Genomic DNA, 72,089 nt, shown 5'->3' with positions numbered 1-72,089 from the left:
AAATGTTCTGAAAAGCTGTTGCATTGTCACTTTTTTTCTTCTCTTTCTGGTACCGAACGCGTGTTTTACCCGCGCTGAAACGTTGGCTGTCAACAGAACTCCCATCAAAGGCACCAGTACCATCCAGTGCCTAGAGCGTCTGGCTCTGTCCTCTCTTTTCAGCCAGACTGGTCTCTGGCAGCTGCACGCATGCACACTGGCTGAGGTCAAAGCTGTCACTTCAGAGGGCACTGTCAAATCTCAGCCAGCGCTGGATGATGTGGGAGTGCTCCCTACAATCACCCAGATGTTTCCAATCAGCTGGGCTTCTCCGCATCCTTCCTCAAACACCCTGTGCACGGTCTGAGTCGGCGAGCGCCACAGACAACCGCTGGAAGACAATGTTGTGAGAGGGAAGGAGAGAATCTGATCTAATAGAAATCTGAGCTGACGTTTCCCAGTGATAACTGTAACTCATCACCTAATCTCTTTCTGCTCCTATTGAAAAACAACAACAAAAACTATTAGATAAATAAATTAGAATTTGAGTATTGTGCATATGATGAGCAGTTGTTTGTGACAGCAGCAGATTTTGAATTACATTAAAAAACCATGTCTGTTAAGGATCATAAAATATAAAAAATGTTTTATACAAAAACAATTCAAAAATGTAAGTCACATTCTATTCACCTAAATCTGTTAGATTGTGTGTGTGTGTGTGTGTGTGTGTGTGTGTGTGTGTGTGTGTGTGTGTGTGTGTGTTAGGTGGGCACTGTAAATGACAACTATTTGTTTTTGTGCCTCTTAACCTGATTAAATTAAACCCATGTCCATTTGGATCAGCAAGCTTGATTCATCCCATCTGTGTATGTATATGTTGATCTATATCTTTATTGATATTTTTAGATTCATAACTAACTCTATCTCTGAACAGACACTGCATTTTAAGCATGATCATAAATAATAATAATGATAAGAGTTAATCATTAGGTCGTACAGACACGGTTTTTTAAACCTGATCTGAAACCTGATAATACAGTAAATCTGCAGCTGTAATTTGACCATGTGATGATTCCACCAGGACAAGGTGCCTGAGATGAGACATTGTACCCAGTGACCTTGTCTCTAAATCAAACAGATGTAGCAGCAGAACAGCGCTAATCATTTATAGTAGCAGGATAAAGGGGCTTGGAGGAGGTGTGATGTATACCACTTAACATCAGCCTTCACAGGACACATTGATGCACCTCAAAGAATAAGCAAATGGTGCATGTCATTTTGTTAGCGTGTACGCTGCTTACTGAAAGTTGTTTGGCAACAATAAAAAGGAAGAAACCAATAAGAAACCTTAACATAAGACTGCATGAATGACATAAGTGTGACCTCTAAGTTCCTTTAAGTAGAAAAATATCAAGTGTGCAACTCTGGGGTCCCAGAACAACAGGGACAGGAACAAACACAGACTCATTTAGAGTAAATTGGCTTTGATGATTTGAGCCAATGATTTATTTAAGTAAATCATTATTAACCCTGATAGGCCTTAAATTATTATTTCAACTTGTTGCACTTTCTTAGCCATGGGTTTAAAATCTAGGTTTGCTGGTTTGTAAGAAGGATTACATGGAAACTAATGAACAACTTTCCACAAATCTTGGTGATAGGAAGCAGCATGGTTGAGGGAAGAACCCATTAAAATCTTGGTAGGAATCCAAATTCACTTTCTTAAACATTGTGAGATAAATGCATAATTTCTTTTTTGACATTTCAACAGATTTTCCAGGGTATAAGTCATGGATCTTGATTAAAACAAGAACAGGCACATTTAGGGAACTGATACTTACGAGTGAGTGCAAATCTAGATTGCATTGTTTTCATAAAAGGTGTTTATTCCAGAATACAGTTACATCTTGATAAAATTCTACAACCCAATTGACAGTAAGACAATTTGGAAGACCTGTAAGTATTATCCTGATAGGGGCTGTTGATATTTTCTGCGTACCTTGGTATATAATGAAGTTGACATGTACAGTGCATGTGCTGTGTGCACTAATTGTCTGTGTAACCAAAAAGGTGCAAACGGAATGTATATAGGGAGGTAGCGGTGGAATGAGGGTCACAGGGGCACGACAGTAGCAGTTTGGCCCCTAACAGGTTAATAGAGCGTCAATATTTCACCAATAAATTACAGCTATCCTTGTTACGTTTGATGAAACTCAAACAAAATCTTTACAATGTCCCATTTTTTTTAACAACTCCATGAACTACTTCCCCAAAGAGCATAAATGTGACGGACGACATTATTCAATTCCGAATACTTGTACCTCAAGGAGCAAAAATGAATCATCCTTGACTTTGCGACGGCACAACAGTGAGACGAGGCGTGCCTCGGCCATCGAATGCAAATTACCACAATTTAGAGCGTTGTATTCAGCAGGAGACCATCGCTAAATGGTCAGACAAGCTAGTCACAGATATTAAAATAAATTATGTCTAATTTGAATTTTAGTCACGCTACATTAACTAATAGAAAGTTATTAACATTTCAAAAGACAGGGAAAAAAAAGCTTTTGCCTGCAAAATTAACAGTGGCTGGTCTGACCTGTAAGCCATGCAGTCTGATCACTGTAATGACAGCCTAATGGCATATTTACATTAAAATCATGGGCAGCTAATATGGGATTCAGAATGGGAGGCTCAGTCAAGGATTATTTAGTCTGGCCTGTTGGCCTCTCGCTGAATGTTTCCTTCTTAACTTCAATACAAAGTAGAAAGTTCTTAATTCATGACTATTTAAGTGGCTGGTCTCTGTGGCTCGAGCTCCCTCTCACCCCCCTAATGTTCTCTTTAGTTCCAACCTTTTATCTTTCATCTCTCCTCTCCCTTTTCCCTCCTCAGTCTTTAAAGACAATTATCATCTCACTTCAGAAATATCCCCAAATAACCCGTTCTTGAGGAGCCTTGTTGGGATGAATGGAATTTCTTCACCGACAGAGATGAGCGGCCCTCTCCCACCAACCCTCGAACCTTCTGATACGGCGCTCTTTGAAACAAGATACGATTTTTTTTCTTTTACATTTTGAATATTCCTAATTCATTTCCCGCTACTTTGATATTCTTCAAGAAACCGCTGTGCTATTTCAAGATGTAGGAAGTGAGCGCAGAAGCGATAGGATCACACTGGTGGAGAGGTTTTAGGTTCAGGGTTTAATTGGTGTGACAGCGGAGGAGGGACGGAATTCCTGTAATGTTGGAAGTGTTTTTCCTTTGAATTAGCTCAGATGTGTTCCAGTGTGTGTGTGTAAAATGTGACTAATTTGAGCTTGTCACTCAAACCTATAAAAAACAATGATGAATGATCCTAAACTTAAATGACGGATATATGCCATTTACAATCATCTAAAAAAAAACAACACAGGGAATTCTCACTTCTTGAGAAGGTTAATTTCAAACCATACACAAATGTCAAAATTGTTGAACTAATTGAGTTATTCAGTAATTAACTACCACTGAAAAAACATGTTATGCTTTATACTCAAGTGAAAAAGTCAAAGAAAATACTACTAATTGGCAAGAATGTGACAATAATGTTATTAAAAACTCAGATTCATGCATTTGTTTTCCACTTAATTCGAACCCACCCTGCTAAGCTTCATAAGTAGCATATCACAAGTTAATAATTGTTATATAATCAGTGGCGGAGCTAGACATTTTCTAAACCAGGGGCTGTAAAGGGGCCATAGTTTACACAGAGTCACTTCACCAGCCAATCAGATTTCCACTGTGGTCCATGCCCCTCTGGTCCTGCCCCTGGCTCCGCCCCTGTAGAATAAATTACAATGCTCTACAATGTCAGCTTTAGATATAGGAATAGTGTGTGTTAATATAGTTTGCCGTTAAGTCTTTGAGGTAACTGGCCTCATCTTACCTTAAGTTTTATTTGACCACATATCCTTTTAGCAACTACTCTATTATTGTCCCATTCACTCCACATGACTGCTGGCCATATTGAATACTTGGACCCCGACATGCTGCAGGTGAATGGAGGTGATATGTATTTAAAAATGCGAAATGACATCTAATGTTGAGCGGCGCTGATGGTTTCCCAGACCTCGTCCTGGACCTGACCATCTGCTCCCCTGGTCAGATGGAGCTCCGCTTTTGGCAGCGCTCAGAGCCGTTCCATTGGCCTCCATCTCAAAGGACACCCAGCATTATCAGATTTCTCTTCTCTTGGAAAAAAAAAGAACTGAGACAGTGGCACTGTAAGAATAACAATATGCTTAGAGAAGGAAAGGGGGTGGAGCGGAGGAGGGCGGGGGTGGGAGGATAAAATGATTGGAACGGAGGGAGTGGGGACAACAATAACAACAAGTTGTCTCGCTAGCAGCCAGAGACTGTCACATTACGGATGGAATCACTTCAGAAACGTGGAGAATTAATATCCTAATGAAGCTTGGAGTGGCCATTAGGTGTGTGTAATGTGGCTCCAGGGGGCTGGGATAGATGTCCAGCAGCTTTAGGCCCTTATTTGTGCGCAGTCACCTCAGCGGTTGCTTTTATTAGGGTAACATTAGAGGAAAAAGGGACGATGCGACAGAAAGAGAGCGTTTTATTACTCCGGTTCCCAGGGAGCCGTGCTCTACCTGTCACAGGCAGAAAAAAAAGCATGCTGTTTTAGTTCATTTTACAGCTAAATATCTCTGTTACAAATGTCTCTGTCCATAGAGCAACATTTGGGCTATTATCACCAAAGTGTTCCACCGATGTCTGGAGATGAGTTATGTGGTGCGGTGTTTCAAACTGTGCGAACGGATTCTCCCTGCAGACAGCCGTGAATATAAATTTCATTCACATTTTTCATTCACATTAATACACTCCATTTCTCTCTTCTTTTTTTTTTAACACCCCCCTCCCCCCCCATCCTCCTCCTCACCCCTCTCTCCCCCTTTTTTCTCTTTTGACAGCACCGTTGCATGCCTCTGCTTTTTATCTCCTTACATTTTCAGGGAATGAATTGCTCTCCACTGTCACTGGGCTCTGGCCAAGAATTCATTTTTTTGTAGGTCAAATGTTCCAGAATGTCATCTCTGACAGCGACCAACCAGCACGATGAATACAAGGAAAGACACGGCCTGCTGATTCTTTTTATTTTATTTTTTTGTTTGTTCGATCACCTCGAACATTTAAAGCACGGTAAACGCGCGGTGCACCGAGCAAAGGCACACGGTGTCTATGTAGAAATCAATATTGAATTAAAACACTCCCCACTCATGAATAAAAAATAATAAAAAAAAATGAAAAATGGTAAGGGGGCCGTTGGAGCTGCAGGACTCTACAGTCAGCTAATGAAGGTTATGTTGCATGGCAGAATTCAGTAATTGCGACGCACAAGTGAGGTATTAGACAGGATGCAGCTAATGGAAAACAATCACATTTAACATGGCTCCTTGGTTCTAGCTGTTCAATAAGTGAGCAGCAGGCTGGCACACAGCAAACAGGAGGCAGGGGGGCGCCGCGCGGCACAGTGTTTTAATGTGATCGGACTGTAACAGACAATCTATTTACAGTGTGCTCTGGGGAGCTAATAAACAAATGTTGAGTAATTTCAGCCAGCAGTAATTACCCTTGCAGCTGACAAGGAGAGTGTGATGCTCTCTCCTTCACCTCCGGCTCAGTCCAGGAGGTGTGGTGGTCCTCCTCGGCTCATATGGACGTGGCTGCTGGCCCGCAGTCAAACGCACAGGATCATTTACAGTACCCCGCTTCTCTGAGTGCACCCGGGGTATCAGATTCTCCACCGCTGTTCCATCTCTGCTTTGATAACAGCCACGGACGCAAATGAAATTAATAACGAACTGGGGCAAGTGTTGAGATTTCCAACTTGGACTTTTCATCGGATATGTTCAAATAGTTTTCTATAGAATCAAATTAAACAGAATCTCAAGCAGCAGGTGACCAGCTTGACTGTTAATTAGAATCTGAAGATGATTTCACTCCTCACTTCCTGCCTCCACGTGCTGTCGGACTCCATAACCCGCTCGTATAAATCGGTGGAGGAAGAGAACAAATATGAAGTTCAGGAAGCAAATTAATTACTTTGCAGGTGAGAGGGAAGAGAGAGAGGGCCAAAGGAATCTTTATCCAGGGAGCTCAGTCTTGATCCTTCCGTTAGCGAGAAATAGATTTTTATGCAAATATGTCTCCATCGATCGCGGCCCCCTTTCCTCTCTTTGATGGAACAGGATGGAGACGACTGCATGTAATTAGATAGAGGTAATCATTAACGAATGTAAATAACAAACATGTTTATTCAGCGCAGAAAAGACAATCATGTTGCGTACAACTGCTTCACAATTTCTACTATTCATGACTTTAATTTGTAGCTAGATTGCTTCTAGTTTTAGTATGCATGTCACACAAATGGAATAAACGATACATTTCCTGTTACAATGCAAACGCAGGGTTTGTTGTTGTAAGCAGGGATGTTTCTGTTGCCGATCATGCCTTCCCTGCATTTGCCTCGGTCCCCTCCTGTCTTTCTGACCAGTATGGCACAGACAATGCCACATATCAGATCCCGGCGTCCTCCGCAGAATAACAAGGAGGGAGCGGAGCGGCGACGTGCGGGGTCCAGTCTGAGGGCCTGACAGACGGATGGTGAGCCCAGCCTGTCCCTTATCCTCAGACAGGCAGATGTCCCCTCTCCCTGCGTGGCCGGCTGCTGACCAGGGGAGAGCCAGGCGGCTGCTGAAATGAAGAAACTTGAGAGCTCCTCGGGGGGCGAGCTGGTCATTTGATGTCCAGCACAAGGGCAGGGTGTGATGCTGAATGAGCTGAGGGAGAGAGGCAGACTCTGCAGTCTGTTACAAAGGACCAGGCTGACGGGCAGGCAAGGAGGGGGGGGGGGGGGAATACTGAGCACACACACACCATTACTGTATTTCATCTGTCTTGTCACAGAGAAAATGGCCATGAAGCACATGAAGGAACTTGGTGTGGGACAAACATTGTCATATCTAATCCTGCAACGTAACACAATTATCTTTATTACATCAGCCCTTTTATATTATTTCACTTTAGCTGTCATCACCTTCGTCACGACCAAGAAGTGTCGTTGATAACTCACTGAACAATGTGGGGGTGATACTGACCAGTGACTGAAGTCCCATTGAAATATATGGAGTACAGGCACAATGGAGCCATGGCATCTTTCTTACCTGGCCTGGGTTCAGTCTTGCAGGCAGAGGAGAGCCCTTTGAAGGCTACAGAGAGGCTGAGATGAGAAGCAGCCCTGCCTGCTGAGGGATCAGCCGTAACCGAAGTGCCAGCACCACAGTGCTGTAATTAATCGCCAGTGATGGCCGCCTCCGTCCTGCAGCCCAGCTCAATTTCTCCCTCACAACAAAAAAAAAAACTGCGAGTCAGAAGATGTTGGGCAACATTAACTGCCCGCACTGTTTCCATTTTCTGAAAGGCAGCAGTGGTGTGTGAGTGTGTGTGTGTGTGTCTGTGTGTGTGTGTTTGTGTGTGTCAGTGGGGTGGGAGTGTCCCGGGATGGGTCGGGAGATGCTTCCTGGGCTCAGGAGGGGAGCGACGGCGAATAAGCCATGGCTACGTACCTTTCATCTTGCAGGAGATTTGGAGAGGTTTCAGACCACAGAGACTTCTTAATTCTCACTAATTCATTTGCGTTCCAGATTCACTGGGCCCGGGATAACCTGAGCATGATAATGAACTCGCAGGGGGAGTGCATGGTCCCTTGCCTTTGAATGTGCTCAGAATAGATTCAGATAATCTTTCCTTGTGAATCTTTCTGGAGGAGAAGAATCCTATTAAGAGTGATTGCTTGTCACGAGACGTCCTCCAAGTTGGGGAGTTTGAAGATTTGGGCACACACTCCCTGCTGTGTGGGAATGGTGGTTCTTTTGAAACACAAAAATGCACTACCGGTGTAAACGCGCCAAAAAGAGATCCATGGAAGTGGTTTTCATTCCAAAATCCTATTTTATTATGATGAATATTTATTTGCAAGTTGCACAAATCCTCAATCAATAATTTCTACCCACCATTTTATATAGTAAATGTTTTTTTTTTCTCCTTGTAAATCATGCTACAGCCAAACAATTTCTTATCATAACAAATGAGGGAGCTGGTCATTTACATTTATGGATTGAGATGCCACATTTTCAATACAATACACAAGAAGGAAGGCCTATGTGTTTACATCCTAGAGGCAAGCAGTGTTTTCTGTTAAACAAATGCACAACTCTGTCTTTGGTTTTTAGCAGCATGCAGGATGGAGGTATCTTTAGAATTACACTTAATAGTCTGAAAAAGTTCAAGAATTAAGACACATTCTTGCAAATGCACTCTCGGCGTTCACAAGCAAACTGTGTTTGTCCTTTGCTGCGAATCGTGACTGAAATTTAGACGGAAAGAATTTTCTGTATGGTTCTTTATCGCAGCCTGACAATGAATAGAGAGATTTTCCAGAGATTTATAGGTCTGTGGAGTTCTAAGGGATAGATTGCAAACTCTTGTGATAAAAGGGAGGGAAAGCTGTCTTACTTCAGGGCTGGTCTCATCTTTGGTCAAACAGAAGTGAGCTTAATTTGTGGGTCTGCCTGGGGAATTTCAAAGGAGGAAAGCTTTGAGTGACGCCGAGCTTGAGCTCCCTGATGTTAGTGAGATGAATGAAAGCAGGGGTCTTTAGGCTACAGGCCTTCTCACACTCCCACATTAACAGAGGTCTTTCAAGTTCTCATCAGGATAATTGTATGGGATGCAGTAAAATGCAAAGGCAGCGTCCGGCAGCACTTGTCATCAGTCTGATTACAATACAATAAGGTCTAAATATTTGCACGTTTTACAGTAATTATAAAGTGTAAACTCACAGTATATGATTTGTAATGAATAAGTAGTTATAGCCAGATGGAAAATCATTTTAAAGTTACTATTATGACAGCAAACAATATCATGTATATGGTATACATGTTTGTTCATATATACTATTCACATTATTGTATGAGTAGAATAATTTGCTTAACATATTTTATGTAAGCATATTATAACCCTAGCATCCACTGAAAAATTCATTACAGAGTATTAATAACCATTTATTAAATGTTTATATACAGACTATGAATGCTAAATAAGGAGGTCTACAAGTAAAGTGTTGCCCCGGACGCCATATTCATAATAGTTTTAAGTAGGTTATGCTTGTTGACTTTTTGTAGGGAAACTATTTGGGTTAAAATATGGCAAATAAAATTGGTATTTACTCACAATGCGGAGCTATAATATCTAATGGACAAAATAAAAGAAACTCAGTCCTAGCAGGTTCCTGTTGCACGAAAATACCAGAATTCGTTCTCTGCCTCTTGGTGTTTTTCAACAGAAGCCTCACTGTGCCATTGTATGGAACTGGCTGGCCTTGATAGAATGACCTAACATTTTGACAGGACAAAATATAAAGCTGCTCTTTATTCTGTGGACAATTCGGCAGATGCAGGCATGGGAAAGGCTTTAATCAATAGAAATGTGGGTGTACTGTGTGATTTATTCTGGGCTTTGCTTTATGTACAAAGAAATCTCTGACATTGCTCGGAGCACAGGCATAATGGGCCCCACTCAATTTTTCCCTGAAAGCTTGTGTTGTGATGGTTACAAGTGCTATCTGATCAGCCTCCCAGGCTTCCCAACGAGACAGATGATTAGGTGCGGCAAACAAGCCTCATCACCGGCTAAAATTGATGACTCAATGCCGAATGACAGACAACTCTATTTGTATCAAGATAAGCCGCCGACAGTTGTGTATCAATCAGAATTGAGTTATTATTGAGCATGAAGAAAGGCATTTGTGATATCATTAAATCCAGATATGCCGCACATCTGGCAGGCAGCCATGCGTGTGTGTGGGGGGGGGGTGTTAAGCGACAAAAAGAGAGAGGCAATGCATGAAGAAGAAAAAAAAAACACTCGGGGCAATCATTCCTGGCAGTGCGCTGGCAGCTGCAGTGTTTTTTTTTTTTGTAATTTCAATATGTTTCTCTGCACCTCAAGCTCGGCTGCAATAACAGCTTACAGATTGCTTATGTCATCAAATTTTGACAAACTTCTCAATTGGTTTTGACCTTCATCTTTAGCCATCTGCTTTCTACTCTTTCTCTTTCTCCTCCTCCTCCTCCTCCTCCTCATCCTCTCCCACTCAGTCTATATATTTTCACCTGACAGCACTTGTGTACCTTAAATAGCTGGTGGAGCCCTAGCTTAAAAGCCTCATTTGTTTGAACAATGTCTTAATGCTGACGTTATAACTTTTGAAGTTAAGTGGCCGACCTGTTTGCACACAGTTGCCCTGTTTTTCACATCCTACAGATGTAGACTCTACAGAGTAGAAGCCAACTCAGAATCCACCGGCTATTGAGTGTCGATGAATTAGCCTCTGGGGGTAATGGACAATATTTTGGGGCTTCAGGTGTAGATAGTGGATATCCGGGCCAAGACTTCCCCTAAGTTCACTCTACATTTACAGTACGAATAGTTTACCTTATCACACGAGTTACACAAATCCAACACAGTGATACTTTTTGTGGGTGTTTTATGTAGAGACAACTTTTTGGATTTTCTCTATTATCAGCTATTTGCATATGAATGCAGAAGAATGAAAAAGTCCTGATGATGCATTTCCTTCACTGTGCTCTGCCCCCTTTCATTCTCTACATGGACTTTTTACCTCCGGGGGACCAAAGCCTGCTCAAACGCGATTGGTCTAATTAGAAACAGAAACCAGATCTTGTCCCTTGCCTTCAAGTCATGCGTATTCACACACAGAATCTGTTTAAAGAGGTTTGTTCAATCGTTACTGCTCCTTTTAGCTCAATTTTAGTCTCCACCAACTCCAGAGTAAGATGTCTGTCTACTAAATGCTCTACTTTATTCACCACCTAGCTGCTAACGTTGCTGTTGGTGCATGGTCATACATAGCACACAGTTAGTTAATAGAAATATTTAGCTCGCAGCCATAGTATAATTTTTGACACTTTGAAAGCATTGATTGCACACTAACAACCACAGAATGCAATGTGTGATGCTACATGCTGTGCAGAGCTGATGGGGACCGCGGTCAGGTGATGAACCACTCTCACATTCAAGTAGCCGTGATTCTTTGTTAAGATAAAAGTATTTATCACGGCAGCTTTAACATCCATGTGAGATTCGCTTTAGAGGTGTCATTCAAATTAATCACCTCTCAACGACGGCCTTTTGTTGGCTCTGTTACATTATGCTAATCATGCATATTCCTGTTAGTCTGCTGCTATTCTGACATTCAAAAAACTACACTAGACTCATAAGGATCAAAAGTGTAATAGAAACCTCTTAAACAGACAACTGACGGCGTGGCATTAAGAAGTATCTTGTTCCATGAGCTGGTGATCAGAGTAAACAACACACTGCGCATAATAAAGTCCCTCCACAGTTTGACATTTCCCTCAGATTTTCATATCTCTGCCTGAAATGACAGTCTATGTAACATGGGGAGGCCTTAAAAATGCCACGGCTGATATGAAATCAATTTGCATTTCCCCGGTGTCTGGATAACATGGCCCTGTCAGAGGACCCTGCAGATCTGCTGGAGATAATGACGTTATAGAGGGCGGCTTCGACAGTGGAAGGGATGAAATTGAAAGAGTGACGTTCTGTGTTTCCCATGATTGCCTTGACTGGAGAATATGTGGCTATTGGACATATATTCCTCTGCCTTTGCTCCCCATTAGCTCCACTTGTTCCCTGCCAGGGGTTAAGACAGACTAAAGAGATCCACCAACTTTTAAGTAAAGAAATGGTAAAAATGTGCAAAACCCAATTAGTTTTAGCCCAGTGGTGACCCCCCCATTGAGTCTATTTAATTTGTGGTGACCGGCCGTACATTAAAGCTCCAAATATGGCAATTAGTTCGAGATTACATAATTAAGATGTTAGGAAATAAATCTTTTAGGTCAGTTTTGATGTTATGTCTCAATTTATTGACATTAATTAACACAATCAATTGACTATTCGACGCCTTAAAAGAAAGAAAATGGCACCAATTTTATATGTGATAAAATATCATTATTTAGTGGATAAAAGAAGATAGAAAAAAAACTCCCTGGGGACTATCATCCCATTGACTTGATACTGTATCCCTGCTCCTGCTGTTACTGAAATACACAGAGATCCCATCCTTTTCAAAAGAAGACCACACAGTAATGGTAACTACACACCACTTCGCCCACTTTGAGAAAATGTGAAATGGAATTATCTGAATCGTGGAGATCACACATGGGGACCGTCCGGTGTTTCCGAAGCGATATTACAGTGCACAGCCCAGAATTTGCCATAAACATTGGAAGTGGATGGTTGAAGGCACTGACCTGGCGACATTTTAGCCGTGATCGCAATGGCGCAGGGGGGGGGGGGGGGGGGGAGCTGGTTGACGAGCTCAGTGTATATGCTGAGAGAGGGGGGGACATCTCTGCTGCTGCTGCTGCTGCAACACCGTTAAACACTGCTGTAAACTACAGGTGATTCCTGCAGATGTTTGGAGCTGGAATCAGAAAATATGGAGCTCTGACCTGAGTCAGGCGGCCTCCTCTCTCTCTCTCTCTCTCTCTCTCTCTCTCTCTCTCTCTCTCTCTCTGTGATAACTAAAGAGGAGAGAGGTGAAGGTTTTTAGCTGCTGTCCAGTAATCTGTCGTAATCAGTGATGAATTAACTGAAGAGCAAAGTCATCGGCTGCTCGAGCTTTCATGTCAAATATACCTGTTCAAACAGCATTTCAAATATGTGTGAAAGCAGGTGTGACAACAATATAAATGGGACAACAATTTAAATATATGAACATGAATAATCATAAAACTGAAATTCAGCCTGACATGAAATATGAAGTTACATTTTGATGTACTTGATGTACTGTGATGTATTACAGGTGTAGTTAAATGTCATAATATTTTCTCACCAGTCAGTCTGTAACTCATTAACATAATGAGCGTACGAATGTCTTTGACATGATTTATCTAGTGTAGTCTGAAGTTTAAACCAATCTCAATGTTTGCTACTAGAGCCAGAATAGTAGTAATTACCATTAATAATCTCATCACCATTATAGCTCCTCAATATACTAAAAAGATCCATGTATTATTATGGAGGTTGAATACGTTTATCTGTACTACAACCATTAAAACTACGATTTAAGTGTACTATCATGTAAACTGTATATGTTAATTGAGTATTATTACAAATGCAGTGCGCATTTAGCTCTTTACAATGTTTTGCAGGCTTCGATGCTGCAGAGGAATCGGTGAAGTACAAAATGTGCTTGTTTTCCGTGTTATTAGTCCACTCTGTTTACACAAGTGGTCCACTGGGTCTAATGTCCACCTTTGGCAAGCTGTTGTGCGTATCTGAGCACACAGCAGAACACAGGGATGTCCCGTGTAATGAGGAGAATACTTACAACATATATGACGGAGGCGGATGATGAGACGTCCCGGCTCTAATCACCTTCATGAAAGGCTGAAGAGGAGCAGGAAAGTGTCTGCAGCACCAATAACAAATTTCAATTAAGAAAAAACATCATTTTGTCCAGTTCACCGAGAACGGGGGGAAAACTTGAGGGCCTTCTCTCACATAGCGTGAACAAACATTTATGCTTTATGCAACTGTGTGAATGTGTAAGTGAGACACACACACACACACACACAGACACACACAAACACATGAGACAAGGAATTAGACTTGTCTGTATGGTTTGTTAGCACTCAAGAGATAAAACTTTACATGTTGCTCCCAATTAGCACAGCAGTGACCGTGCACCGTCTCCTGTGCTCAGCTTCCCTTCTGAAGAGGGGCTATTTATGTAGAGACTCGTGAGAATGTGAGAATTGAGGCGAGAGAGAGGAGATATGGACTGCCTGAGATAGTGTGTGTGTGTGTGTGTGTGTGTGTGTGTTACGAGGCAAAGAGGCGAAGAGAGAGAGAGAGAGTGAAAGAAAGAGATAGAGAGGGAAAAAGGAGAATTGAAATGGCTTAAGCATCCATTTTGAGTGGAGAGACAGGTCCTATTAACATTTAACAGCATTTGTGCAACTTGGTGCCGAGGTTATGATGCAAATGAGGAGGAATTAAAACTGGCCAGAGGTTTGTCATTGATGGATTGCAGTCTGGCAGTGCTCACACTTCCTAGTGTCCATCAGAAGCGATTACTGTGTAATTAAACCTTATTTCTGCACTCTCCAGTGCATAATTACTTTGTGAATGTAACCATCATCTAAAAGCTACAGAAATGCTTTACCATTTAGCCGAGCAGTCAGTTCCAGGCCTGTGTCAGATATAGCCATCAGACAGAGCAAAAGAACTGTCACTTTTAATAAGAGGCAAAAAAATTAAATGAAACAGTATGCTTATTACAGAAAAATTAGGCTTTCAAGAGTCCTTTCTGCTATTTGCATAATTTATCCCCCGCCTCACACCCCACACCCGCACATGCACACACCGCAAGCTTTAGGCAATTTCCCTCGCATTTAAATAGATTGCACATTTAAGGCTACTTAAGGAAAATTATCACTTTGCATATTTTAATTGTTATGAAGGAAGTGATTTGAGAGAGGTCCGTGGCTCATCCTCTTGAGCCATGCGGTTGCCGAGCTGTCTGATTCGACCGCTCGGCGCTGCAGCTCCGCAGATAACCCCCGAGTTCACACACATCCACTCCAGTTTCATCAGAATGCAAATGAAGCACAGAACACTGGGACAAGTGGATCTTTGATATTTACAAAATAGCCACTAATAACTTGAGTGTAATTTGTTTGACTCAACTTTATTCTGCTCTTATCAGCCCTGATTGTTTTTTTGTTTGTTTTTCACCTTCTTCTTCTCCAGCCTGGTCAAAATTCAGTGGAAGGAAACAAAGCATTTGCTTCTAGAATTTCAGAGCCAGAAGGACGGAGAAAGGACAGTATATATTTATATAGATATATGTGTATATATATATACACATATAGAGGGAGAAAGATATAGACAGTACAACTGCCTGCGGCTGTTTCTTATGACAGACATGCTGCTTTGGCACAAACCCAAGATAGACACCATGTTAAAGTGTTAAACAGGAAAACAGAGCATGCACATGCAGTCAGGTGTTTTGATCTATGTATCAAACCACCAGCAGCAGTCCCACTCAACACTGTGAAAGCGACAGCCTGCTAAAGAAACAAGATCAGGTGGGAGGAGAGTCTCGGTGCAACGTCTCACTGACAGTCCCCTGCTTCGTTGTTAAAATCTGCATTGGAGAAATAAGATGTGAAATGTCTTCTAGTTTTTTTTCCAAAGTTTTTTCTTACATTCAGTGAGGAAATCTTTAGAATTAACTCGACTGAATTATACTCCTCTTCTCCAGCACACGTCATTTGTGAGGTAATGAGAACAGACATTCTGAATCAGACGGATTTCCTCCATCCCCAAGGGCGTTTGTCCATGGGAGATTGGAGTGTTTTAACAGTTAGTGTGTTTGCCTTGACTTATCAGTGCGTACGAGAGAGACAGAGATAGAGAAAGAGAGAGAGAGAGAGAGAGAGAGAGAGAGAGAGAGAGAGAGAGAGAGAGAGAGTGTCTAGAGACATGCCCATGAACTGATACTAGGAAATTACCTTTTTCAGCCCTTAAGTTTTTGTGAATTTGTTAATTTTCACTCCACATCATACAACTCAAGTCTTTATTTAGAAAGAGAAAGTTTCATGCAAAGAGTGGACACTTCATCCCAATTCTGCTCATAAATAACACAACAGTTGGTGCACAATGTGTTTAACTTTTTGTGAGAAAGCAGTATTATTCACCCCCAACATATAGAGTCATGAATTAATAGAAGCAGTTTATCTAATGACAAAGTGCACCCACTTGCATCCGATGTTGTCATAATCGTGGGATAAAAACCAGCACAAGCACAATAAGCAGTGTCTGTTCTCATTAATGTTAATGGCACATAAACTTCCCACGCGCACGCTTCCTAATGATAGCAGGAAAGTGGATTTTTAAATGCATCGCTGTTCATTTTTCTAACAAAAACACAGCATTGGATTTATAAATTATTGTGGCTCATAAGAGGTATGATTGTGGGAGGAGTGCAATGGAAAGTAAGCCTTTAACTTAGCCTCTGTAAACCGCTGCAAGCTCAATTATAGTCCCTTTTTTCATATTTTATTTTTTGCTAAACACCATTTAAATCAAGAAATGATGTATTCCAAACTAAGATGAGTTTTGAACAAGCTTGGAATGGAAATAGCACAGGCTTATATCAATCACACCAAAATTTAATTAAGTTAAGGTACAAAATGCAATCCAGTTTTCAGGACAAAAAAAAACAAAACATCTTTATTCAGATTTTCCGATAACCTTTATGTACCTTGAAATTAAAATACATTTAAATTGACTGTACTGTAAGTATGGCAATACATACACACATATAAACATGTATGTGGTGCATTTTCGTATGTATGCTGTATATCATTAGCAAATGTACAATACATACAGCTATGTGCAAGTTTATTCTCTGTACATGTATATGAAAAGTGAAAATTCAAATTGTTCAAATCGTAATGTTGTCCACCTCATACTTGCATGTAAAATTGCAAGTGCACATACATACACATTAACATGCGCACTACAACAGCTGACAAAGGATTAAAGCAATTTGTTATGTCTCAGTAAATGAATTTACATTGGAGACCTTGTAGAAAACCTACACAGCCCACAACACAATGAAAACATGGCATTGTAAATAAACTGCACGTCAGTACTGTATGTGCAGGTTAACTTCATCTTTGCCCTCAAGGTGCCTTCTTTTTTTAATTATTTTTTTGTGACTTGTATTTGATAAAGACAGTCTTTTTGAGGTAGACTGCTCAGATTCAAGGGCAAGCTTTGATTTTTTTTAATTATTTTTTTCTTTTTTTTAAAGTTTTAATCCACAAATGCATGACATTCAAAATGACAGGACATAAGTACTACATGTACAATATGTAGTAATGAGGTAGAAATGGTTATAAAGAATGCCAGACTATAAAATTACACAAGGATGGAATCAAAATCTTAAGCAGGTCTCCACAAATGTAAATACAGAAATACTGATAGATTTTGAAATAAAAGAAAACAAAAAAATGGTTCAAGTGACTGAGTCGGCGTCGCTGTCAGACTCCATGTGCTTTTCAAAGGTTCTGCTCAACTGTTGTTGGTGAGTCTAGGCTCTTTGATCGCATCACCCTCAATAACGAATGACTGGTTTTTAATGATATCATCTACAGCATGTGAAATATACACCGTGAGTAATTGTTTTCCTCCGATCAAGTCTTTTTACTGTCGAGTTGTGATAAAAACTAAATAAAAATAGATACAAAATGTACGTTTTTGTCCGTGTGCCCACCGCTGCACTGTGCTTTGGTTCACTAAAGCAAATATCTGGCAAGATGTCCATTGTTGTCTGAGTGATTTAAGTACTTCTTGATGTGAGTGGAGTATTTCCCCTTTAACAAGTTCATGAACAGTCGACCTCTTAAACTCGTGAAATCTGTGCTTGTTAATGGCACTTAGGGCTTCTTATCAAATTCTCATCAAAAACCTCGCAATGAACAATATCACTTATTCAAATCATGGAATCATGAACACATTTAGATTCTGAGAAAACACGGTGACATATGAAATGTTCTGCTAATATCTGTGCTGCTTTTCCATTTCAGAGATAAACAAATGAGTCATGTTTCTATATGAGATAATCACTGTTCATTGAATCTGACATGTTCCACAGAACTCACACATTGAAGTAAACTCTTATTTAACTCTTGATATTATGATGTGATACAATAACTGAGCCCAATGAGAGAGCTTGAACATGTCCAATTCAAAATGTTCACTTTTTTTGTGTCAAACTTGTGTTAAACTTCGTCAAAAGTGTTCTCATCAAATTCAAAAGAAAGATGTTTTGCTTTGGCTTTAAGACAAAAGATGGGACTAGAATAAACACCTCAAGGTGCAATAGTTGAAGACACAATATTTAAGGAGTTTTCTGTTCATTTCCTTCATTTTTCTATAGTGAAAGTGTAAAAATGCCTGTTACATGAATATTGGTCGACTTTCACATCAGAAAATGTTGTTTTGCGTTTGAAGATTAATAAATTATCTGTAATTTCCTTTGACAATTGACCCCCCCATGTTTGGTGTATTCTAGCAATAAGTCTTGCTATTATAATCGATATAACACCCCCCCCCCCTCAAAAAAAATTAGGTGAAATGGGTATTAATATTCTACACTGATGTCTATTTTTGTACAGTATACACAATTTATTTTGTGGTGAATACTTTTAATTTGACAAATGAATGGATCCGGGCTCTAGAAAAATCAAATTGTGTTGTGTTGCATTACCATGCAAGTTTATTAACTCTGTCTTTGAAGCTTTGTAGTGTTTCTGCTGTTTGCTCAGATTATCTGGAAACATCCTGATTCAGGTCTGCCAGTGTTAACAATACCAAACCAGGTGGCTGTTATTCAATATGCACACTATGTAATAAGATTGATAAAAAGAAGTGGTAAAATATGTGCAATAGACGGCAAACATGAAGGGACCCCGCTTGAAAACAAACACAAGGTCCTATGGTGCCTCTGCAGTATCATCCACATACAGTGCTCTCTACTTCAGTGGCATTTCTCATTGTGCAAGTGCTTTGCTTTCCTTACCGCTCAGAGGACATAATACATTCAATACTTTTACTTGCCAATTCAGGTGTCCCGGAGATGTCATGGAAAACTGTACAGATTAATGGCAGCGCAACGTGATTAATGACACTATAACACTTTAAGCATGAAGAGAAAATAGACCAAAAAATAACACTTGCCTTTTGTGTACAGACCTTGTGAGACGAGCCTTTGAGACATGCTCTTAAAAAGGAATGCCACTCAATTCATGAATTTTGCAGTTACGGCTGAGAAGGTCAGAGCAATTCTTCTGTGTACATTATATGAAACTAATGGAATTGGTTTAACGCAGGGAAATATGTGTGTGTGTGGCATCATCATGGATGCTCTCACATTGAGATTTTCTGTTTGACATCACAGATTCAGGGGCAAGAAAAAGGCAACGGCAACATGATCCACTGGTGGGTGTAAGCTAACACAGACCAAATTGTCCTAAGGCAAAGGCATAGTGTTCAGTGGTATTCCCCTTTAAGTGCATCATGTGGTGAGAAACAGGGACATATTGGGGCGTGAGCAAAATGTAAAGCTAATAGATTTCGCGAACAGCACGATGCTGCTCGGTGCGGAATAGGTGCTGACATTTCGCAGTCTTGGTGAATTTGTTTTTCAGAGATAACTAACAAACTGAGGTAGAAAGGAACTTAGGCGATACATAATCCTTAGGTTTCATTATTGATAACACAGCAGCAGGATGGAATGAAATAGCTCAGGGCGAGATGTCTTCCTAAACCCACAGATGTTTGTCTGCAGTTTTTTTTTTTTTTTAAATGTCTCTGGAGCTGCGTGTCACCACAAGCTGAACGGCCGTTTCTGCAAACAGTGAACTGAAGAACAAGATCATTGTACGTGATGGAAGTGAAGGTTTTCCCCGACAGGAAATATAACTCAAACAGAAATGGCCTTGAGGCTACAATTCAAGATACACAATGGTTCAATTCTTTTCACAGGCAAATCTCTAATCATGATAATGCTTTCTATTTCAAACAAATCCAATTACTTACTTGATCATGTTTTGCAAATAAACCAGAAAATACTCTCCTACATTCATCATATGAACCTTCTGAAGTCATTTTAAGCTATTCGAGGTATTGTGTAGCCTTACATGGTTTGTTGGTGGAGTTTCAAATGCAAGTCAAATGCTCTTGTAGTTTGTAAAGCTTCAACACAAGCCTATGAGGTACTATACATATCAATATCACTTTCCTGAGTTTTCAAATCGAGAACACCGAAAGAAAATTACTGCTGTAACAAAATTTTAACAGCAATTACATAGTAATTTATTGTTTAACTTGCAGTCACATTTGAAATAATATTTTTTTTGTAATTTCATCTATAGTGGAGAGGCTAGTGAAGCATCACTGTAAATTTGCAAGGAAACAAATATGAATGTCAATGTTATTGAACATGCACGAACATGAAGACCTGTGTAAGCTGATGAAGCCCAATGAAAACTGATATCAATAAATTCAGTTTACCTCAAAATAACCACAACTGTTCACAGAGAGCACGAAACGGACACAGCTGCAGAACAAGTTTCAAATGGGGGAATAAAAAGCAGGTTTTAAGTTTTTTGTTTCATTTTAAAGCTTTTATATTAGCACATGTCACCAATGGAGATTGTGTGGCAAAGAAACAAAAACAAATTAAAAACAGCACCACCTCAGGCACTTGATAGCAACTAAATCTCAAGATCAGCAGTTTACTATATACATATATATATTTGAATATATATATGTATATATGTATATACAAAAAGGGGGGTATCTTCGTCAAGTCTTTTTAGTTTTAGTGAGTAGATGGCTTAAGCCATGTAAAGCATTTCATTAATTGTTACAAATGTGTGATGTCCAGACTGTCGTCTGTCTTTCGCTGACAATCCCTTTACGTTGTGTCAATGTCGCCACTGTTTTTCTTTCTTGTTCACTGAAGGCCAAATACTTCACTTTGTATTTAATTATTGGGTTTAGAGAAATTGTGTTTGATGAGTCTCTTTCACTGACTACAACCAAACATTTTATTCCACTCAGTGTACATGTCAAGTTCTTTTTGTGATATGCTAGGCTGGAATTTGCAGAACACATTGTCAAAGTCTTGGTAGGAGACCAGTCTCATCTGACTGGGATGGATACTTGACAGGTCAGCACCAGGAATGCCATGGAGAGGACCTACTACAGCCTCTTGACACAGCTGGGCCACGTCCAGTCCTGAAAAGCCCTCTGTCCTCTGAACCAGTAGTGACATCTCTTTGTCACTAAGACAGTAGTTGTTCTGTGAGAGCAGTTGGCTGATTATCTGATGTCGTGCCGTCCCATCAGGCAAGGGGATAAGCAGTCGCTTGGTAAAGTACCTCCGAAGGGACTCTGGGATTTCTTCCGGCTTACTGGTGGAGCACACCACGAGGACATGGTCCTCAGCAGAGGTCAGAATGCTGTCAAGCTGCATGAGGAGCTCAGCCTTGAGGCGATTCACCGGGCTCTCCTCACTGAGCTGGGCGGACAGCAGCAGGTCCACTTCACTGATGAACACCACAGCCGGCTGGCGGCACCGGGCCACCAGGAAAGCAGCCTGGATGATCTTGTCCCCTTCGCCCAGCCACTTAGTCACCAGACTTGAGCTGCTGAGTCGCAGGAAGGCAGCCCCTAGCTGGCTAGCCATGCAGCGGGCCAGCAGCGTTCTACCCGTTCCCTGAGGTCCGAATAAAAGGAGGCTTCGAGGTAATGTGGCAAGTCCACTAAACATATCTGGCCTTAAAATGGGCCATAGTATCTCCTCTTTGATGGCTGCTTTGACCATATCCAGACCTGCAATGTCACTCCAGTCCACCGGAGGGCCATGCTGAAGGATTTCCGAGGTCACCATCTCCACCAGGTTGGAATCACTGTTCTTCAGTTGCTCCTCTGCAGCGTGTATGGACGAGGTAGCCGTACCGATGTCTGGCCCTGTTAGTGAGTGAGAGAGATGCTGCCTGTGCTCCTCAGTTTGCTCACTCATGATGGGAGATCCAAACTTGCTGTAGGGCTCTCCAGTTCTGAGGTCACCCACAGAGCTTTTGGTTGATCCATAGGATGGAGGAGTTAGTGCTCTGCCAGGGTGCATGTTAAATTTCCTTTGTTGATCAGAGGTCATTGGCAGCTTGGTTGACTTGAAAGCTAAAGATGAAGCTTCAGCAGTTCTCTCAAAACCATTGCCCCTGTTTGAGTCTGACACACCACTGTCCGTTAGTCTGTACATTGGGCTCTGTGAAGAGCGCTGTTGGTTGTAGTTGAAATTACCATAGCTGGAGTCCATATCTCCATGTCCACTCATGTAGAAAGCTTTTCGTTTTAATGAGTTGGATGTGCTGCCATTCAAAGGTGTTGGTGCAATCGGCGTATGATTATGGGACTGGTAGGTGTAGCCCGGCAGTGTGGAGGGAGGGATTGGGGTTGGAGCTGCAATACCGGACGGCAGATAAGCAGAAGGAGGGGGTGCTCCCCCAGGGCTATAACCAGGGCCAACAGAAGTCTGGGAAGGATACCCTGTTGGAGGATAATTGTAGTTGGGAAGGTTTGGAGACCCGGCGCTGTAGCTCGGCACTAAGGTAGGGGGAGGAGGTGGGGGCGGGGGTTGTAAGAGCCCAGCGCTGTGCAAAGGGGAAGGGTGTGGGGAGGGGAGGGCTGGGGTATTCTGGCCACTGTAGCTAGAGTGTAGGTAGGAGCCGTTGTAGCTGGCGGTATATTCCTGAGAGGGGAGGCCCGAGTGGAGACTAGTGGCTGTGTGGCTCCCACAGTTACTGCTGGAATAGCTAGGCTCAGACAAGCTGCTGGCCACCCCCGGGGAGCTGCCTATGCTAGCCGACACATCTGTAGGGGGTAGGGCAGCTGTCATTCCAGCTTTGCTCACAGATATAACATCTGGAGCACAGTTCATTGGGTAAATCCCCTCCTGCCAGGACTCATTCTCTGACTTTCGTCCATTCATGAGTCCGGTGGTGCTATCGGAGTAGGAGCACAGCAGGGTTCTTTCATTTGGGCCCTCTAGGATCCCAGAGTACTTCTCTGCATATTTCTTGAGCAGATTGGAGGCAGTCAGTGCAGAGATGTCATCGTTTGCCCACGCATACTGGTACGTTCGCTGTAAGTGCCCCCGGTAGGCCTCTACTTTGTGTGCTGGTGAGCGGGTAGTGGATGAGATGTCAAAGTGTTGCTCTGCCCATTGTGTGTGCTCTGGGGTCCACTGCATCTTTAGACCTAGATATTCCACATAAAGGAGAAATATGTCAACGTATGCATCAAATCATGGCTCATAATCATCCAAAAAACAATATTCTGATGTGTTTAAATGCTCTGTATAATACAGTAAGTAGTGGAGTAAGAAAAGCTCATTTGTTTTTTGTAATTGATTGAAGACCGGGTGGGAAATTACAAAGAAAAATGTGATAATATACAGTATTTTGATTTTTTTTTATCAGGAGAACTTGCATTCCAGTCCAAATGTTTGCCATAGGACAAACAGACAGCACTGAGAGAACACGCATCACGGTCAGTGTACAGATGTGGGATCTAACACCTGGTTAGCGCGGTATAATCCACCCAACACAGAGCCGAATGACACAGACATTGCAGGTCAGTCTATAATCCAACTCTCATCTGAGGCATTCTGAGACAGTTTCAAATCTGCTTGGAGGAGAGCAGCAAAGCAATCTTCCCTGGCAGCGCTCCGTTGCTTTCATCACACAAACCCCTCAGCCCAGCATGAATTACATCCACATCCAGTCTGCCTGCTGCTTCCTCGTCCACAGAGTGAGGGAGGAGAGGAAAAAAAAAAAAAAAACATGCTTCACTTGTCTTTTCTCTGCAGCCTCTTTATAAGGGTTTGAATGACATAAATAATCATGTTAAACCCCAAAGTCAATCTGCGAATAAAAGTTTGTTTAACACACGCTGTCATGTTTTACTCTGTTTGGGATTATCAGTTGATGTATATATCCCTGAAGAATGTGGACTATTAGAGAGATTATGGCTCAAAACAATCAGAGATAGTGCGCAGAGCCTCGCAAATCTTAAATCAACACTAATCTCAGCAAAAGCTCCAAGATAATGTGAAAGAGAATTTAACCAAGCCGTCTCCGGCTCTTACAATGGTCCTTGGCTTCATTATGATCAGGCGCTGCACTGCTATACTTCATACTTGAGTGGGTTCAGTCCATATCAAAGGATTTAGGCAAAGAAAAAAAACAGCGACTGTCCAGAGGCAGAGCAGATTCCCTTCCGACTCCCTCCCAGCTACTTGCCCACCCGCCACACTAGACACCAGGAGCTAATTAGCAGGATGATGCTGCACTAATTGTGTTAATTTACAAGGTTTTAGTCAAAGAGATCCATGCTATGGCTCACATGGTTGTCAGCCCTCCAAGCTAATGATTAAGAAAAACAATATGTGAGGCAAAAAGCCAAGGCAGACAAATATAGTGGCCACACTGTGCTGGAACAGACGGGTTCATCAAACTGTATGTAACAATTGCGATAATCGCATTTATGACAACGAATTTGAGAATGAATTTGACAAAAGGTTCAAAAGCAAAATTTGTAAGCTTATTATTCAAAAACTAGTTAACAGATAACCAGCTAATTTTTTGGTGTGGACCAGATCGGGGGCAGGGTCCAGGAATTTTTATACATTTAAGAAATTTTTTATCTTTGATTAAAACAAAAATATTTAGGGCACTGATGTTTATGCAAATTGTTGTGCTCCATGTGACTGTTGGACCTTGGTCAAGGTGTACACATGGAAAATAAACTAGAGAAAATGGAGCTGTCAACATTGTCTAGAAAACCTAAATTAAGTAACACTCTTCATTCACAAGGTCAGCTATTATTTGTAGGTTTGTATGTATGTGCAATGCAACAGTAGAGGTTTAAAGTGCAAATGTATTTCCCATAGAAGCTTTAGACACACATGCACCAGCTTGTTGAAACTACATTAAAATGATTTTTTTTACAAATTCCTCAACATCTCAATTGAACATTTCTCCTCATTATTCCAGAGTGAAAATATTTCTTCACAACTGCAGCAGCTAGTAGTGAAATCTCTGCCAAAACAATGTTAGGCATTCACAGCATTTCCTGACAACTCGGGCCAAGTATCAGGATAATGGTTTCTATAAAAAAATCACTGAGTCGTGTTCATTAACACTCGAATCACATTTTTTCAATAACATAATTGCACACGGCTTATTGAGTGAGATTCTTGTATTACTGTTAATCCTCTCCGCCACTTTGGACAATCAAAGAACTGCTGCTTGCAAAGTGTACTTGAGATCTGAGAACCAGGTATTTCACAGAAAGGAGGACATTCAAGATGATTGTCAACATACAGCTCGCTGCTAAACAGCCTGAGAAGACATGCTGTCTATATAGAAATACTCGAATAAGAAATTCTGTTCATACTGATCGATACATACAATGATACAAGCCAGCACAATTTGTATTGTTAGTTTTTTTTTATTTTTTATGATTCAGTGCATTAACCAGACTACTCTTAATGGGTATAAAGCAAACCGTATTGAATATGAATCACATTTATGTGGTTTAAATGAAGACGTTGGTATGAATAGTAAATGTATCTAAAAACAAATATATGTATATATTGTTAATACTTTTACCAATATAAATATGGTGTACACGTGTTATGGAGTTGGTCAATACACCATTTTCTTTTCACATGCTGCAGTACAGTACAGTCTGAGCTATCCACTGCTATAATTTAAGTATTTTTGTAGGATTCTTTAACTTGTTCAGTTTTGATCGAATGCACTGTGAGTATCGTTAAAAATATGTTTTCACATACTACAGCCAATTCTGATTCTGATATCCATAGTGTTATAAGACATAAATAGACAAAAATGCACAATTATGCACTAAGACACACAGCCCAATAGCATAGGGATACTGTAATTTGGTTTTAATTATAATATCGATATTTATATTTAAATACAAACATTCATATCTTTCTGTGAAATGGTGGAATTAAAGCGCGCTCCACTAATGGAATGTTTTCAGATAGCCTTGGGGCTCGAGCTCAAATGCCTCTCATCAGCCACCAACAAATGCGTCCTGTGACTGTTTGTCCATTCACAGGTCTGTATAATCCCTGATGGTAATTTTAAGATGACCATCAAATAAAAAAATAATGTTTTGTCCAAAGTGCATGCATTTCTTTTTTATTGATTACACGTTTGTCTTAAAGGTCAGATCTGAATGATTCATCTTTGAATGTATTAATTTGAGACAGCACATATCTGTCCAGCACAAAAAAACTGTATCGTCACTATAATTGAAACTGATACTGGCAATGTATGTTAAATACTAAAACATCTCTCAGTCATTAAAGACAAACAGACCATCAGGTTGAGCTGAAATGTATTTGGCATATGATGCCAGGATGTTACGCTGCGCCGTGGTGTTTAATTTCTGGTTCAGTGATCATCATCGATGAAACAGAGATGCTGACCTTTTTGGGGAACTATTAATCTGGTAGCCTCGGCCGTTTTTAAGCAAACAAGAGTGGGCCTCCACTCTGTCCATCCAATTTCCCAGCGAGTAAATTGGACCGCCGCTTGCACAATTCTCTATTCATTACTGTGCTGCTGAAAGGAAGCACAGAGGTGGCAGAGCGGTTTTCTTTCCCTTTTTCTGTGCATGTGTATGTGTATGTGCGTGTGTGTGTGTGTGTGTGTGTGTATGAGAGAGAAAGAGAGAGATTGAGAAAGAGAAAGCGAGAGAGCAAAATGCCTTCCAGGAGGATTCCCAAGCATACAGAGCTGGACTTCTCCTTCCTCTGTTGTTTTTTTTTTTTTGGGGGGGGGGGGGGGATCGGGGGAGGGGAAGGTGGGAGGGCCGGGGGGGAGAGAGGGGGAGGGAAGTGAAAGCTGTCGTAATTGAAACGTGGCCTAATCAGACTCATTACCATTTTTACCAATTTGCACCACCAAAGATGCCTATTAGGTAACTGTGTTTAATAAGCCACTCTTTAAAAAACTAACTGTAATGAGCTCTTTAAAGTCAGACTTGAGCGTGATTATGCACTGGAAGTGTTATGCCTGAGCCGAAGCAGCCTGGTGCATTTAGTCATGTACAATGTCATAATTAAGCCGCACAAACTCTGCACTTCACTCCACACAATAGTCCCAGCTGAGGCCGTAGACATGCTGAAAAGTATTTATAATTACTGATCATTACAACCCTGGGATTTTCATCTCCGGACGTAAACATAATTATGGGAGCTTTTGCTTTTATTCCGCACACAAGGACCGCTCTGCTTGACAAGCGTGCAAATATTGCAGGCAAACGTTAATTACGTTTATAAATAAAAACAAGCTCATATTCATATTCAAATCCACCGCAGATATTCTAAGTAGGGGTGGAGCGAAACTTTCTAGTGCAATGTGGAGCGGTAATCAGCGCGGCTACCGAGTCCCATTCATCTCACAGATCAAGTTAAGACTATTTAAACTCAATTTAGAGCTTCATGTGGCAGTAATTCCAATCTTTAGATGGCACGGTGCCATTTAACCCCTCATTTAGAAAAGATATGCCTCCCTCAGTCACTGTCTTTTCCAGGACTACTGCCCATACATTACAGTCTGACCACCCATGGCAACGCACTACTACAAGTATCCACACGATCACATAAGTGCAGAGGATACTACAGCAATCCCGATATAAAAGGTGGAAGAAGATGACTGTATAAGCAAACGGTCACAATATGTCTATTGTATTTAACCTGACAGTCAAGCACCACGACAATGAGTGTCAGTCCAAAGTGAATTAGTCTATTCAAACTTAAACTATCTGAGAATAATAAACAACTTTTCCTGTAGCAGAATATTTCAGATGAAACTGGTGAAAAAAGCCGAATGAACATTTGCTTATGTTCATGCTGTGTATCTCCAGTTTACAGCCTGTGTTTGTGAAAACGTGTCATAGCTGAAATATCTTGAGATGATGAGTATAACATGAATTGATGTTCTTTGACAGTGACTCAGAAAGGATAAAACTGTAAAACTATTAGATAAAGAATTAGCAAAAGAATGTGGTCTGACAGCCTCGATAACAAAGTAGGTGAATGTTTTGATCTTCTCTTCCCATTCAGTCAATTATAAATAGGATAAAAACAAAAAATGAATTGCAAATATGTATGGAGTTATTAAACTATATATTAGTCTTTATATATGTATATTTGAGAGTGTCTGCAAGTATCTTTAAGTTTGCACATTAACATTAAATGTAACAATATCTGTGACACTCAAATAAAAAAAATAACAAGAACCCCTTTTGTTATGAGTGAAAACTGTGTATCACTTCCAGAGCTGAAAAAAAAAAAATAGTTTTTCATTTCCACCTTTTGAGCGCCTCTCTATTGTCGGCCTTTGTGCCTCTGACTTTTGTTGCCTGAGATCTTCAAATGTGTGTTGCAAATATGTCTCGTCTTAGGGTTAACTCTGCCCTGAGTTCAGCCTGACAGGCTCCCGCTGCAGGGCGGCGTCTCACCTCGTCTCACCCCGTGTTGTGCCTCGGCAGGTGAACAGCCTACACTCAACCAGGCAGACATAAAGTGATTTGAATCAGGACTTGGCTGTGCAGTAGTGGAAGTGCTTGTGTTTTTGCTGCAGCGAGGCATGTTGTAAGTTCATACTCGTCGACTGTTGGCTATAGGTCGCGCTGTAGGTCCTGCAGCTCGTGAGGCAGAGTGTGAGGTGAGTGCAGATATCTTGACGCATCTGGACCTTGATATGCAGAGAGTATTGATACAGTCAGTGAAAACATTGGACACATGTTTGTCTTTTTACAAATCTATTTGCTTCACTTCGAGGTGTTCATACTATTTGCTCAGATCCCAACCCCTTGTGCAAGTGTCCTGATGAACCAGTGAGAGTTGTGAGTCCGGGTCCATCGCTGGTTTCCCATACACACATGTCCGCTGTCCACGTTGTCCTTAAAATGACCAAAATGGAGTCACCACTCCATTTTAATTTGCAGAGCAGCACATTATTTTAAGAGTTTGTAACAGAATAAAACCATTTGCCGCCACAGAGACTTTAATGATCTGAATAATTCATCTGAATTGTAAATGTTCCCACTCAGAAATCATTTCAAAATTTTACTGTACAAATGCCCATTTTAAATACAACTCTAAATAAAATTCTGCTGTAGTAAAAAGCATATGACTGTATAAAGAATCTGTGTAAATGTTTTGGTATAATAAAAAGTACTGGTGAGATACTTTACTGTATAAAGTATCTGTGTAAATGTTTTGGTATAATAAAAAGTACTGGTGAGATACTTTACTGTATAAAGTATCTGTGTAAATGTTTTGGTATAATAAAAAGTACTGGTGAGATACTTTACTGTATAAAGTATCTGTGTAAATGTTTTGGTATAATAAAAAGTACTGGTGAGCGCACAGCAGCCTTGCGGAGACATTGAGGCAGATTGGTTCCCTCCTTCCATAAAAAAATGGACATGCACTGCAGTTTATTGTGAGTCAGTGACACATGTGCAAAATGTGTTTTAACTGGCAGCAAGAAAACGTTTGTTTAAAACCACAGAGGCCAGCTGTTGTGCTTACAATGAAGTAAAAACATTTGAGTCCTGTTTTTAATGATTTATATCCTCAGTAGGAATAAACAGGATGAGTCAGGACTAACAAACACGCTGTTAGTTTTGATCTTTTCATGGCATTTGTTGACAAAAGGAAAACATACACAAATAGAAATACTTATTCATCTATATAAGATTGTTGCTCATTTGCACCCAGCATAATAAATGTGTTACTTACAAACTTAAAAGAAGACTAAATGTTCAGTGTAGCAGAGCAACCAGATATAAACTGTTAACAACCAGAAATAAAGATGACATCATATGTCATTTGCTAAGCTCACTTTCTAAAAACTTCCATTTTTACAACATAATGTGTTTTTCTGCTGCGTACGCTGGACACTCTCGGATCCTGTGGGTTTTGGGTCTGAGCTAATGATAAACTATATTGGCTAGAGGGGAACATGCATTTCTCATTTTTCCCTGTAATACCATAAATCGTGAGGTTGAGAGATTCTCCGAGCTGTCATTTCTCTGTCTCAGTGATGCTCATTAAACCATGACTCTTCAGGCCAAGAGGCCCCCGAGGCTACATCTTCCATTACTGCCCTAAGTAGAGCTAAATCCACACACATACTAAACTACTAACAGCGCTCCACACACAACCAGAACTTGTACATAGAACAAAACTCAGACAATTATAGGATGACGGGCTTCATGGTGTTCCGCAGCGCAGAATACTGATGAATACTCAAATGGCTTGTTAGTTAAAAGAACACAGTCGTTGAACTTGGTGAAACTTGTTTAACCATTGCGCTCAAGTACAGGAGAGGCGGTGGTTCTTTGCGAGACTCTATATGAACTTAACTGTTCGGCCTCTCCGGGGATCACTTAAACACTTCAAAAGAGAAAAGAGGCAGATTGTGACCTTGCTACATGAAGACTCATTGACCAAAAGCTCCTCGCTAACATCTTCAATCCCCAAAGTTCTGTAAAAAATGTAAAGAGGGAAGTGAAGATTTTAGGAGGATTTTCTGGTTTTCCTTCAACGGCACCAGGAGCAAGTCAACTTGATTTACAAACCAACAGGCCAGGCCCCATTGGAAATTAACAGATTATCTTGTTCACTGGTCCGAGTCACAGCTGTGATTACTCCACACGTCCAACCATTAGATTTTACAGCTGCGTTAACCTGGCGAAGACGGGGAAGGAAATCACATTGTAAAGGAACCTCATTGATCACACTGTGATCCTGCAGCGAGACACACATCAGGATGAAAATGAAAAAAAAACATTTTCTTTTTCTTGTCAAACAGGCGGATACAACCGGTGGCTTTATTTGAACCTTTCACAGAAAAACTGCTGAAAGATATAACAATCAATAAAATATAAAAATATGACGAGGCCTATGTTATATATTTTGTTGACTTGTGTACTACTTCGCACATAGCAAAATTGTTTTGGCCCAGATTTGGCCCACACCGAACACTGTCATCCAGCCCACCTACCGCCTGTTTGGCAGATCTGGGCCACAAGTAAGCCATCGCATTACCGCATGTCAACCAAAGGTGTCTAAGATGGCCCGAATTAGTTTACTGCTATTCGGGCCATATTCACATTTTACCACATGGGTCATTTTAGGTTAATATACAGATTACACCTTGATTGGATCAGCACATGTTTGCCAAAAAAGGCTGACATTGACCACATCCTTATGCTTTCTGGGTTCCAACAACAAACCTGAAGTAATCCCCAATTTTATTCAAGGAAAAACACACTGCTAGCCAGTTGGCTGTTCTTCCCCTCCACTGTTTGAACTGATCATTCGCAATAGATAAGGATTATTATTCATTGCTGTTTGCTGCACTTTGTGTCACAGAAGCTCAAAACCAAAGAGGAACCAAGCAACCCATGAAGGTTATTGGCCAAAAAGACAACAACTCCCATGATTCCATGCTGCTGCACAATGTCATCACACTAGAAAATGAAACACCCCCCGCTTTTTAAGTCTCTAAACTTCAACCCGTAGCTAAAAATTGTATAGTACTTTACATTAATGTTCTAAAATATTTGCACAGCAAGAATAAAGAGACATATATCTGTTGTTTCTACTAAGAATAATGGGAGGGGAAAAACTCTGAATTTGACTAAAAGCATCCCCTGCTTTCATGTAGAAATAAATGTAACTGCACTGGTGGTGATCAATAGAGAAATATGCTTCTGTTGTACAAAGACAGGGCCTCCCTACACAGCTCGGTGACTAAAAGTTTTAACTTGAACTCTAATTGAAAATACTAAAGTGAAAAAGAAAAAGGATGTTTGCCCGTGACTGGTGCTAGATTTTCGCTGAAGCATTCTGAAGCCTTCTGTGGTATCGACTGCAAGTCTCAAAGAAGGTCACTTCTGCAACACAGGCCATACAAAAGGTGAAATGAGACAACTGAAGCAATCTTAGGTCAATATGAAATAGAAATCTCTCAGCTATACTGTAATAAAGTTACTGAAGTGAAGTAGTGAAGCCATAGAGGGGAACTTTTACAAGGAAAGAGCTGTCTGGAAGATTGGTTCGCCCACTGGCAAACAATGGCTTCTGAGAGCTAAGGTGGCGTGGCCAGTACAGCAACATGGAGCTGACACACAGCATCTAAACAGGGAAATGTAACACAACTTATTGTTATGTGTGTGACAAACTATGTAAAAAAATCTAAATTTTAATATTTTTTTCTTTAAGTGGCTTAAAAGTGATGAAATGTCATATTAAATAGTGACTAATAGAAAACTTGTTCACTGATCATGAGTTTGTGATGAGGTTGTTAAAGATAGCAAGTATTGTGCTAAACAAAACAAATGTTGATATAATCTAATGAAAAGGAAAACACTGGGAGCTCTTGAGTGAAGCAAACTAAGTATTTATGTATTCATCCTGAGAGTGCTAAGTGATCCTTTAAGTATTTGATAGTACAGTATAAAACAACAGCTAACGTCTATAATAATTGTTTTAATCTTTTAGAAATAACAGTGGTAACTTGTGTTGTAATTTTCCTTGAGAAAATCATGACTAAATCACATTATTTATGCTTTGGTTTGATGTGTTTCATTTCAAAACAGCATTGACAGGAAAACATTAAATCATTTTCTTTTGTTAGTAAAGCTGTGAAATGTTTATTGTAGTATATCTGATGATGTAACTCTGTGATCATAATTCACAGCATTATACTGTTTAAATGATGTAAAAGTTCAACTTTAATATAAAAACACAACACTTAGTGTGTTACAGTGGCAGATTAACAGAAAATGATGGTGACATTAGAAACATGAAAGTATCATTTTTATAAATGTCTATGATTTATAAGATGTTCACTGAGTCTCAATGGAAGGTCCAGGAAGCTGCCATGTAACACCGTAGTTCTCAGTAAACATGTGCAGGCCATGTACAGAAAAAACTCTGACACTCTGAAAGACTAGTATAATTATATAGCTTTTTGAAATCAACTATTATAATTATATCGACCAATCAAAAGCAGGAAACTCTGCAGCGGCTGGTGGTCCATACAATTTAATGTGCTGCACAGATATAAAGCTTTTATCATCATGAGCAAACTAAATAATACAAAAAATACGAATTACTTAAAAACCTTCCTCTTTTGTATAAATAGCTCCATCTTTTAGAGAATACACACGTGTACATGCCGTAGCCCAGCAACACTGCAACTGTCTCAGTATTTGTACAAAAACGCGGATAGAAATGAATGAGGACTCTCACTGTGTATTGGAAGTAACTGTGAACCACTGAGGCGGGTGGAGGAGAGCCTGGCTGCCTTCACACAGGCCAGACAGCAACCATTACTCTGCCATTAGAATAATTTTTGGGATAATTTCTTTAACAGAATATGAAATTAAAATAAAAAATAAAAAGTGAATCTGTACATGTGGCACAAAGTTATTGGGATGATTAAGAGAAATTGAGAGGTAGAAACTCTAAACATTTCTACCTTCTCTTTGTTCAAATTAACACCTTCTGGGTTTTAAAGATCTGTTCCTCAGGTAAGTTTTTTTTACTCCACCAAACATAAATTACCAGTAACAGAGCAAACAGACACAAAACATTTCCCACCTTTCATCGTGTCGACCTCAATGTGTCGTCCTTTACGCAGTTGAAAGTAATGATTGTTCTACATTGTGCTGCATTTGCATGTTCAGAGCTCAACCAATTAAAAGCTAATTAATTAGACACAATTCTATTAAGAAACAAATCCCACTCATCAATATACACAACCCAGGGTCAGCCGTTGCTCCAACGTGAATTGGCTCTTTGCACCGCGCGGACTAGAGAATAGCACAATAGCACAATTGGAGCTCACAATAAGCAGTTTGGCACGGATATATTCGACGGAGCATGAACTCATCAGAGCTGATGGATTTTGCTTCCCTGGACAGAGAGCAGGAGCGCGAGGCGTCACTCGGACACGCAGCCCCTCGCTCAAACGCTCGCCGCTAGGAAACAGGATCCAGGTGATAGAACAACTGATGCTCACGTGTTGCTGCACTCGTACTGTGTTTCGACTCTTTTTATGCAAGTCATGCTTCCGGAGCGCTGCTGGATCAGTGTTTATTTTACTGCTTGGCGTTTAGGAAACAAATGTCTGCTTTCTGCCTGAGTTGTCGTGAATCGTACCTCAGCATTTGCATTTGCAGGTAAACCCAAAGAATTGAAAATGCATAAAAAATTCATAAATAAACATAGAAGATAGAAACAAAAACAAACAGCAAAACCGGGTTTCTTCAGTGGAGGTGCATGGTCAAATCTAAACCTGAACATAGTCTGTCTTTCAATATCAGTTTGCATTTAGCACTTTTGCACCCTATCAAGTTATTGGCACCTTATAATTATTTCCAAGTGATATCACCATGAATAAGTTTGCACTCTAAAATATTGTTCTTATTTCCCCTTTGCCTTTTCTCTCTGGAAACCCAATTCAACTCAGTTTTATAGTGTATATATTTGATGTACTCCGGAGTACAAAAATGGCTAATAGAAGAAACAATTCATATTTTATGATATTTGAATATTGACAAATATGTTTTTAAATTGTCCTAATTTACCCAAACCAATGGGGGGCTTCATACAAACTACAATTTTTGTTTTAATGTCGTGAAATAATAAGGGATTTTATGTTGATACACAAAAGCGATATAAACCTAATAGCAGAGGTTCAGACATCTTTAAGAAAACTTTGCCTCCTTACTGTAAAGTGGTAAAATGACTATGATACGTGTGCCAGTTCTCCATCTATTACAACGAATACTTAGAAGACTAAAGTAGGCAACTATCCTGCTGGCTGAAAAATGTAAGAAAAACCTACCGCACAGTTTTTTGCTTCTCTTACAGGTTATGTGCATACTGTTAACAAATCGGCCTCCGGCTCCTCCGAGCTCCCTTGATGAATTGTGAACGGCCGACAGTACAGTCTAAGTATAGTGGTCCACTTTGTGTAAGGCAATTCGTAAAAAGCCTTGCTCATTTGGGTATGCATGAAAAAACAATACCCTACTGGGAGCGTTCTGAGTTTCAAACACTTGGGGTCAACTACATGAGCAGATTCCACATGTGCAGCCCGTGGCCACTGAGGTCTGGAATCTACCTCCCTCCTGGCTGGGTGACGTTGCATGTTCTATTTCCAGACCGAAGGTTGAAGTGAGGCTGCGGGGAGTGTAACACTGACCCACATGACCTGTGGCCTAGAAAAGCAGCCTGAAGCTCTGCACACTAAAAAAACTCCCAGCTCCTTTGCTGCCGCCTTTCAAAGGCAAACAAAACCTTTGCACATAGCCCGTGTCTTTTCATGCCAAATGATTTGCATCCTCTTTATTCACATCTTTGACTTGTTGTCAATGTATTCCGAGCTGTTACGGAGCCTGATGCTCGCTCTCTGAAGTCTCAAGTGGGATGAAAGAAAAGGAGGCGAGCAGGCAAATCTGCTTTTACTTCCAGGCTCAGTGTCTACAGGCCACATGTCTCCAGTCATCTGTCACTGGTTTACATACATACTATGACACTTCCTCTCTCTGTGGGAAACCGTTGTCACTGCTTGGCCGCCAGCAGAGGCTGACTGGGTGCTAGATGGGTCTCCCCCAGGTACCTCTTGGGAGCCACATTAGGCCTATTGACAGACTGACAGGAACATAGAGACACAGAGGCAGGAACACACGCACGCACACACACCCACACCCACACAAACACACACACACACACGCTGTCCATCCTTAGCCCAGGCCCACACTCCTCCAACAGTATGCCAGCTCACATGCTCCCAAGGCATGGCACACTTTGCATAAAGCAGTGACTCTGTTCTACATCAATTTTTTCAGACACAAAATTATTTTTCACCCCTCTAGCCTCTCCATGCCGCATGGAAGTTTTGAAATGAATTATGGAAACAACAGAGCCGAGGACTCATGGGATCCATTTAAAGATGTGGGAGAGGCGATGCAGTCAGGGTCTGGGCTGCAGAAACATCACGCTCCGAGTAAATGAATCTGCTATTGTTCTGCGCCGTATAGAAAGTCTGTTATAAACTGTGTGCAGGCCTATTAACCCGTTTTGCTCTAAGTCGGCGAAATGTTAGAGTGAAAATATAAAAGTGATCTGTGAAAGAAAATGATCTGTGAGCAAATCAAGTTGGACACATCAGTGGAAATTGTTAAAAAACTTCAAACTGTTTGGAGGAACGCAAATGTGAAACTACTGCAGACTGCGGTCAGACATTTTTAAGGTTTGTTTGTTGTAACATCAAACGCAACACAAACAGATAGAAAGGGCTTAATTTCCTTTGCTTAAGTGCGAGTCAAAACTGTGTGAAATCTTCATTTGGCATTTCCACCTTGCCTCCCCCGACACTGCGAGTGGAAGGCAGCGAGCGGGCGTGGGGCAGTCCACTCTCAGAGCTATTTCAGAACCACGCGAAGTCAACACGACTCCCCAAGGTGAGTTCCTGATAATGAACACAAAAGAAGTGTCAGCTCTCATAAAGCTCTGTGATGATGCTGAACTCTTGAGTGCTCTTTTTTTTCTTTTTTGCATATATTTTTTCCTGATTTAAATTCACCTAATTCCATGTAGACTCTAAGAGCGACTGTCAAATAGGCCACAGGCCAAACACGACTTGCAGGGGCTATTCACTAACACCATTTATACGAATTTATGAAATCAAATTACCGACATGTGTTGTGTTGAAAGAGATAATATTTCTCACTGTTTCGTGTTTAATTATTTCTGCACACGCAAATTGTTGAGAGCAGTCGCAGGTTCACTTCCATCTCCTCACACCCCCCCACGAAGCAAACAATGGTTATTACCTCCGTCAGGGTGAATGAGTCTGAGTTTGTTTGTTTGTCTGTTATTTAGCAGGATTATGCAGAAAACTGCTGAATCAATTACTACAAAACTGGGATATGGCTCAAGGAAGAAACATCTAGGTGAGGATTAGGATCAGGGGGCAGATGCAGGATGTTTTTTCACTTTCTTTAACATTGTGAGATCTTTTTTCAATCATTCCTTTGATTTATTAGAGAATAATTAGTAGATCTTGATGAAAAAATATAAATCCAGACCTGTGAATTTAAATATGGTTTTCATAAAGTGACTGTCGGGCCTTGGCGGATGTACGCGCTGTTTGTGTGCCCCTCTAGTTTGTGGTTTATGCGGCTAACACAACACCATACAACTCAATCAGTAAAGAAATACACAGCATCATTATCTGCCCCCGGGAACAGAGCCCTCCTGTCTCACTTCTCCACAGGCTGCCGTGGTCACGCTGCAGTGTCACCGCAGACACCCACCGCTTCGCCACAGCCTGACACCTTGAACCTCCATGGCAGCAGGTACTTACCCCTCTACACCCCCCCCCCCCCCCCCTCCTCTCCTCCTTTGCCTCCCTCTGGTCATTCTCACCCCCCCTCCTCTCTCCACACCATCAGGCGAGACCTCAACCCATCCTCTCTCCGTCCTGGCACTCAAGCCCCCCCCTGCCCCCCTCCACCAGTACCTGGCACCCTGCCAACCTGTCAGCCACCCGTCGCCTCCTGAGGATGAATGAATCGCTGAGAACTTAGCGGGGAAAAAAACACACACAAAAAACACGGGAAGCTCGCATCTCGTCTGATTATCGCTTTAGCTAATTGTCTCAAATATCAATTTGAGGCAATTAGCACGGGGTGTGATGAATGAGAGGATGAAAAACAGTCAAAAGATGAACTTTTATATTTAAAGCAAATCCAGGCACGCTCCTGAATATGAATATCCAAGTTAATTCAAGCATGCATTTTAATACATTAATTCTAACACTATTATTCTGCCATTACAACAAAGGGAACATAAAATAGCTGTGGTTAACTATTATGTGAGACAAATTTTATTTTTATCAACAGAATGAGAGGTTTTATCGCAGCAGTAGGATGATATCCTTTTTTATAATATTTAAGAGGTTATATCGATTCACAGAGCATGATATCAAGACAACTTTGAGGATTTGCATTTAATAAAAGTAAATATTAGAAAACTTGCACTCCTTAGAATAACCGATGAAACAGACAAATGCGGAGAGGTGACGAAAAAAAAAAAAGTACTTCAAGGTTCTCCAGTTGCACTTTTTTTTCTTCAGTCCAGCTAAAATGGCGGCCTCGATTACCAGATTAGTCAGACAGTGTTTTGCGAGAACACAGGGGGAATTTCAATAGAGTAAATACAGTTTTCTCTTATCCTCCAGTGAAAGGCTCGCTGCTCTCCCACAATACAAAAGTCACGGCAATAATAAAAAACACCTTGGAAGAAGGACAGAAAAAAAAAAAACTCTCCTAACCAAGGTTATTCAATGATAAGCAACAGCACTCAGGCGCACAATGACGGCTCAAAGTGCCAGCGATTTTCAAAAGTCATGCAATTGTGGATTTTCTTAATCAGGGTCCTTGAGCTGGAGATATGTTTGCTGCTGTAATTCAAATATATGGCGTAGTATGGTTGTTTGTATTTGTCCTGGACAAATATGTCCAAGCTTTTGTCTAGAGTTGTTTACTGCTCGACTCAGATCCAACAGATTATATTCTTACCTACAGAATACAGCATATAGATCATTTCAGGGAGATGTACGGATGTACGGAGGCAACCTTAAGAAGATATGAACTATTATCAAGCAAGAAACTGCTAAACAACCAGGCAACACCTCAAGTAGAAAGGAAAACCTCCAATCATTGTGGCCACTAAAGAAAGAGAAAGAAGAAATGTGCATGTCTAATTAAAATGTAAACAGTGTAATGAGGACATCAGTGATTTAGGCAAACATCTCTTTGGCTGCCACTGGGGGTATGATAATTACAGAGGCAAATCTATGAATGCACATGAATCTCCTACAAGTCCAGATTAAAAGCCTTAGTGCTAAACCTAGTTTCGTACACCTGGGGATTGTCTATTCTGGCCAATCCCCAACAGGCTCGGCGCTGCCTTGTCTCCTTATGAGTGCAGACACACTTCAAGTGAAGGAGATGAAACAAAGCCTCTGTTTCCATGTGTGGAAATGAGGAGGACGAGGAGTTTGAGGCAACAAATGCTGTGTACTCTGCATTACTAATATGCCTGCCTGGCACACATGGCCTGAATAAACCAGCCCTACAACATGACTTACGACAGTGTTTCTATTATAATCTGTCATTTAGGGAGCCTGAGGTCCTATAAGCGCTTCGTGCAATATGGTATGGATCATAAGAACATCACAGCATGTATATGGGAGTGATTAGTTACTTTTTTGAAAAGAAAAAAAAACGATTAGAGAGAAAAAGGGATCGCCTCCTCCATAAAAGTGGTTCCGAAATAAAAAAAGCACAAAGACAAAAAGGCAGGCAGACCTGCATGCACACACACACACACACACACACACATAGAATGTGCACACAGACACACATACAGCATATATGTATTCACATAGTCCTTTAAAAAATACATTATGTATGTGACAACAAAACAAGTATCAGCTCATCAACATGAGTTTATCCACTAGAATCTGCTCACCTTGATTAAACTGTATTTTGTCTGAATTAGAGGTAAAAAAAAAGGACAGACCTGTAGCTAGGAGACATATGAAGGGGATGTACGAGCAGCCAATGGCAGCCACATGTATTTTAGAAAATGTCTATGCCATATGCTGTCACTCAGAGGAAAAAAACAAGTCTGAGCAGACAGTCACTGTGTCTAAATGAGATGGTGGGAAGAGGAGGAGGGGAGAAAAAAGGGAGGATGTCAAGGATTCGTGGTCCTTCATCTTCGCAGTAGAGCAAACACGTCCCTCAGTATAGCAACAGACAGCTGCCTCCACTTTCTAATGCAGTCCAACTTAGATCACGGCGAGGATTGTCAGCGCGGAGAGAGAAACACACAAAGATAACATAGCGAGTTGCCATGAGGGAAACGACAGCGATGTGGATACAAGGGAGGGAGACAGACGGAGAAAGGGAGAGAGCGAGAGGGGAGGAGAGGAGGAGGGTGGGACATGTTGAATACTTAGAAGAAGAAATGTTGTGCTTTTCTTTTTTCTTTTTCTTCTTCTTCACGGAGTCTGACTCCACCGGGGACTCCCCTCGCTCTTCATATGAAAAGACCACCACTTAACATATTTGCTTAAAGATGACAATCCTGCACTGATCTCTGCAGTCGGGAGGCTGAGTGGGATTCTCTTGCAGTTAATGACAAATAGATCCCTCTGTTAAGATGAACATTTCATCAATTTACAGCAGCTCCTGCAGACATCCCAGGGGGTGTATACACACGGAGGCAGCTCGAGGCATCCAGGAGCTGCCTTTAATTGTCATCATTAGCGGACATGTATAACGTGTCAGTGCCGCCGTGCACCACTTCCCCTATGGTTTAAGTCGTGCTGTCAATTTAAGTCATCACTGGTAGTGTTCACACGTGCACTTCAGACGTGCACAGAACATTTAGAGCCGCTACATCACTTCACACGGACTGATAACTGCAATAAGACCGAGATTGTTTTTGATTTACTCCCCTGACAATGAATCAGGAGTATGTGTTGTGTTAATTATAGGAGAAAGAGCTTGAATTTATGGGAAATTAAATAGATTTATGTGGTGCACGAAAAAATGTATGTGAGCTTCTAAAGCAGCAATAAAGATTATTTAGATAATTCTTAATCACCTAGAAAATATATTGTTTTAAATAAAAACATTCTGGAAGCTGCAAAGACCATTTGGCCGTCATCTGCAAGCAATTCCTTTTCAACACAACACGAGTCAAAATGACAAGTATAATTCTATCTATCTCTCCTGGTTTCACTGTGATATAATTCACCCAACTCCTTGTTGCTGGTTACATTCACCATCTCTTGGTGTGCACGTGTGTATCATTGTGTAAAGAGGCTGATAAAGACCGGAGGCTCAGTATCTGTCATCGAATTGCAGCACAGAGATTCATGACAAGCAACAGTTTAGATTGCGATCATAAGTGCTGCCCTATCAGAAATTAACAGAGCTGTCAAGCTTCTTTCATGCACAGCAGAGGTGTCTGGGGTTAAGTAAGGACCTGCGAGCACCACCTCACACACTGCAGGAGCTCTCACACACACACACACACTAACCTTTCCAGGGGCTTGAACTGATTAATATCCGCAGGTACTTAATAATTAGGACACTTATGATTAAATCGATGAGAGAAGGGTTTTTCTAATTGCAAGAAGATTATTATTTGTTTGTTCTGTGCAGATGCGTTGTGATTTAAAAGATACATCTGCTCTTCCACTGCAGGTTCAAACTCCAACTTCCGCAAAGATTAGGCTTGTGCACGGCAAAGTGACAATTCATGAATCTGTGATCTTCTGAGAAGTTCGCATAAAATGAAATCATACATTTGAAGAGTCTATACAAGCAAGGTATTACAGATGTATAGGTAAATTTAGAGTGTATGCAAACTGCCAATATAGATTTAAATATCATCTATTTAATAAACAGTTTTCGCTCCTGCTCAGTGTCCATATCTTTGCAGCTCAAATCAATAATAAAATCACATCACACATGCATGGTGGTGGGGGGGTCGGAGGGAGGGAGGGAGGGGGGGGGGTCTAAATATGAAATAACATGAAAATCTAACCAACAAATTTAAAACCCACTTCACAAAAAAACACATTACAACCAAACACTCAGGCGTAATGAATGTGGTAGTAATGTACACTTTTTTTTCTCCCGCTGAGTGACAGATGCTGCAATGCTGTTATTTCTGAAGAGGAGTAAAAACATACTTCAGCTCGCTGCTGATGATGTTAATTCCCTCTCAGAGCAAAACATGCAAATGAAATGTGCGAACACAATTAAGTAAATTGTTCGACGGAGCTGGGGAAAGGTTAACTTGGGACAAAGTGTTTGCAACAAAAAAAAAATCAAGAGAGACGGCGCACAACTTGTTACTTCTGCTGACTTCTGTGTCCACGCTCAGATCCATTTACTGGCTTGTCACAAAGCATTTCCACCAGAACATGAGTAACAGCTATTTCTGACACTGCCTTTGAACCAATTTGGGAGCAAATTAGTTCAAAGTTTCGCCGGCAAGTTGCTACAGATTGTGACAAGTGAATAAAAAATAAAGAACACGGCAACTTTGTAAATTAAACTTAAAATAAGTTTCACAAGTGTGCGTTTTCCAAATCTATTGCAGAAGGGGTTTGGCAGTCTTGTCACATTATAGTATTGCTCTAATCCAAGTGTTGTCGTTTTTTGTACTATTAACTTTTCAATTGTCTATCACATTTATAATTATCAATCATAATCTATAGTATATCTGTGAAATTACGTTTCCTTCTATTTAGTTTTTATGTAAATAGCTATTTTCACGTGAGCTAATAATTCAATTCAAAATTAACTTTTATTTCCCAGAGATCCTGAGTTGCAATGTTGTCCTAAATCTTAACATTCATGACATTTTCCAAGCAATTATGATAATATCATCTATAAATATTTTTACATTTAGGTGATTTTTAATTTTTGTTTTTAAGATGAGCAGATTCTACACCGGAAAATGTTGGAAACAACTTAGTTTAAGATTTAATCTCCAAATTAAAATTAGCAGCCCCTCTGGGTATATTCAAATCCATTGTGCATTGGCCAAAATATCATAATTAAAAGTTTTGCATGCAAAAATATGAAAGCAGTGCAATAATATAGAGAAAGAAAACCAGCAGGAAAACCAACCGACTGAAATATTTAACTATCACTCGGTTCATTGAACCTAAATGATCCTACGATCCTTACGATATAGAATTAATCACATAATGAGTCCTCGTCGCTGGACTACTGTCATGAAAATGTTATAACCTGGATTAAATAAACTTTTGCAGATGAAGCATGCATGCACAAAGAAACAAAAATGCAAAACTGCAACAACAGCCTCTTTCCCCCCCTTCAAACATGGCAAATATGAAATCATAACAACAGTGAAGATAATGACAAAAATCAACATACCATAAATACTGGTGCTAGTGATCATGTCTTCAAGCCTAAAGACAAGAGAGGGGAAAAACAGCAGAATCGGATTTTCACGAGGAGGAATTCCAAAGGTTGCTTCTCATTACAGGCACTTCTTCTCCTTTCTCCTTCTCCTTCTTCTTCTCCTTCTTCTTCTTCTTTCCTGCAGCTATCAGATTTCACAACATTAAAAAACGCACGGTCCCCTGCGTGTTCTCTCCTCGGATCCTACTCATTTAGGGGGCCGTGTAATTTGGAACAATGCGAGACCGAGGGATAAAACGGAACATGGGAGCCTGATGTGGATTGTTGTTTTGTTTCTCTGGACTCAGGCACGGCTGGAGCCTGTCACTTCTTAGCGCGAGTTGAAACAGGAGAATAGGAAGCATGCGAGGGGACTGGATGACATAAAACACACATTCTTCATGCCGCCCATTAGAGGAAGAGGCTAAACCAGCGTGATGCACCCCCTCCTCCTCCTCCTCCTCCGCCTCCTCCTCCTCCTCTCCTGCCTTTACTTTTAAAATAGATTACTTGCCAGCAGTTGTCCCACTAAGAGCCGCAATGACAAGCCGCCTATTAACCCCCCGCCTGCGGTTATCGCAGCAAGTTGTATTCAGGCTGACATGCAAAAAAAGAAAAAAGAAAAGGGGGAAACTTCTCGTTGTGGGAAAGTTATCTCTCTCCGGCCGTGTGCGTGCTGCTCGGACGCGTTGACCGCAGCGATCCCGACGCTGCTGCTTATTATTGACAAGTAATGACGAGCGCCGACCGGGACCGTGTTGTGTGTTGTGCGCCTCGGAGGAGCCACACCGGCCGCGCACTGCACTGCAGCTCCGTGATGCGCGACACCACGGTGTCTGCGCGCACGGAGCTGCTCCCGTTCCCCTGCCCGTGGAACTGTTAGCGCCGCTGACTCACGGGAGATAAAGACTTACCTGTGTAGGTGACCGCGGAGAGGGGAGGCGAGCGGGCTTCACAGCGGCATCGATCCGGTGCTGAGGGCGCAGACGAACGGCTTCACTGGGGGTTAAACGCGGCTGCTCGCCATTTGAAACCATTCCAAGTTAGTGAGGGGAAGACTGACCACAGCCTCTGCCATGTTGGAATTCCAAACCCTGGACAGCTGCTCCGCTGACTGAAGGCAGCGCTGCTACGCACTGCGCATGTTCTCTGAGGCAGGAGCCAAATTCAAAGAGGAGCCACGTTAATGAGCAGCAGCTCACAGAGGAGCCCATCGTGACATTATCATACAGCCAATACCAAGTATTAACTATCTGAATGTACTGTGCTGGAACTGACTTCTTCTGCCCTGCAATGTGCATGAGTGGCACATTCTGATATCATTACTGATCTGTAAACAGATTTAAATAATGTGACAATGGTTTCAAATACGTGATCAGCGTTACACATGAATTGCTTCACATTGATCTGCAGATTTGAAGAATAACCTCAATATGGATCTACAGTATTTTGTTATATTCAAAATGACCTCAATTAACCTCAAAGCGAATCTTCACCAACTTACTGGAATACTCTCAACTGGTTTAAATAATTTGACCCACAAACTAGTTTTGCTACATCAAGGCCAGAGATTGTTTATGCGTATGAATCATTTCTGTCTCTCCAATGTTGTGTCCAGTTGTTACAGCAGTTCTGCACATCCTCAGAAATCCATGCTATGTGTCCCCAAGCCGCAATACACACATGCCCACTAGGGGGGTGGATATGGGGGCAGATCTTTGCCATTGCCACAATGTTGTTGATTTAAGGGCCTCGTGTAGATCATACTGGCGCTGGGATCTTGTTTTTTGTTGGTGCTTTCTTAGTGTGGCTACGTTATACTTTGAAGTTGTATAAGGTCTGAGTTTTGTGGTGCGCCCTCTAGTGGAATACGCCAGTAACTTGCATAATACACGTGTAATAGCGAGCATGTGAACAGTTACGCTCACAACACATCTGCTTTTCTAGGTGAACGCGTGGATAAAAAGAAAGAATATCTAGTGTTGGGAGTTAATACTGATACCTATCTTATACATGACAACTAAATATGAGGAAATAGACCTGAAATATCACAGCACATCTTAGCTTAGCATAAAGATTAGATATGAGGGACCTGAAGCTGCTGCAGGTTGCCTGGAAACCATACAGCAAGGACAGAAACCTTCCAGGAAAGATTCCCTCTGTAAAACTACCGTTTGTTGTTGATAGACTTTGGTTTTTGTCTGGATTCAACTAATAAATTAAAAAGTTAATTATGGAACTGTAGCAGTGATAGTGGGCAGATTTGATTCATTTTAGACAGAGCTGTCTCCCCTGTTTTAAATCTTTATCCTAAGCTGTGCTAGCCAGCTGCTGGCGGCTCAATATTTAGCAGGCAAATGTGAAGATTGTTTCAATCCTCTCAACTCTACCAAAAAATGTAAAAATACCTTGCTTTAAAAATGTGTCCAACTTGTTTTGACACCTTCCCTTTTTCCAGGGTGTTCTGCAGCCACTCTCTATTATCTGCACACAGCCTTGAAAGAGGGAGGTGATCTCCTCTCCTTTGGGGAGGCTGTGCAGGAAGACCCTGGTTAGACACATGATATGAGGATCGGCACCAAAAGTCCCATTATGCCCTTTCATATCCATGCCCAAGGCCCTGGGAGTGATGCATTGATTCAGCCTTCAGAACTCCCTTGACTGCACCATGCTAATTCCAACTGCCCGAGCTCTTTGGAGAAATCCTACCCATAAGGCAGGACATGGAGCCGTTCTGGACAGGGGCAGTCCAGTGTCAGTCATAGCACGGGATGAGGAGATTCTTATTTTCATCCCAGAGATTCTTCTCACACGCAGTATTGAACATTTCTACTTAGAAACACAAGCTAAGAATATAATGTCTATGTAAAATAAAATGTAAAAACTCCGGTTTAGAGAAATTAAGAGACAAAAGCATTTGCAGATTTTGTCAATTGATTTTGTCAATTGTCCAACATTTAAATATCGGAACGAGCAAACGTTCACCATAATCACAGTGTGTGTGTGAGTTCATCCATTCGGCCGCTAATGCGAACACGCCAGCGTTCATCGGGTAATTTTCTGGCCGTGGCTGAACAAGATCGCGCTAACACTCGGCTGACTCGACCAGAAGCCAGTGTCCAAGCGTGTAGGAGCAGCCTGTGAAAATCTCTGTGTGCTGTGGAGGTCACGGCAGAGAAAAAAAAGGAAAAAAGAAAACAGCAGTGCATTTCCAGGTGTGGCCACGTCCATTGTCTCCTTCCTCATATGGGCATGTTCAGTCTGTGCCTTTGTCCTTGTGTCAGCAGGCAGGACATTCTGAATTATTTTGCTCAGCTGCCTCCCTGAACTCTTGCTACGGCACGTCAATACACACATCATGCGAACACCCGCACATATGGCTGCAGGGATCACAGTTCATGTCCATCACACACTTGAATCCTCCTTGACATGGATCAAAACCTTCAGGAAAAATATATATATACGATTTAGTGTCAGACAATTTCAGACTATATTTGGTGGATGAAAAAGAGTTTAGGATCTTATATGTTGTTTTGGGATATCAAGGAAAACACATATTCACATGAACTGCTCTAAAGGAAGATTATTTTCCTTTAATTACATAAAACTAATTTATAGGTGAATATCGGGTTATATCCCTTAAGTCTATTACACCTTTATTTAGGAAACACTCTTTGAAAGAATAAAAAGTGAATGAATTTACAAGAATTGCTGACACCCACTTTCCTATCCAGCGTGTTCACACACAAATACACACACACACACACACACACACACACACACACACACACACACACACACAGAGAAAAGATGGTTAATTTCCCCAGGACTGAGGTTGGGGGTTTAAGAGCACGTGACTGGCTGTTTTTTAACCTCCTGCCTACAGACTCTCGTGTCATGTGTGATCACTCCAGTCATGTTGCTGGCCCGGGTGGTTGTTGCACGGATCTTAGATATTGTGTAATATCCCTGGTGCTTTTCCTTTTTCAGTTTACTGTGTTCATATTTTTTATATCATTTAACAACTTGACCAAATCTGATTTGGGGGCTTTTCATGGAGCAGCGCTGTAAACAACATAATTTGCAAGATTGCATATCTCTGGGCTATCGGATACAGAGATCTCTGAGGAGGAATAACACGCAAGACACCGAGGCATAAGAGTGTCGTCTAGTTTCTGCAATGAAACATTTTTACTACAAAAGGGGCACCGGCTATTATAGGAAGAAAGATGTGTAAAAAGTGAAAAATTACAGGCCCGATTTTCCACATTATTTCAAGATGTGTATCCGAGTCCCAGTATAGGCTGGAGCTTAAGTCCTAATAGGGACAAGCTTGAAGTGAATAGAGCCCACAGAGGATAAGCTACTAAATCTTGCAATAAAAGCAATGTGATTTACAGTAAATTCCACAAGGCTGACAGTGCCACAGCTGAGGGCATAAACACTCCTTTCAATGCTGTGCCTCAGTTCTGTCTGCTGTGAACTACAATCACACGGGCGTGCCGCTCAGCAGCGGTGACTTTGATAAATCACCAGGAAGTCCCGCTGTTGGCTCAAAACTAGAACTTGTTCAGTTGCAATTCTGCATTTGTCCCTCTTTAATGTGTGTGGAAGTGGCTTTAGCAGTAATCTGTCAGTGATTGATTAGGTGTGGCCATATCCCCTCACCGCTCGCCTGTGCCGGCTCACCGTTCCGCCACAGCCATGTATTTACAGAAAGATGGCTGTGTTAGGGAAGTGGCTTCCTTATTTACCTGCAAAATAAACATGGATACTTCCACTTGGGCTCCAGTGCACTCAGGAGGACCAGTAGCAACACAAGAAACAAGAAGTGACACGTTCTTAATGCTGCTGAATTCGTGCACTGATGGATAAACCAACAGGTTTATTTCCTATGAATGAGTTTGCTTTTTGAGGAGGGGGAAATCACGTCCATGCTTGTGTAACAGCGGGAAACGCACACTAATATCTCAATACAACACAGTCACCTTGTGTCTTGTGATAGAAAAAACATAAATCTAATAGACGTGCGTGCAACTATTAAAACATATTTATTTTGTATGTGACACAAGAGGTTGAAAAAGCAATTTAGACAGGGTACTGGATATTGATCACACTTACCAGCAGATCCATTTTAATTAAATATTAAGAGAGTGTGTTGCATTGATAGCAGCCGAGCAGCAACTGTTTCTTGCCTTTCTCTTGTCGTCATTAAAAAACAAGGAAAGAAAAATCCTACATGCTAAAAAAGAACACACGCTTTAATAACACTCGCATGTAATTATACCTGAAATATGAAAGCCGAGGCTGGGTTATATCCGCAGCATTTTGTATTCAAAGAATATTTTAGTTATTTTTTTAAAGAAGGTCTGAGTATGAACATCCGTGCATGAATTTTAATGGAGATACTTAAATGGTAATTATTCCACTCAGGCTCAAACGTAGGTAACAAATGGAATTCAATCAGTGTCCGTGCATAATGATGGTCATTAGGAGAAAGAAAATAATAATGACATCCTATCTGCATTAAACCTGCAGACACTTTACACAATGATCCCGCAGCCATTATTGATCTCCATGGAGATAAGCAGTTGTCACTTTTCAGCATTGTGCCTGAATGTTAAATACAGCTCATTTTGTTTTTTCTGCAAACTGGTTTCGGCCAACACTAAATTTTTCATTGAATTCACTTCGCTGTGCTTCAAATCCCCGGTCTCGTTTCCACATGATTGTAATTTTGCTTCATTGTCCGAGCTGCCTCTCCATTCCCGTCGCGTTTCAAGGTTTCACAAGGCTCACGCAAAAAATGAACAGACACACTTGAAAACGGGGCCGCAGTGATATTTAATGAGCTGCTCTTTTGCGTGTGCTTGATGTGCGAGTTGCGTTATATGTAACACAATGCAGCCATGAAGAAATCAAGAAGTGCGGCTGCCTCCTCCTCATCACCGCATTATGTTTGACAAAGTGAAACTAAAGGGCAAAATGGTGGAAGCAGCATTCATCAGCTCATAAATTGGAAAATAACAAGTACACCAGTTATTCCATGTACACTCCACAGACTCTTTATACAATGCCTCAGTTTTCATCTTTGTACGGCTCATTATTAGTTGAGTGTTGTAACAGTTGCTTACACATATTGCACATTAGGCAGCATGCATTGAGCCTCCTCCAAGACAGCCACTTGGTGGAATAATTAAATAAGATCTCCAATCAAATGATCCATGATTTGCGTGCCGTCTGTTGCCAACTCGCTCCATCTGTTTGGTTTTGAGAGCTCTGACACAGTGGCTCGTGTGAGTGAAACAGCAATAATGTAATTGTGGATGTGACAGATACACCAGATGATGCAGGGACTGTTCGAAAGTCTGGTCCAAGGCATACTGTACAGCCCGGCGTCGTATGGTCCGAGGGAAAGCATGACAAAAACCGTCCCGTGTGCCCCCCTGTCTCCTCACCACCATCAACCCTAAAGAGCCTCTGAAGGGACATTCAGACGCACACTCCTAACGCTGGAAACCATAGACGTATCTCTTGAAGGGAAGCTCACAAAGTTACTATATATTAATTGAATAGCGGGCGTGAGAGCTCGGAGGGTGAAGGACAATCGGAGCAGGGGGCAGTTTGGCTCGGAGCCAGTGGACAGTGCAGAGCCGGCCTCCGCTCGCAGCAGCAGGCAGAGCCCATGCCGGAGTCCACATCAGGAGAGACAGCCTCTGCTGCTTTGATGGATCTGTGATAGCAGCCAGTGTCTACCCTCAGCTGGGGTTCAGGTATTCACCACCAGTAACACATTACTATCCCAGTTTGGATTTCAGGTCTATTTTCTCTTTTCCCCCCCTTTAGTGGTGCATTTGAAGGACAATACAGTATCCATGATCAGCTCCATCTCAAGATAACCTGTCGGTAATTGGATAAAGTAATTGTTTGACTACAATTCTTAAGTGTTTTATTTAATTCCTATGATAATTAACCTTAGTTTCTCTGAAGATTCGGAAACTCCTGGTTAAAAGAAGTTAAATCACCGCTCACGTTGTGCATCAAACCTGATTTAACAATTAAACTTTATTCTTGCAAACAATAAAACATAATTGAAGCTATTGTCAAAGATTTAGATGTTTTCACAAGCTCTACAACCATCCTTTTATATCGAGGCAGGTTCACTTCATACTAATGTCGTTCAATTCATATCTCTCCCTTTTATTAGCTTCATTAGCTTCACATTGACTCGGTGCCCCTTCGCCCATCACAGGCAATTGCTATCGTGCCCAAAACTGAAGCCTTTCACGATCACACAGCATCGTGTTCTGATGCCGTTTTAATGACAGTGGAAAGACACCATGAAAATGTTTAAAATTAAATGACCTTTCCCCCTTTGTATTAACAATTTATTGTTGTTTTTTCCCTCATAATTTTAATAGTAACATTAGTTAAAACCTTTTACTTGCAAGGTTAAGTCATATATTAAAGTTATTACCTAAATGCCCCATGGTTTAATATTGACTTATATAATATTGAACATGGTAGCTGTGTGTGCAAACATGTTTACCATTAAATCAATATTTCCTTCAGAATTGTTAAGATCATATTGTTAAACTGGGGGATATTAACGTCAGGTCCCTTATTATTCACAGTATAAATAAATAATAAAGATACAATCAAGTCCCCAAGTCAAATCCTCTCTTGTCAAACTCACAGTATGAGAACAAAGAGACATTCATGTGTAAATTATGGTTGAAGGTATTGTTTCCAAAATTACATTTTAAGAGCTCAAACCCGATGTTATTTGGATATCTTATTCTGTAGGGTTGTATTGCACTCATGCATTAAAGGTTTGTAAATGGGTGTGATGTTTAACCACACGTGCTGCTTGTCCTTATGGACTCTTGTGTAAAGCCACATCCTTATTTCTGAGCCATGGAACAACTCATCCTGGGTGCCATGCAAATATTTACAAGAGACTAAGCATTAGTGAGCATTAGAACATAGAACATATTTATAGTCAGTGTGGAAAGGATCACCATATGTGCAGCCTGGTATATGTAGCTCGGACAAATGTGATGGGAAGAAGAGGCTTGTGAAACACAGTGCCTGGAGTTGGATTCATTTTGCAAGCCAATGCTTTCGCAAGCCAAGACTTCCTGATCGGCTGTAATCCCCGGCTTTCACACATAAGTCATTGAGAGCGATGGAGTCCCCTCTGTTTACTCACTCCAAACCAAATGATCTTTCACAAGTAGACCACTTCAGATGTGAAATGGAATTTGCCGGGGTGTTCTATCCCAAGTCTATTTCTCTGTACGCTTTACCAATTCCCAAATAGGGTTCAGTCGCTCACAGATAATGTCTGTGAGGATTGAGCTCGGCTCCTCTGCTGTTTTAATGGCCCACGGGAAAAGGCATTTGACGGAAAGTAAAGAAGTACTCTTAAACACATACGCTGGATTTCATTTTGCTTTAGGTGCTGTCATGCATTTGCTCTTTGGATGCTGTTAATAATAGTGTGCAAGAGAGTTAACATAGCATTTACACTGAAATTACCTATACTGCTTTATTTAGTTTTTCGGATTCAACGTCAACATTCGTGAAAATCCTCTGGATAAAAACACGGAACATGATGGGGGTTATTAAAATTACTGTGGATGTATCTGATGCAATATAAAATGCAATTTCTCCTGAAAAATAATAGCGTCTCTCTCCGTCGCATGTTTGCATGTTGGAGTTTAAAGAGTGGAGCTGATTGCTTTATCTTTCCAGGGGTTGACAGTGTTACTGCTTTGGTATGTAGTTATGATAAATGGTTGTTTTAGGAGGGCTGCATTTACTTTGTAGAGTCATTATGAGAATATTATGTATGAGAAAACAGTCATTAATATTCATTATAATTGCAAACTACTGAGCTGAATGCTGATGGAGTGTGCTCAGATGCTCACACAGGCACAGCTCTTTTTTCTAATGTATCTCTCGTGGCATCTGCACAACAATAAATGGAGGTGTTTAGGAAGACGTCCGCAACCCAATCTGACTTTTACTCATTTTTTCCTCTCAATCAAGACGCTCATGACACCCTGGAGGGGAAGGAGAAAAATTAACATACAATAGTCATAACATGCGCTTGTCGTGGAAACATCCCAGCTGTCACGGTAAAGATATAAACTCAGAAACATCAGTGAAACTATAAAGATCACTGAGTCTCTGGTGGCCGAGACGTCTCATAGTGCATTAACAGGAAACTGGTACACAAAAGCCACAACACAACCACCATGGTCACGCAACAGAAACACAACCACCATAGCCATGCAACAGAAACACAACCACAACGGGAGTGAGCGATGACGGGTGTTGACAGTGAAACGAGCAGGGCTACTTACCCAACGCAGTCATGGACACATGTAACCTGGTCACTGGTTAAAATGTGATGCTGGTCAAATTGGGATGTTGTGGTACAGGTGCTTGAAGCATCCGAAAAGATTTTAAAAAAACACACATTCACCTTCAACACCTCAAATAGACAAACATGATAGTTTAAGCTGCAACTGGCCTGACTGGGTTTTTGGACCACAGTAAGAAAAAATATTGACCACAGAAATTAGCTGCCCGTTATATTGTCAACATCCATTGTTGCTCAGTTCCTTTATAATTGTGTTTCCCTTGTGCGTCTTTCGCATAGTGTTGCTGCGTTTGCATTCCTGTTTTCTGTTAATGCGATTGTGTTAGACATCTCAGCCACCGTATGTATCGACTCCCTTTTGTTGAATCCGGTGCATAAGCTGCGTCTCACAGACCCCAAAGAATACAGAGTTCCTATTCCAGTGGATAAGGACTTCTGCTTTTGCTTGTGTCTGGTAATTGTAGTAATACTGAAGAGAGGAGCACTGATACATTTCCTAGTCAGTGTGAGTGAATGAGGCTGGCGATGGAAGGGAAAGGTCAGGCCCTGGACTCGCCTCTCTCCCCCAGGGCTCCAAACAAGAGGGGCCGGAGAACAGCACAAACAATTAAACATGTTGCTTCTCAGGGTGGAGGAGCCGGACTCCTGTTGATTCGAGAAGTTTTCTTCTTTTTCTTTTTTTTCTTTTACCTTGGTGGGTTGCTGTTGGTCACTCTTCAGAGCAGTAATCTGCAGGTCTGAGCAATCGATACGGCCACGACAGCTTCAGCGGCCATTAGCCGAGACATCTCTGGAGTGCCTGTGCATGAGCAGAGGAGCACACAACGGGCATCAACGGACACATCTGCGCGCAACATGCACACATACACAGGCAAACAGATGTATTCAGGCTCATGCACAGGATCACCAACTCACACATGCACCTACACACATGGGCAGTGAAACCTGTATACTGTATTCACAAGGGCAATTACACAAGCATGACAGTGTAAAACACGTAGTACCTCTTTGTGTATTAACTTAAAGATATATGATTTTATTGTATCCATTGGTAATCACTTAGTAGGTTAGTGTTGGTTTGTTTGTAGAATTACACAGGAGCTACTGGATGGATTACCACAACACTGGGTCGAGGGGTCGGGTATGATCTATGAAAGAACCTGTGAGCTTTGGAGGGGATTTGCGGGGCGTATCCAGGAGTTTTGATCATGATGCAAAAATATTTTTGAAAAAAATACATATTTAGATTGCTAAAATCTATGAAAAGGTGAAATTTGGTTTGGATCAGATTTTTTATAATGGGTCAAATATTCCTTTCAATTATATCAGAGAATGGATACCAGAATAAAATTGTAACATTTATCTGCATAAGCACAAAATGTTCATGCTGAGCTTAAATGCTAAATATTCACAAATCAAACTTTAACATATAACATGTTCTTTGTTACGATATTCACCCTTCTCATGGTAACTTATGCATGGTTCAGGTTCTATGAATTTAGTTTTGCTCAAAACAATATGTTGAAGTAAGAGGAATAAGCACAATATAGGATATGCATTTACATGTAACCTGAAGACCACCATTTCTTCCTGACCTGAATCAAAGTGGACTAAATCTGTATAGTCTCTCACAAGCTGTCCATGGATAAAAATAAATTAGTTTTATACATGTGCAAATGTAAAATATAGGAAACGGAAAAGGTGCATTTCCCAGGGATTAAACCTGAACCAAAATGACGATGAGGAGGAATCTGAATCTGCATTGGAAACTCCTGTTGTCTTACACATGTTTTTCTCAATGTCTAAAAGACGTTTACAGAACATGTAAATCCATTCAAAAGAAGGCAAACAGCTGCCAAAACCTTTTGTTATAATATAGTCACTGGTTTTATGCCCCAATTTCCAGAACTGCAGTTTTAAGTTTAAACAAGAAGCCAAAAGTGTGATGGAAGAACCCGATTTCAACCGTGTAAAGATATTGAGCGGTGCCTCACTGAGAACTATATGGTAGTCATCTGTTGTTGGTGAACAGCAGGTAATAATAGAGCAGCTCCCTGGGCCTCTGAGACAGGGTTGTGTGTGCCGGGGCTAGTCCATCTGTGTGCTCTCCTGCTCGCACAACCGTGGATTCAACAAGTGAAACACCACTGGCACATCTCCAACAAGAAATGGCCCCAAGGAAGGCGACGCCACAGCAGCTTTACAGCTACACACAAAGAGACACCTCGCTAAATGCTTCCCGGTAGAAAAACACAACATAGATTAAGGAAAACATGAATTCTTCTCCTGCTAATTGTTTGTCACTACAAAGGAAGGAAGAATTACTTGTGTCTTACTCAAAGTTCAGAGTTGCTATAAGGAAAAGGCTTACTGTCCTGTATGTGTGCATGAAGATGAACAACTTGGCAGCTCTCCAGAAGCTAAGGTCATGTCATGAACCCTGCCTCCTCCATGTTAGTGGATGGGACGTGGGCGAAGGCATGAAATCCACAAGGTTGATGCATTTATGGTAGTTCTTATCACACTGATGTATGTTCAAGTGGACTCTGGCTCCAAGTATCATATTCAGCTTAAGAGTGTTCGTGGCAGTGTTTATTATATACTTCTGCTTAATTTAAATGCAGTCCACGGTCTGAACACTTGATTCCTTTACTGTAAAAATCGAGAATAAGTTTTATAATCATAACTCATGTATTTTATTAACTAAATAGTTTGTCTAATTAATATAAGGACTGTAAAACAAATATTTTCCATATGCTGTACATTTATGCATGCGTGTTTGTGTGTGGGTAATATTTGAATTTCTTTCCTTCTTCACTCATCCATGCTGACAACCAGCAGAATGAATTTCTTCCTGTTGAGTCAGTGAAACGCTATTCAGAGAGCAATCCTGACGCTGTAACACTTGCTTTGTTCAAAAGAATTCTTATCATCTGTACTTTTATCACTGTACTCACAATAAGGAGGTGAATGCCCTGTGGGAAGGTGATTCACGATCTGGATACACAGCACAAAATTACATGCTTTTATACAGGAGGGGAGATAATGATTAATAAACTGTTCTGAGTAGTTAAATCCAAATCAGAGACACTTTATACACGTAGAGAGGTGGGACTGAGAAGAAGCTTTTTATTTTATCATAATGTAACACCCTTTCTTTAGATTCTAAAGAGTCTATAATGCTAGAATCTCACAGGGAACACGTTGTATAAAAAAAAAGAGGAGAAAAGATTGTTTAAACTTCAATTTCAGTGATTGATATTATAATTCCCCATTTAATCCATTTGACAAGATTTTACATTCATTTTCATATCTCTGTATGAAGCAGGATGGTGGTTTTATTGTGAAGTTTTCTGTGTGAGCGGTGTGCAGTCTCAGCAGGTTAGATTTCTCTTAATTGTTCCGTGACCTTTCTACATACCCTCAGCAATTAGCTGTTGAGTGTGTCTGTGCTGCGGGTCAGCATCATCGGGTCGTAATCAACACAAACACAAAGAGGCTTCTCAGGAAAGGGAACTGGCCCGACATTCAAGCCCTCTTACCTTACAGCATTTTATTAATTACGAAACAATAATCAAATGGTGTTTGATGAAGGGGAGGCCCACAACAAATGTTAACCTCGATGCACCAAGAAGTGCAGTGTTCAAGAGTTCATCAGGTGGAAGATGTTCATCCCTGTAATTATCTGCCTGTAAGTCTGTGATTTTGAGAATGCTGCGATGCGTAATCACAAACATGTTCATGACCTTTAGCAAAACCTCTTTCCTAAAAGTCTTGAAGTTAGAGGACTTGATGGGTGACAGGTCCTTATCAGGAATTATAAGGAATTTATTTTCCCCTCTGAAAACTAAATCGTATGAGATGAAAAGCATGACAAATACAGAAAACGCATAAAACCTGTTAATGCAACAAACCAACTGGATTTTGAAGGAATCATTACGATGATGTAGAGCATGTTTAGTGGAATGGTGTGTTTTAATAGGTTAGATTGGGATAACAGGCACCAAAGACAAGGTTGGTCATCCGAAGTTTGACATGCAGTTGCTACTAAAGTTTTGGTTGGATAATTCTAGTATCTATGGACTCCTGGGTTTCATATTTGTGGTTCTGGACCATGCATGTACTGCGAGGGAAGCCCCATTGGGGGTGTTGGTACCACAGAACACTGTCGTGGTCTTGGTAAGCGAGTTGGGCAGTCATTATTGTGTTGCCATGGAAAGGATGTATCACAAACAGCTTTAATGAGGGTGTACGACTCTGTAAACTACCGAGTGAGCCTCTGTAACTGGGCCACGTTGCAGCACTACTCCATGTAGCTTGTATTCCCTTACCATGAAATATCGCTGCCTGTCCACAATATACAGAAACAGCCAGTTAAATATTGACTTTAGGATGTGTTCATATACAGGCTACGGGTAATTAGATGTAGAAATATGTTTATCAACACGGCTGCGTTCGAGTGCACCCACCGTCCTCCCACCACCTGAGTTGTGATATTCCTCTAAAGCTGCAATTATCAGAAGATTAACAAGTTCATGCTGCTCCAACAGGATGCTGCGAGAATGAATTGTGGTACCAAGAGCATTTGGCTGTTTGCCATCGCTGAAGGTGACAGAAATCTTGCCGATCTTGCACGACAGCAGAGGGAGGGGGGGAGGGGGGGGGGGGTGGGTGGAGCTTATGAATATGAAAGTCATTGCTGTTTGGGCTTCCACCCTGGCCTCACTGCCCCGGTCCACCAGATCAGCTTTACTCAGCAGATTCCTTTCCGGTGGGAAACAGAGGAGAGGCGGCAGGCGGCTGAAAGCAGCCTAAAACGAGCATGTGGCAAAAAGCCCCCACCGTCCTGACACTAATTATTGATCAGATGATTAAGGCAGATGAAGAGATTTTTTTTTTTTCTTGAAAGTGAGAGCTGTGATTGTGCATCTCAAAGTTGTCCAGAGAGACCGGCCGAGGGGATCGATACTTTCAATCACGCCAGAGAGCTCCTCTGTCAGTCACGCTGAGTAAGGTGATTACAATTGAGTCTTAAGACAATGAAGAACTTCACGGGGCTTCCTCAGGCACAATCAGCCTCCACACGGGGAGTCTAATGAACTCAGACCTGCTAAACAGGCCTCCGAACCACTTCAGCTGAACATCCTGAGAGACTGGCCCCTTCTGCACTGCTGCCAAACTCACCGGCTCTCACCTGCGAGCACAGACATTGTGCAAGCATGTAGACACAAGCACACACACACACACACACACACACACACACACACACACACACACAGGCTAGGAGCAACAAAACTGCAACCTTTCATAATAAGAGAAAGAGAAACAGCACTGATGACCACTGAACCCTCGCATGGGGCCCTTACACAAATCATTCTTTCCTCTGTGTGGAGTTTGGAATGGGAAGCCGTGTGCTGGCAGGAGGTTACATGTTCAGAAGCAGCAGGAAAACCTGACAGAATGATAGCTCTTCTCACAGTATATTCAGAGCAGTCAAAGCAACCATTCATTTTTTTCTCTCCCCCCTCTCTCTCTCTCTCTCTCTCTTTGACGAATGGTTAAGTAGACACGGATAGTGATGTGTCTCTCAACACAATATTTCAAACTCACAGCTGCTGTGTTTCACTGTCTTTTGACACATGGACGGGAGGAGTTAGACCTTTTTTGGAACATTATCTTTGAGGAAAATTAATGTAATATTTTTCCTTCCAAGATATTAAATGATAATGAAAGATAGGGGTGTTAAAGAGTAAAGCTATTAAACTACTCTCTGTTGAATTATTTGTCTTTGATACGTTATGTCCACCTGTCAGACAATAAGAGGGAGGAATGAATCTGAAAATATCAGCTCTAATTAAATCACAAAAGTTTCATCAGAAAATAACTCTGTTTGTTATGACATTAAGTCATTAGGGACATGTTGAGAAAAAAAAATGACATTTTGAGAATAAAGTCATAATAGTACAATGAAAAAATATCTTTATAAGAATAAAGTGGTAATATTAGGCCATGTATTGGAGCATCTTGTAACTTTATACTTAAGTATACTGTAGGTTTCTCAAATAATGTAATTCTTAACATTTTAGCACATCAGCACCACATTATCATAAGTATCAGGACTTTGTAAAATCACGGCTTGTTACTCGGAATAAAATTATTTTTTTTCTCAAATACGACCAAATTCTCGTAAGGTTACAACATTAGGTTAAATATGTTATTGCTTGATTCTCAAGTGGTTATAACTTCATTGTGCCTGAGTATAATGACAGTAAAGATCTTTAAATCTTAAAGTCTTTAACATGGCCTGAAGATTCCCTTTTAAGTTCTTATTGTGGACACAAGAAGATGTAATGATTTAACAATGGCAAAATAAATGAAAACCCTTTAACAAAAGGCAACATTGCAGATTTTCTCTAAATCACAATGAGAAGTAGGCACTTAGCGCCATCATGCTGAGTAAAGACCCCTCCGACTGTGGAACAAAGATGCGCTAGTTTTGTTCTGGGGCTCTTTCTCTGTCTTTAACAGGCAGCATGTCGCTGCGTCCATCTCTCTGCGGCTGACACCAGCCTTTCAGGGAGCAGGTGACTTGTTAGTACTCTAAGCAACAACGGGAACAGATGTGTCCCTGACAGAGGATGGATGGTCAGGGTCCATCTGGTCAGTGCAGCCCTGGACAGGAATGATGAATACAGCTTCATCAGTGAATAGCAGTCATCAATCGCATGGCGTGGCGATGGCCGGTGACAGCCACACGCCAGCTTCGGGGCCCCAGGTGTGGTGAGCAGAGAGCGGGCTGGCTCCGGAATGCAGGTCAATCAGGCAAGACCGAGCCAATATCACATATCGCAATGTAAAGTGCATGCATTACAAAGCAGATGTAGTGCATTGCTTAGTCGGGGGAGCAGAAGAATCTGCTGATTCTTTGATACAGACGCAGACTGGGTCACGGATTTATTTCAACACAGGGTGGTTACTGAGCCATCGAGCTAAGGACAAGTACCAGGCGTCTAGACAAGTCATGGCTCTACATTGTCTTCCCCGGCGGTCCCAAATGAAATGTGCTGCATCCTTGTCTGGTTCGCTGCATAGACATGGAGAGGTACTAAAACAATGACCTTGCTCAGGACCATTCTGAATATGTTATGGCTCCCGGTTGCCTTGAACTGTCACAACTTTAAATCGACCACTTCTAATGGTTTCATATACTGTGTGCTTATCTTTATGCAGGGTAGTCTGGCCCTTAGTTCTGCTTTGAAAGAGTGACATTAAATATAATATAGATATCCGGATTTTTTGCAGTTGAAAAAAACTAAAAACAAGTGAAGAATAGTAACAAAAGTTAGCTGTCCTAATGATCATGTATGCCATGGTGGGTGTGTTCTAGGACCTTAGTGTGGGTGAAAACAGGTCAGTTGATAATGCAACAATTTCAGACTGTCAGCTCCAGGAGGAATTGGTATAAATAACAAATGCACAAGGCATATTTAACACAACTAATCGATACACGTCTTTTGTAATATTTTAACTCTTAAAAACAAATTTAAGAGAAAATACATAGCACAATGAAGGGCATTTGTATTAAGTAATAAATTAAATAAATAGTCATCTTTATCCAGCTGTCACTGACATCCTCCAGACTGTCGTGTCAGGATATAAATAGTCCGCCCATGTGGCTCACCATGAAGGAGTGAGGCCTGAACACAAGTGCACATATAACCTGTGAGACAGCACCAAAATCTAATACATATTTATTGGCACATTTCATCTCCACTCTCGCTGAACACAAGTCTCCACCACCTCTGATGCTTTCAAGTCTGCTGGTATTTAAAGTCCCACATCAATACTTTTTACTCAGCTCAGTGACATGTATACAGTCAAAACTATAGGGACACAGACTTTATGGAATCAAAATGACATTAAAAAAACATTTTTAGGCTCATCAATTAATCCTGATTGAAAATTAAACTTTCATTACTTTTCCCATTTAATTACTATTTTACTGGTATAAATATATAATTTACAGTAACATGAAATATTACAGATACAGTTTTCTACTACTATAATGTGAATACAGTGATCTGTCAGTTTTGGAGTACAGGTTGTACATTTATGACTTTTCTTTTCTGTTATATATTTCATTTAAATTCGTGCTACATATGTATGACACATTTATACATTAATGTGTTGATTAGTGGATGTTTTTGCTAATGATATGCTCTACTTTGCCCTCTTGAAATTGCAGCAACCTTGTTAGAAATGTTTTGTCTAACACACTAGAAAGCTTTTTAGCAGTATAATCCAAAAATGGAAAGAAAAATAAAACCTTAAGGTTAAATTAATGCATTATCATGTTTGAGGGTATTCAAGCTCAGTATATTTGCATGACAGTGAAGAGGACAGCTTATCTTTTTTTTCTCCACGTTGGCTTGGTTCAGACATTTTCTCCCCGAGCAGAGAAAGGTGGTGTAAGCCAGCAGAGAGCTGGTTTTGTACATTTTTGCTGCCCTGTCGTTTTCTCAGCAGGGTGTCTCTTGGGAAAATCAAGGGGCGGGGAAGGCCATGGGGGGAGGGTCTGTCAGAAAACACACGTGCACACACACACACACACACACACACACACACACACACACACACACACACACACACACACACACACCCAGGAATCACATCTCCACAAAGCAAGGTGTGGGCTGTCTGATGCTGCTTACATGTGATTAAGCCCTTGCCTCTAAACAGGCTACTTGTGATGACCCTGCTGGTGTGTGTACCCAATGTGTTGTACCGTCTCTCCTCTTCCTCGCTCCTCTCTCCCCCTCTACCTCCCACCGCTCTATTTTCCCCTCCCCTCTGACAGACGCTGCAGATGACCATCTCAACAAGAATCATTCTCATGTTCAAAGCTACACTTTGCTTTGTGAGCCTCCGAGAAACTGACATTAATCCACTTTTTCTTCCATAGACTGACAAGAGCATGGAATGGAGGTGTCACACGCGCAGACAGTGGAGGGGGCCGTTTCGGCTTTGACAGCCCTGCTAAAGCACTGCTGCTGCCTGTAACAGTGAGAGCACTGCAAATTGGAAATCCAGAGGAGATCATCTGTAAAGAACACGTCCACCGGTGGTGTAGGATACAACCGAGCCACAGAGGGGAGATGAGAAAGAGCCAGAAAGCAAACAGCCCGGCTAAAAAACGAATAAAAGCATCACAGACATTCTAGCAGAACACAGCCCAGACATTTCCAGGCCGAACAATGTCAAACAGCAAGGAATTCTGCTCCTGATTTTCTATGGAATTTTCCTGCGTAACACATACAGAATAGATTATAAATTGTGTCATGTGTGGCCGTTCAGCTGTTTGTCAGGAGTGTGTGCTTCACATCTCGCTGCTCTTCAAACAAAAACCCTCCGTCTCCCTGACGTCTGCCGGGTTGTTGAGTTTGACCAGGATCCCCGGGTATTTATTGGAACATGTGGGGTAAATTGCGTTACCTAAAGGAATTTGACCAGGTCATAAACAAAGATGAACTACGTGTATTAAAGTAATTATTTTCTTAAGGAACATGCTGGCGTTGCAGAAACACCTTGTTATGAGTTCATTCAATCACTATCCAATATCTTGGGCTCTTCCGAGGAATTACTCTTCTCTCTTGATACTTAAGAGCTTGTTGGGTTGATGAAAGGAACAAATTTACACTTCTCCATATCTCACTTAGATCTGTTCCTTTTAAGATATTTTAAAAGTGCAGCAACTACAAGCAACTTCAGAGCTGACAAATCCAATCACTTCCTGTGGTAAACGTGATATTTTACACATACATGGCAATAAGTAGAGTGTGTATCTACAAAGACAAATAATCCCACACACAATTGTTTTGTTCTTTTAGTTTAAATATATATGAAACAAAACAGTATTTAACCTAAAAGAGTCCCATACAGTGGACACAAAACCAATGTTACATATATTTAATTTTTTACATATATCTGTCTAAGAGAAATAAAGTATAGCAACAGAAAATATGTCAACTATAAAGTTTAGACTACAACACACATTTATTTTCAATACTATGATCCAAACCAAACTGTACACAGTCAAAAATATAATACAAAATTAAAAGTGCCCTTAATTCTTGCTAAAGATGTTAAGGAAAATGAGAAAAAATAAATCCTTGGCCTGTCTTTATTTTCATCCTCCCTGACCCGTACCTCACACTACCACCAAGTTAAGTAGAAATCCATTCACTAGCTTTATTGTAATCTTACTTACAAATAAACATACTAACAAAAAACAACCCAACAGGGGTGAAAACATAACCTCTTTGGCACAGCCTCATTATGAAGGTGCCGGTGTAATGAACATTTTCAATTAAAAAATGATTCAAACGCAGCACCACCAAAATGAACCAGTGTGTTCATGGTCGGACTCGTCCATGGATTTCTTCCTCTCTGGGAGCACCAGCTCCAGTGACAGGTTTCCTCTGCGATCTAGGACAAGATCTTTGCTGTTGGGTAGAATCCGTTGAGTCATTTGGATGCCTTGCTTATCTAACGGTTTGGTGATGGCAGAAGCCTTCAGTCTGCATTAAAGCAGACATCAGCCCGCGAGAGCGAGTGGCCCGGGAGAGAGAACTACAGTACAAACTAACAGTGGCAGCTCCAGTTTTTTATATATATTTATAGCGCCCAGCAGGTGTCAGCCGCAGCAGTCTCTCTGCCCCCTTTGACACCCCATGGCTGCTCAGCCCCACCGTATGAAAGAAAGGCAAGGGGGTGAGGGGTGGGGGTGCGGGGAGGGAGGGTGGGTTAGCTGCCGCCTGGGATTAGGTACCTGAATCCAATCTTGAGGAGCAGTGGGCTCCAGTGGCGTTTAAGTGTTTTCTTGAGAATTTCTTGTGTTCCCCACTAGCTGATTATTTCCAGATTTTAGTTCCGCCTCAGCGGAGATGAGCTCCACACAGTTTTGCCGGTTGTGGTTAAGATGTAGCTTGACATCTACTGGCCACACTCAGGCGAGTTGTATAATCTCACTCGGACGGCACATCCCGCGGGCAAATCACGATTTACAAAAAAATGATATGAGATATTTGTCAACATCTTTTAATGTGTTACACGCTGCATTTTCATTCCCCCCCCCCCCCTCTTTCCACCGTGTGCCATCTTTGTTCTGACCGTCCAAAACAAAGGCATTCCCTTTTAACCTCTCTTCGCCTTCTTCTTTCACCAGTGTCAGCACTGCTCTGTCTACTCTTGCTCATTAACCTTGCTTGTTCTTCCACTTCATAGCCCTGCTAATATGACCCCCCCCCCCCCCCAACCCCTGTACACACCACCGCCCACCCCAACTCTGAAACCCTTTGAATAACCAGAGTGAAGGGGGCAGTTCTAACCATATCTATCTGCAGGGATTGACTTCTAGAATAGAGAAAATAATGTAAACTTTGACTTAACAGGGCAGCACTATCCAATCGATAAATAGATAATCTGTCATTATAATGTCATATAAAAGGTTTTATGGAGACATTTACAGCACTGTAAACAATTAACAACATATTAAAACAAAGTTAGCCACTGAAACATCCTGTATATATATTCTATTCATGTTTAATGCATTTCATTTCAGATACAATATTTTCTAGTAAAAAAATAGTTTAAATTTGTTACTGCTTATTTCCAAGTTGGTGCTTTGCTGCCTTTTTGGTCCCGATCAGCAGAAAAATACTAAACCATGCCCTGAGTGTAACTGAATAGGCAATGTAGTTGGATTCAACATGGATACATATTATTAAAATAAATAGGCAGCAGCATTTTGCATTCTTTATGTCCGGTAAGCGTCTATTGGTAATTAATTTTTAATTGCTCTATTCCTGATTTGATTTTCTGAATCATTTTTTTGTCCAAAAGACACATGAACACCAAAACTTCAAGCATATAAAATTGTGGTGTGATTTGAAAACTCTTCATTCAATGTTGACAAAAAAAGATGTGACACTACATGTTTGTTACTGAGAAACCAACAATGTGAAAGAAATCATAGCTGCAATATTATACAGTTGAAAAAAGGGGAACAAACTAATTGTGAGCAGGCGATACATTGGCTGCTCCATCTCGGCCCTGCCATTTGCATCGGCAGGATTTCATCCACATTGTGTTTAAAGCAACAGTCACCTTGGACTAACTCTCTATGTGTGACAAACTCAACCTTGACATCCGTCTATAGATCTGCCTTCAGTCCCTGACCTCAGTCAGAGTGATCAACATGAGATTTGTGTTTGTCACCTTCACCGAGGAGGTGATGTTTTCATCCAGGTTTGTTTGTTGGCTTGTGTATTTGCCAGGAGGAATACACAAAATCATTGATTTGAAACATCTGCTATTTATGTGCAATAATGTATCAATCTAAAAATCTATGCGTTTATTCAGTTTAGCTTGATGACTACTTAATTTATCTTATTAAAACAACAACACAGATGTGTAGGGTTGTTTGGCCTTAAAGGAGGAATATGCTCTACCACGAGTCATTCTAGTTCCTCACTTTTACTTAGGAGAAAGATGAGACTGGTGAACAGCTCCACCCTTTATGTCTTTGCACAGCTCAAAAACCTTAAGTCTCATGTCATGCTGAAGACGGGCGACTGCTGTCAGTGGAATTTCCCGGGGTCATATTCATGCACTTCAATGTCTCACAGCTGCATTTCCTATTCTCTTTGCTTTGACTTCTTTGAGCAGTTTTTGTTAATTTAGTCGTAATGAATTCAGACAAATTGTGGAGCAAACCTGTGCAAATTATCACATGAGGGAAACCCATTTCCTTATCTTGGAAAGAGTGAGAGGACTGTTAATAAAGAGACTCTCCGGTGAAATCTCATATCCAGTATTCTTAAAACTCTATTTTACGTGAAATAAACCAGAAATTGTTCAGTGTTCAGTCAAACTGTCTGATGATGGATTAGCCTCTGGGGGCAACGCACATTATTTTGGGGCTGCCGGCCTATAAGACTATTCCTGGTCCATTCTCTGACCACTGTTAACAGTGAGACCAGTTTCTCATATCAAACAAGTTGAATGGTTCTCCACATAAAACCCTGAATCCACTTTTATTTTGTCCAACCACATTTAGCAGCCTGAACGTATGAAGGCTGATAAATTAAAAAGCAAAATGTTTCTCCTATTTCGCTCTCGACACGGACTGTTTACCTGCAGGCGACCAAGTCCTGCTCAAACATTAATTGGTCAAACTAGAAATGGAAACCAGAAGGCAAATATTGTCCCTCGCCTACAGATTCTACATATTGACCTTCAGAATCTGTTCAGAAAATGAGTTAAGTAAGTACATTTAAAGTTATTATCACGGTGCACATTCTGCAACCTCCCAGTATCATATGCTCAGGCCCTCTGGTGATGTGAGAACCAACATGGACGGACAGACAAAGAAAAGAGCGCCACCTGCAGAGAGTAAAGCAGATCACTGCAGGGCCACACCGATTGATTGCAAAGTGATATCAGAGAAGGGGCAAAAAAAAAACATTGCTTATGTGCGGGTTACCATAGCAACAGCAGAAGCTAGAAAGACTTGGGTGCTTATTACAATTAACCCTTTTCCTCTTTCCTACATTTTAACTATGTTGCTTGTGTAATCAGATATGAACCTTTAGCCCATTGGCTATTTAAATGTATCAGCTTGTCTTGTATTCTCCATCCATGGGTCTTTGGTATAGTGGGGCCACATGACTGCTGTTGAAGAGAGATCAGGAACATTCAATTCTAGATTTCAAGCAACTCTTGACTGTTGACATGAGCGAAACGGTTTAGATACAGGAGTTAGAAGGATTTGCATTTGCTCAGTGTACGTTGAAAAAAAACGCTTTGCAGAGGTTTGATATACAATGAGCTGCAAAATAGCCAATGTATGTAAATTAGATAACTCATAGTATAGATACTAATTTAGAGAAAACTCAAGGAGCCTCTGCTGAAACATAACTAAAACTTGACATATAGCATCACCCTTTCTCCTCTGGTTATCCTCACTTTTATATTATTTACAACCAATCTTAGCCCAGAGTTTAATTTATTTACAAAGCAGGCATAAGAAAAACATTTTCCCTGGCTTTTACTAGGACTCAAATTAGATTCAATTATGTTTTTGCAATATCTAATAAGTATGCAGAGCTCAGGTGAAAAATAAGCAGGATCATAAAAGAAATCTGCAGACAAAAACGTATCTTTTCTTCCACAAGTACATATCTATTAAGAAATTTGATTATGATTCATAAATGAATACACAATAATATAAATTTAAACAAATTAAAATGATTGAAGAATAAGAAATGACTAAGTTTGATGTAAAATTAAAGTGATTTGGGTTTAAAGATACTAAATGTAAGAATTTGCTATCAGCAGGGGCGATGATGAGATCCAGATTTTTGTGGGATGGTTCATTTGCGCAAAATTACATTTGCTGTATCTTATAACAACTGGATCACATTTCCCTCAAGACAGTCTTCGGAATCTTAACCCTTAATCACAGTGATTATAAATTCAAAAAAATTTACTGTTAGGAGGCGTAGCTCTGCATAATGACAGACACACAACTTGTTCTGCACACACAGGACGCTGGTCCAGTCAATGAAAAATAACACAAAGTTGGAACTTGTTTTAAAAAGCACACAAATTGAAAGTACCCTATGTGGAATGTGTAGGATTTTGGCTTTAAGATAGTGTTAAATAAAGCCAATAATTATTAATGTAACACTTGTAACCTGTGAAGAAGTTGTTCCCGCTGAGAATCTCTGCATCTGATCCTGGGTGATTATATCTTATACATCAATATCTCATTATTTCTCATGAATATTTTGGCCACAAGACCTTAATTAGTTACATGTTGTCTTGGATTCACTTGTTCGGAAAGGAGAATGGCGGCCGGGCTCTACACGAGCAGTAACCTTCAGCCCCACACAAAAGCACACCATTCAAGCATTTATGAGAATAGTAGGGGAAAAAATTGATTGGCAAAATATTATATTCAATGTAGTTTCTCTTTGCACATTTACTTAATGCAAATTTTATTTTAAAGCTAAACCAATTCACAAATTAAACATGCCACAAAACAAATTACAACCAAAACCAGAAGCATTAACAGGGACGACTGAAATGTCCATACACTGAAATGAAATGTATCCTCTGAAATGTGACAGGGACCTGTTCTTGTTACTTCCTGAAGAACATTTAGTTGAAATCATTTACTTGGTATCAGTTTGAAATACTTACTACTTGAAGTTTACACAAATCACCCTGTGAGCTTGCTTGAGCCATGGTATTAGCATTAATGTAGCACTTAGCTTAGCTTAGCTTCTAGGCTGCGATCACACTGATAGCAGTGAGCAGCTCATTAGCCAAAACAACTGACAGTATATTCACATCACAACACAACATACCGACTAGATTTTGCTCTACGAATTCCTGAAATGAACTAAAATGCACGATTGATGCTAATCGGCTACATTGAGCAGCTAACTCACCTGGATAATCCCCCACAGTCTCAGAAGCTACGTAACTATCAACAGCTTAAGGCGATGCATTTAAGGAACACCTGTAAACCAAAGAAAATATCCCTGGTTACGGCATTATCATTATTTTATTTTACTTTAAAAATAGATTCGGTGTTGTCCCAGAAAACCCCACCTAGCTCTGCCCCTGGCGGTCAGGACAAAGTCATTGTTACCATTATTAACTCTTCGGTTACCAGTCTACAAAACATTAAGAGTTCAGCACCAAACTCCATTACAGCTTTCTTTTCTAGAGCTGTCTCAAGCAAAAGCTAAAACAATGTTGTCTGGCTTCCATTTCTATCTCTATCATCGGGTGGTAATGAAGATGGCTGCTCGCTGTGAGCTTCAGCCACTGTTGCATTAACTGCTCAAATATTCAACCTAATAGACGAGAGGCTAAAACTCAACCTTTCATCAGCATCTAATGTCGGACAGAGGGCGGACCGGACGCCACAGCGACTCACCAGCTCAACCTGAAGTAGAAAGTGGTTTGACATATGCATAGGTCCAAATATGTATATTTTAAATAATACGAAAACTGACATTTCTTTAAATTCTGTTAATAACAAACATTCTTACATAGTGCACGTTTGATTGAGCGTGGACATTGAATGGAGAATCAGTTACAGCTCTTGATCAAGGATATCTCACTCAAACATGTCCGTGTGGCTTTATGCTGTGGGGCTCACACATTGTGCCCGGGGTAGACACAGCAACATTAGCTGCAAACATTAGGAGAGAGGTGTCTGTCCCGATTGCACCCTGTGGTTTGAATAAGCCATGAAACTGTCTTTCCTTAGTTACTACTCAGTAATATGATAATTTAGAAAAGGAAAAAGAGCCGGATTAGCGAAATGAGTTGAGAAGCAGCTTTTCTAACACTGTTGTGAACTAAACGCTTGTTTAGATCTTCAATCAAAGGCTGGAGGTCAAAGATAAGTTAACATGTAATCTAATAACTTTATTTAGAAACAATCAATATACTGTAGATACTTTTTAACTATACCATTAGAGTAAAAAAGTTAGAGTTGTGTCCGGAGCCATATCTCAGTGCAATCGTACTTCATATATGAATCTAGTGACGAAAGAACAAAACAGTATTTCTGATACATTAAATAAAAAACTGTAATTTTGCTTATATTAAACGAAAATAAAATGTTCCTATGTCACTATAAAATTGTGAGATAATGACAAATTCAACTCAGTAAAACCTGCTCTTTTTGATAGAAGGGGCCAATATGGCAGCAAGATTCGGGGGAATTTAACAAAATCTTCATTAAAATGTCTAATAATTGCAATTTTCATTAATTAGTCTCAGATTGATTCACATTCACACTTTATCATAAGAGTAAGTCTCTAATTACAGCGCCATTACGCCACAGGCTGACCTCGTCACTTTTTGTCACATGTAATGAAAAAGAACATTTCTTTAACTGCCTTTAAAATTTTGACCTGTAAAAGTTTAATGGTTGAGTACAGTGGGTGTTGGATGTGGATTGGCAGTAAAGTCATGGGTGGCTAATGTCTGTGAGTCTGGTTAAGTGGCTGCACACACTGGCGGCTGAAACACCTCTCCAGAGCAACTGGTCAGGGTTACTCTGTTAAAACAAAATTGCGTTCACCGGTCTCTGCAAAGGCACAATGAATAATTACGCAGAACTTGACTCTTCTAGTGTTTCACTGGTTGTTTTTTTGCTAAATGAAAAAAGAGAAATCTGTGAAATACACCCCAACGTTTTTTAGGAAGCATGGAAATGCAGTTATCAAAGTTCTGTGATACGAGCACTTTTTGTGGTTGGCATTTGGTGGCTGGTTAATGAAGAGGTGTTGAGCAGGAATTGAATCCTATTTTCCACTCCATAGAGTCAGAAAATGGTACTTCAGACACTCAGGAATCTCAATTTTCCTCCTGAAATTGGAAATGTGTAGACATGAGTGTGAGGTGCAAATCATCAGCAAAGTTTAGGCTGACCAGTGGCAGGGAGCAGCGCTACATTCACCCGTCCACCTCATTTCTCTCAGGTTATTACTATGCCACACACGGTAATTTTCTATAGGTTGTATAAAATGAAAATGACAAAGTGGCTGTGGTTGTTTAAGAGATTACTCCACTGATTTAGCATCGCACTCCTGTAACACAGTGCGAGTCAAGGAGGAAATTCTAAAATTGATGCAGCATTAACCAGAGGTATCGTTTTTTAGTTATTCCACACATTATGTTTCCTTGACAGTTCACACTTAGGTTCGGTGTCCGTATTGAGTGTCGCTACTGCATCTTTTGCCAGTAAATGCATGTTAACAACAATGTTTTACAAATGGTTACACACATTTATTGTCACTGAGTCACTTCTTACTGACAAATAGCTCGGTACAACAGTTATTCTCACATCTAAAATGCTTTTTCTCACTCAGAATACTGTGATATAAAAACAGTTACAATAAGAAAAACTGTATCCAAGATGCTATTACAGATACTAAGGTTAGGATCAGCTCAGTATTCAGTAGAGAAACTTGTGTTGCAGCAGAGGACAAATAAAACAATGACAATGTTCACAAACACACATTAAAACAATAACACATAAAACTACAATTAAATGAATAAAATAATAAATATAATGGATAAAAGGCACAACCCAATTATTTTAAAGAATGTGCTACAACCTCTCCTGTAAATAAAGCAAGTAAACTGCAAAAGTACAAAAGACATTTAATTCTCCTGCACCTTGCCAGAGGACTCCTGTACCTTGGACAAAAGGGGACGAGGATGAATGGAGATCAGTCGACTGCTGCTGATCTGACTTCATGAAGAGTTTTGAAAAAGTCCTCTCCGTATTGAGAAATACAACTGGGAAAGAAATTCTACCAAGAGTGACAGCAACACCATCGAAACTACACTGCAGAGCAAACGTTCATGAGGAGATCAAGTGAGATATTCACTCTTTAAAGACTCCCCATCACCAAAAAAACATTTCTATGAGGGTAACATTACTTATGAACACATGTGTAGAGATTATACAAGTAATAATAGGTTAATATAATGCATAACGCATAATGGGACACTTTTCATAAATTGCCTTCACACAATCACTTAAAACCTCCCACAAACCTCCCACCCAATTTCAAAAAACGCTTCTCAGTGGCATAATTCTAAGATCCAGCATTTAAAATACAAGGCCGTGGTTTATTAAACATTCTTTGTTACACACAGACAGACAGACAGGCAGACAGGCAGACAGATAGACGGATAGACAGTTAGATAGATAGATAGATATATAGATAGATGGATAGATGGATAGATGAATAGATGGATAGATGGATAGATGGATAGATAGATAAATAGATGGATAGATGGATGGATGGATGGATAGATAGCTAGATAGAAAAACACATATCACAGTCCGTCCACTAATAAAAGGCCGGCAGATGATGTCTTTCATATTTTAATGAGACATGAACAGTATTACAGTGCCATGATTTTGCTGCATCAGAACCTATATCCATCCCACCTTTGTTGCTCCCTGTATTTGCATTTCAAAGGGAGCTCCTGGGAAGCCACTTTGCATATTTACATCTGATTAACAACTTTAAATGAACACGTCAAAATCTGGAAATTGTCCGTGAGTGACACAGAGAGAAGCACACGCCGATTCCGGGCCATAAGAAGTAACGCAACACAACGCTTAACACAAAGTGAGATTAGGAAAATATGATATTGGCGAACATATGTGCATGAATTGAATTTAAGTGTTATGTTAATTATGTATTTTTTATGGGTAACGTGCACTTGGGAAAAGGTGTCGAGTAAATGAGCAGAATAGAATATGAAGGGAGGAATAATATTTTGCTTCCTCTGGCTACAACTTTAAACCGGTAACTCCAGAAAGCTCCTCCATGTTTAGAAAAAGGACTTAACTGGTCAAAAACCGTCTCGAAAGCGGTGCTTCAATGATTTAGGTATACAGTACGTCTCATTTCATGGTTTATTCCACCAAGACAGACTCATTTAAATTTCATGACCATCCCTTAGTGGTCCTATTATTATGTCTTTTTTACACATCTGCCCATAATAGTGAATTAAAAGGAGGGTGAAAGAATGGTCGCGCTAGCACATCATTAAAAAACATCCCAAATTCTAGCATTCAGAGGCAAAGAAAACATAAAGTTCATAGTGCTAAGGTAAAGCGTGGGCATAGTTGGGGGAGAAAAAGGGGGGGGATATAAATTTCTGATGGATGCTTTGTTCTGCTGAGCTCTCTCTAAGATATAAGATATGAAAT

The 72,089-nt window shown here is 40.8% G+C and overlaps 1 protein-coding gene across 1 annotated transcript; it reads right to left on the bottom strand.

Moving 5' to 3' along the window:
* Positions 1-16,301: 16,301 nt before the first annotated feature.
* fign (fidgetin) lies at positions 16,302-43,569 on the bottom strand. Its single transcript, XM_053440560.1, has 2 exons — positions 42,850-43,569; positions 16,302-22,986 (listed from the first exon to the last, which is right to left on the bottom strand). Exons 1-2 carry the CDS (start codon positions 42,872-42,874, stop codon positions 20,750-20,752), a joined length of 2,262 nt encoding a protein of 753 aa, XP_053296535.1. The 5' UTR covers positions 42,875-43,569; the 3' UTR covers positions 16,302-20,749.
* Between the last annotated feature and the right edge of the window lie 28,520 nt (positions 43,570-72,089).

The sequence above is a fragment of the Pleuronectes platessa genome, chromosome 14, assembly GCF_947347685.1.
Source record: "Pleuronectes platessa chromosome 14, fPlePla1.1, whole genome shotgun sequence".
Classification (NCBI taxonomy): Eukaryota; Metazoa; Chordata; class Actinopteri; order Pleuronectiformes; family Pleuronectidae; genus Pleuronectes; species Pleuronectes platessa.
The sequence above is the reverse complement of the archived record's forward strand: the minus strand, read 5'-3'. Positions and strand labels throughout refer to the sequence as shown.

What these genes read in the sequence shown, in the direction of transcription:
- fign (XM_053440560.1), bottom strand. Translation starts at nt 42,874, where the DNA reads ATGATCACTAGCACCAGTATTTATG. An exon ending in CACTAGCACCAGTATTTATG is followed by an intron (nt 22,987 to 42,849) that starts GTATGTTGATTT and finishes TGGAATATCTAG; the next exon opens with GTCTAAAGATGCAGTGGACC.